Below are 63,247 nucleotides of genomic sequence, written 5' to 3' on the forward strand. Positions count from 1 at the left end.
TGCCAGAGGTAGGGGTTAGGGGGTAGGGAAAATGAGTGAAGGTGGTCAAAAGGTGCAAGCTTCCTGTTATAAAATAAGTCATGGGTATGTGATAGTATACAGAAAAGTGACTACAGTTAATAATGCTGTGCTTAATGGCTCAGTCATGTCTGACTCTTTGTGACCCCATGGACTGTAGCCCACCAGGCTCCTCTGTCCATGGGGATTCTTCAAGCAAGAATACCGGAGTCAGTTGCCATGCTCTCCTGCAGGGGATCTTCCCAACCCAGGGATCAAACCCAGGTTTCCTGCATTGCAAGCAGATTCTTAACCATTTGAGCCACCAGCGAAGCCCAGAGTTAATAATACTGTATTCTATACTTGAAAGTTGCAAAGAGAGTACGTTTTAAAAATCCTTAGCACAAGAAAAGAAAAATCATGTAATGATGGATGTTAACTATACTTATTGTGATAGTCATTTCACCATATATACAAATATTGAATCATTATGTTATGGAATTAAAACTAATGTTCTATGCTAATTATATCACTTTTTAAAACAGATACAATCTGATATAGCCAATTAAATATTTGAAATAAAGATGGAAGGAATTCCCTGGTGGTCCAGTGGTTAGGACTCCACACTTTCACTGTCAAGGGCCTGGGTTCAATCCTTGGTCAGGGAACTAAGATTTCACAGGCTGTTTGGCATGGCCAAAAAAGAAAAAAATAATAATAACATTTATAAACAACCAGGTCCTACTGTATAGCACAGGGAACTATATCCAATCTCCTGGGATAAACCATAATAGACAAGAATATTTAAAAAAGAAAATATAGATGTGTTAAAAAAGAAAAGAAAGAAAGATGGAGGGAAATACTCCATGCACCAATCTAAAAAAATGACTTAGAAAAAAATGCAACTTTTCTTTTTTTTTTACAAAGTAATGATACCTTGCTAGAATGTACACATTGAATCTAGAAGAAAATGGGAAAAACTTTATACCTAACCCATTTGACAATGATTAGCACTCAATTAAGACTTTCTACCATTCTGTAATGATAATAGGATGGCATGAAAAAACATTATGTAGGTTAAGTTTGCTAAAGTCACAAAACCTGTGACAGAGCCAGAAGTCGAACCAAAGATTCTATGTGCTTTCCTCTTACCAACTCTACCTTAGTATCTTCTTTTTCAGGCTATATAATAATGTAGGAAAATATCTCTACAAATATATATTCAGGTCCATATGTATATAAAAGCGGCATATATGTACATGTGTGCGTGCTCATGCTCAGTCACTTCAGTCATGTCCAGCTCTTTGCAACCCCATGGACTGTAGCCTGCCAGGCTCCTCTGTCCATGGGATTTTTCAGGCAAGAATACTGGAGTGGGTTGCCATTTCCTACTCCAGGGGCTCTACCCGACCTAGGGATTGAAGCTGCATCTCTTGCGTCTTCTGCATTGGCAGGCAGATTCTTTACCACTGTGCTACCTAGGTAAGCCCAACAAACAAATGAACATTCCTAAATAGTCAATTTTGCTCTGAATATCAGAAATCTTAGATTTTGTCCTGATTTGACACTAACTCAAATTGGGCAAGTTACTAAAAAATCCAAATAAAAAGCTTCATATTTGAGAATCATTAACTGAGAATCTGTTAACCACTCCTCTGTCAACAATATTATGCCTTAGATATTGGTTTAATTATGCACAGAATGAAGTGTGCATCCTGGCTGATACATGAAATGCCTTCTAAGTGATAATATACTCTGAATACTAATGCTGAAAACTGAATCATCTGAAACTGTGAACTGGCATAAGATTACTTTCTAATGTCCACTTTCTTAATAATAAAATGTTGGCCACTGCTGTGAAAAAATGGAGAAACAAACATTTTAAAAGCTTAGTAATATTGAGAAGAGACTGTGAAGAAGAAATAATGTCATACTTTGCTGATTGGAGAGTAAAGTTTCTGAAACTGCTTTGGAGAGCAATTACTAGAATATTTTAAAATAACAAAGTACTTAGTTTATGAGTGTTTACACTAGAGATTTGTCCCATAGGAGGTGAGTACAAAAATGTTTTATTTGCTTATTTGCATTGATATTTGTAGTAATTACAAATGGGATAAAAGCTAAATGTCTTATCAAGTGGCTATTGGCAAAAACCACAGCATACCAAGAAATATTCTTCAATAATTATATAAGTTTGTGATTAACATAGGTGTATGGGTTTGTCAATATAACCAAGGTAGATTGTTAAGTAATAAAAAAAAATGCAAAATGGTACACATAAGTTATATTTTAAAACACCATGTGATTTATGGTAAAGACAAAACTCAATCCATGGCAGAGATCTGGCTGATTTATAGCTATCTGAGGGAGGGACGGGGCTTTGTAGTGATGTTCAAGGAAGATTTTATCTATAATGCTGACTTTTTTTTTTTTTTGGCTGCACCACAAGACACGTGGGATCTCAGTTCCCTGACTAGGGATCAAACTCGTGTTCCCTCTATTGGAAGCACCAAGCCTTAACCACTGGACCCCCAAGGAAGCCCTTAATGCTGTTTTTAGTGCGTATGTATTTATAATTATTGGAATTTGATTAAATTTAACTAAAATAATGGGGATTTTTTTTCCCATTTATGTAGTGCTGTGGTCTGAATGCTTGTGTTTCTCCCGATTTTGTGTTGCAATCCTAATACCCAATGGACTGCTATTAGGAGGTGGGGTCTTTAGGAGGTGATGAGGTCATAAGGGCTCTGAATGAGATTGAGGTCCTCATAAAAGAGAGCCAAGCCAGGTACCTTGCCCCTTCTATGTCATGAGGACATAACAGGAAGTCTGTAATCTAGAAAAGGGCCCTCACCCAACTGTGCTGGCACCCAGATCTCAGACTTCATAGCCTTTGTCAGCCAGCTAGTGCATGCTCAGCCAGGTCGAACTCTATGCAATCCCATGGACTGTAGGCCGCCAGGCTCCTCTGTCCATGGAATTTTCCAAGCAAGAATATTGGAGTGGGTTGCCATTCCCTACTCCAGGGGGTCCTCCCGACCAAGGGATCAAACCCGAGTATCTTGCGTCTCCTGCACTGGCAGGTGGATTCTTTACCAACTGTGCCAAATTCATAGCCTCTAGAATGGTGAAAAATAAATTTGCTGTTTATAAGCCACCCAGTCTGTGGTATTTCTTAATAGCAGCCTGAATGGACTAAGATATATAGCCACTGAATTTCATATAACACAATTCTAAGTATGCTTTAAATATAATATGATGGCCTGTATTAAGAAAGGTATGAAGCTTATAGTGAGGATCGTGCAACAATACACAAAAAAAGGAAGAGATGAACTCTTTTTTTGAAATTTCAATTTTAAATTATTTATATGATTTCACTTATTCTCAAATTAAAATTAATTTCCTATTCTGGTTTGGAGTGATGAAAATTAACATCTCAATAAGAGATGGGATTTCCTTCAAGAAATAAACAGGTGAAATACTAAAGTATATTCAGTAAAAGAAGAATGAATGGTGGCTTATTCTGCCATATTTCAAAACAAAAAAGTAAGTACTTGAATATAACGAAAGAAAAACTCTAGATATATGCCTGAATTAATAGGGATGTGGACCATTTTAAAAATGGACTTTTAAATGAATTGGGAGGGATCATTTTAAAATGGTTATAAAGGAAGTAAATACACATTTGAGGAAAAAAATAAGTTTAGGACAGCATCTCACACCTTACAAAAAAGTGCACTTCAGTGTATAGCTTAAACTTTTAAAAATAAAACATAAAAACCTTAAAGAAAGACTAGAACTTAGTGTAAGTGAATATTTATCTACTCCTTGGGTTAAGAGTATGTTTCTAAAATTTTAAAATAGATATAAAAACATAAAGAGAAAATTAATAAATTTGTCTAGTTAATGAATAACAGCTTCATATTCAAAAATATATGTAAAAGATGAGTGAGCTCCAGAAATGTATCTAGCATATTTGGTAGTCAAAGAATGAAATCTTTAATATATTTAAAGAATTTTCAAAGAGGAAATGCACAAGAAAATGCCATATTTTAAAAAATAGATAAACGATAATTCAGAGGAACACTCTTAGACCCTGAAAATCTGGCAGCAGAATTATTATGCATGGATACCTGGTAACAGACCAACCTTGCTGCTTCTCTTTGCTGATGATATACTCCTCTGAGTAACATTTAAGAAAAAAGAATGCATTCATTTTTTGTTTGCATTCATTTGAACAGAAGTGTATTGAGCATTGGTTAGTTGCTTCTGGTACGGTGATGTAAGCTTCTAGTATAGAAGAGCAGTAGTAGAGAAGTTATTCAGCTGTTTGCTTAAAAAGAACATATCAGTATGAAACGTGTCCCTGGCAGATGTGTATCTTACTAGGAAACACAGGGGCCAAGGAAATTCAACCAACATGCTCGCCATTTAACCTTAACCCTGCTCTAGTAGTCATCTCACTTCTTTAAGTTTCACTTTCTTAGCTGAATAACTGCTGAACTTATAGAGGGTGCCTTGTTTCCTCTGGCCAGTGTGCAAACCGTCTGAAATTCTGTAATTCAAGGCATGGTTTTTTTTTTTTTTAGCCTGGGTGCTGCAGTATTTAGATTTTAGAGGGGAGTGTCCAGAACTGAAGAAGGAAACAGGAAGCTTTGTGTGGGCAAGGGAGAAAGTTGTTGTTCACTTGCTCGGTCGTGTCCAACTCTTTGTGACCCCATGGACTGCAGCACACCAGGCTTCCCTGTTCTTCACCATCTCCCAGAGTTTGCACGAACTCATGTCCATTGAGTCGATGATGTTATCCAAACATCTTATCCTCTGTTGCCCCTTCTCCTCCCGCCTTCCATCTTTTCCAGCATCAGGGTCTTTTCTAATGAGTTGGCTCTTCACATCAGGTGGCCAAAGTATTGGAGTTTCAGCTTCAGCATCAGTCCTTCCAATGAATATTCAAGGTTGATTTCCATTAGGATGGACTGGTTTGATCTCCTTGCAGTCCAAGGGACTCTCAAGAGTCTTCTCGAGCACCACAGTTTGAAGGCATCTGTTCTTCGGCACTCAACCTTTTTATGTCCAGCTCTCACATCTGTACATGACTGTTGGAAAAGCCATAGCTTTGACTATATGAACCTTTGTTGGCAAAGTAATGTCTGCTTTTTTATACGTTGTCTAGATTGGTCATAGCTTTTCTTCCAAGGGGTAAGCATCTCTTAATTTCATGGCTGCAGTCACCACCCACAGTGATTTTGGAGCCCAAGAAAATAAAGTCTGTCACTGTTTCTATTGTTTCTCTGTTTGCCATGAAGTGATGGGACTGGATGCCATGATCTTCATTTTTGAACACTGAGTTTTAAGCCAGCTTTTTCACTCTCCTCTTTCACCAACAAGAGGCTCTTCAGTTCCTCTTTGCTTTCTGCTATTAGGGTGGTGTCATCTGCATATCTGAGGCTTTTGATATTTCTCCCAATAATCTTGATTCCAGTTTGTGCTTCATCCAGCCTGGCATTTCCCATGATGTCCTCTGCATTTAAGTTAAATAAGCAGGGTGACAATGTACAGCTTAGATGTACTCCTTTCCCAATTTGGAAAGTAGGGCTCCAAACTCAAGATGATTAGGTTGATAAAGGAGGTTTATTTGGTAAGGACATTGTGTCAGTACGTTTGTCTTCCCCTATATATAACTGGTTAGGCCTTGTGGACAATTATGGACAACTTGAGGCAAAGTCAAGGGGGTCCAGGACGCAGTTTCTAGATTCCTCCTACACTGCTGTTAGCCAAAGCTGTGTGGATGATACAACAGCTGCCAAACTTTAGCAAGCACAGAATCACCTGGAAGGTTTGTTAGAACACGGAGGCCAGGAATTTGCATTTATACCAAGTTTTCAAGTGTAATTAGTGCTGCTGGTACTAAAACTACCAAAGGGATCTAGAATCCCCCAAAAGGGATTTGAAACTGCCAAGGTTCAGATTACATCTCAGATATACCTAACGGCTACATGTTATCACTGTGTGAGTATGCTAAGTCGCTTCAGCTGTGTCCCACCCTTTGTGACCCTATGGACTGGACTGTAGCCCACAGGCTCCTCTGTCCATGGGATTCTCCAGGCAAGACTACTGGAGTGGGTTGCCATAACCTCCTCCAGGGGATCTTTCCAACGCAGGGATCAAACCCACATCTCTTACATCTGCTTCATTGGCGGGCAGGTTCTTTACCACTAATGCCACCTGGGAAGCCCATCTTACCAGCTGGATAATGCTAGACTGATAGTCAATACATTTTGTGAGAGAGAAACAAAACTTTTCTGTACCCAGTTCTTCTGGCTGGTCTAGAATTAAATTGATATGAGACAGATTAATAGAAGAAAATCAAACAAAATTTAATAACATGGATACATGGGAGAGACCCAGGAGAACTGAGTAACTCACCAAATTAGCCAAAACCCACACCTTAAACATCATCTTCAGTTAACAACAAAAGAGGATGTTTCAGGTAGTGGATTGGGACTTCAAAGGGGAGGAAGGCAATTGACATGGAGGTGGAAAAGCAAGTATTTTGTACACAAATGTTTGCTGGGATGGAAAGACGATGGGACACAGAGTAGACTCTTATCTCTAGGTGCTGCCTAAAATCTCCCCCACCACACCTTTCCCATATTCTTTGCAGATATCTCTGGTGATAGCTCTATTTCAGGAATAGGCTCTCTATCTAAATTGTTTTAGGAGATTGGAGGAATGTAGAAAGAAAGACTTCCTTGGAGAAGGCAATGGCACCCCACTCCAGTACTCTTGCCTGGAAAATCCCATGGACAGAGGAGCCTGGTAGGCTGCAGTCCATGAGGTCGCTAAGAGTCGGACACGACTGAGCGACTTCACTTTGACTTCTCACTTTCATGCATGGGAGAAGGAAATGGCAACCCACTCCAGTGTTCTTGCCTGGGGAATCCCAGGGACGGGGGAGCCTGGTGGGCTGCCGTCTATGGGGTCGCACAGAGTCGGACACGACTGAAGCGACTTAGCAGCAGCAGCAGCAGCAGAAAGAAAGACTTCTAAGACTTTTGAGTCTTCAAAATTGAATAATCCTCATGACAGAGAGACACATTCTGGGGTGGCAATTTTTTCCCCTACACTTTCTAGGTAGATAAGTGTTGAGGTTTTGAAACCCAGCAAGGCCTTGTGGGGCTCCTGGGCATGGAAGCCTTTCTTTCCCGTTTTCTTGCTTGTATGAAAGACTCCAGCCTCTATGACCTACCCTGAGTTCCAAAGGGTGGATTCAAGCTGTTGTTAATCAAGGGAGGAGCAGCCATGAAACCACCCAAGGGAAGATTAAAGGGACTAGAGAAACTCATCAAGGTTACCTGAGACCAGATTACAGGAGTACAAGCCCTGCACACACCTGAATCTTCTGAAACTCCATCCTTAAACTATTGCTATAAAACTTCCCATCACATCCTCCTGGGTTGGAACTCATACTTGTTGAGGGCAGGAGCCAGCTGTGGCCCCCTTTACCTGGCAAAGCAATAAAGCTATTCATTTCTACTTCCTTTCTACCAACATGCTACTGAAGATCAGTGGAGAAATAACTTCAGAAAGAATGAAGAGACGGAGCCAAAGCAAAAACAACACCCATTTGTGGAAGTGACTGGTGATGGAGGCAAGGTCTGATGCTATAAAGAGCAATATAGTATAGGAACCTGGAATGTTAGGTCCATGAATCAAGGCAAATTGGAAGTGGTCAAACAGGAGATGCCAAGAGTGAACATTGACATTTTAGGAATTAGCGAACTAAAATGGACTGGAATAGGTGAATGTAACTCAGATGACCATTATATCCACCACTGTGGGCAAGAATCCCTTAGAAGAAATGGAGTAACCATCATAGTCAACAAAAGAGTTTGAAATGTGATACTTGGATGCAATCTCAAAAGCGACAGAATGATCTGTTTGTTTCCAAAGCAAACCATTCCATATCATAGTAATCCAAGTCTATGCCCCAACCAGTAATGGGGAAGAAGCTGAAGCTGAATGGTTCTATGAAGACCAACAAGACCTTCTAGTACTAACACCCAAAAAGATGTCCTTTTCATTACAGGGGACTAGGCTGCAAAAGTAGGAAGTCAAGAAACACCTGGAGTAACAGGCAAATTTGGCTTTGGAGTATAGAATGAAGCAGGGCAAAGGCTACTAGAGTTTTGCCAAGAGAATGCACTGGTCATAGCAAACACCCTCTTCAAACAACACAAGAGAAGACTCTACACATGGGCATCACCAGATGGTCAATACCGAAATCAGATTGATTGTATTCTTTGCAGCCAAAGGTGAAAAACCTCTATACCATCAGCAAAAAGAAGACTGGGAGCTGACTGTGGCTCACATCATGAACTCCTTATTGCCAAATTCAGATGTAAATTGAAGTAAGTAGGGAAAAACACTAGGCCATTCAGGTATGACCTAAATAAAATCCCTGACAATTATACAGTGGAAGTGAGAAATAGATTTAAGGGAGTAGATCTGATAGACAGAGTGCCTGATGAACTATGAACGGAGGTTCATGACATTGTATAGGAGACAGGGATAAAGAACATCCCCAGAAAAAGAAATGCAAAAAAGCAAAATGGCTCTCTTAGGAGCCCTTACCAATAGCTGGGAAAAGAAGAGAAGCGGAAGGCAAAGGAGAAAAGGAAAGATATACCCATTTGAATGCAGAGTTCCAAAGAATAGCAAGGAGAGATAAGAAAGCCTTCCTCAGTAATCAGTGCAAAGAAATAGAGGGAAACAAGAGATCTCTTCAAGAAAATCAGAGATACCAAGGGAACATTTACATGCAAAGATGGGCTCAATAAAGGATGGAAATTGTATGGACCTAACAGAAGCAGAAGATACTAAGAAGAGGTGGCAAGAATACACAGAAGAACTGTACAAAAAAGATCTTCACGACCCAGATGATCACGATGGTGTGATCACACACCTAGAGCCAGACATCCTGGAGTGTGAAGTCAAGTGGGCCTTAGGAAGCATCACTATGAACAAAGCTAGTGGAGGTGAAGGAATTCCAGTTGAGCTCTTTCAAATCCTAAAAGATGATGCTGTGAAAGTGTTGTACTCAATAAGCCAGCAAATTTGGAAAACTCAGCAGCAGCCACAGGACTGGAAAAGGTCAGTTTTCATTCCAGTCCCTAAGAAAGGCAATGTCAAAGAATGTTCAAACTACCACACAATTGCACTCATCTCACGGAAATGGCAACCCACTCCAGTGTTCTTGCCTGGAGAATCCCAGGGACGGCAGGGCCTGGTGGGCTGCCGTCTATGGGGTCTCACAGAGTCGGACACGACTGAAGCGACTTAGCAGCAGCAGCAGCAGCAGCACACGCTAGTAAAGTAATGCTCAAAATTCTCCAAGCCAGGCTTCAGCAATACAAGAACCATGATTTTCCAGATGTTCAAGCTGGTTTTAGAAAAGGCAGAGGAACCAGAGGTCAAATTGCCAACATCCGCTGGATCATCAAAAAAGCAAAAGATTTCCCCCAAAACATCTATTTCTGCTTTATTGACTATGCCAAAGCCTTTTGTGGATCACAATAAACTGTGGAGAATTCTGAAAGAGATCAGAATATAAGCCCACCTGACCCGCCTCTTGAGAAATCTGTATTTAGGTCAGGAAGCAACAGTTAGAACTGGACATGGAACTACAGACTGGTTCCAAATAGGGAAAGGAGTACGTCAAGGCTGTATATTTCCACCCTGCTTATTTAACTTTTATGCAGAGTACATCATGAGAAATGCTGTGCTGGAGGAAGCACAAGCTGGAATCAAGATTGTTGGGAGAAATATCACTAACCTCAGATATGCAGGTGACACCACCCTTATGCCAGAAAGTGAAGAAGAACTAAAGAGCCTCTTGATGAAAGTGAAAGAGGAGAGTGAATAATTTGGCTTAAAGATCAACATTCAGAAAACTAAGATCATGGCATCCGGTCCCATCACTTCATGGCAAATAGATGGGGAAACGGTGGAAACAGTGGCAGACTTTATTTTTGGGTGCTCAAATATCACCACAGATAGTAACTGCAGCCATGAATTTAAAAGACGCTTACTTCTTGGCAGGAAAGTTATGACCAACCTAGACAGCATATTAAAAAGCAGAGACATTACTTTGCCAACAAAGGTCTGTCTAGTCATGGCTATGGTTTTTTTCCAGTAGTCATGTATGGATGTGAGAGTTGGACTATCAAGAAAGCTGAGCACCGAAGAATTGATGCTTTTGAACTGTGGTGTTGGAGAAGACTCTTGAGCGTCCCTTGGTCTGCAAGGAGATCCAACCAGTCCATCCTAAAGGAAATCAGTCCTGAATGTTCACTGGAAGGACTGATGTTGAAGCTGAAACGCTAATACTTTAGCCATCTGATGCGAAGAGCTGACTCATTTGAAAAGACCCTGATGTTGGGAAAGATTGAAGGTGGAGAAGGGGATGACAGAGGATGAGATGGTTGGATGGTATCACTGACTGAGTTTGTGTAGACTCCAGGAGTTGGTGATGGACAGGGGGGACTGGCGCACTGAAGTCCATGGGGTTGTAAAGAGTCAGATATGACTGAGCGACTGAACTGAACTTTCTACCTCACCCAAAACCTGTCTCCAAGATTCGATTCGGCACCAGTGCACAGAGGCTGTATTTTGACATCAGTTTCAGGGACAAAGAGGCGAGCCTAGAGCTGAGATATGTTTTTACTCTTACTGACTCCATTTCCTTCAAACAAACAAACAAACAACTAGTTGGAAGTGAGGAGGAAAACCTCAGCAAAGCAAAAAACAAGTTTATCACTTTAACTATGAGCAATTTTATTTTAATTTGGAGATCACTTTTTGATTTTCCTGCTTTTCCGTTTTCAATAGTTTTGATTCTGCAGCTAATGGGAGCAATTCATCTGTTTTAGGAACAAATAAATGGCAGTTAGAGGGCTGGAATTCAGCCATAATTGTCTTTTGAAGTTCAGGTGTCTTCAAAATAGAAAATTAAAATGCTATCTTAGGCAAGAGTATAAAAAATGTACTTATATACATTTGCAAAATGTATGTAAGTTTGTATATGCATTTATAAAAATGTACTTATATAACCTTGGGACAAGTACATTAAAAACTTTTTCTTTGAAATCTCTCTTTGTTGCTGAGTCCCAGTCCAAACTTGCTCTGCTCACCACACGACAGGCCAATGAATCCGAGTGACGAGGTGTTGAGGCAAGGAAAACAACTTTATTCGGAATGCAGCTGACCAAGAAGATGGCAGTCTGGTACCTCAAAATATCCATCTTGTCCAGGTCTGGATGCCAAGTTCTTTTGTAGAGTCACAGGAAAAGCAATGAGGAGCTCAAGTTAAAAGGGAGAATAGAGAGGGAGAGGCAGTGTGGAAGTAAAATGAAAGGCTCTTCATTCTTGCAAAACATCTGCAAAAGACAGGGTGTACTAATCTCTTCTGTTCACAGGTGGATAGGGACCTATGAGCTGAAGAAAGGCACTTTAGTTTACAGTCAAGCAGAGGGGCAGGGTCCTGTGATGCAAGCTATTAAGTATGATTATAACAACAAAAGCAAAAAGGAAAGGCAAGTCAAAGGGACAGTATCCAACATGGAGTCAGAATTGGCTTCCTTCTTGCAATATTTCTGTTCTGAGATCTTGGGATAGGGTTAAATTCATTAGCCAAATAATACTGGCTTACCAAGTTCATATGGAAGAGTCAAAAAGCTTTATTTCTGACATAATTTTTACGTAAAGAAGACCTGTTTAGTTAGAGCCAACAAATGTCGGAAGAGGGGTGTAGTGAAGTCAAGTATGTAGTCAACATACTTGACTTCACTGAAGCTGGTGAAAGGGAGCAGAATAGCACCCACAAATATGTCTCTTTGGCATAAGGATTATTTTGCACTGATTTGTTTTAAGCAGCTCCAGACAGGAAAAGCTCTGAAAATGACAGTAGGAGTAACCCTTTTGTAAGAGACATTTACATCAATTAGGGAAATCTCCATTTGTAAAGGTATCTGTCTTACTGCTCCAGGAAGAGAAGGATGACTCTAAATCCCTAGAAACTCTTACCAATGGAGAAAAGGATAACTTAAATCTGCATAACAACCATACCCCTATTTTCTGGGCTTTGCCTGAAAACTGTGCACAACTGGCCAACATCTTTCTTTTGCTTTTAACTGTAGATGGTATTTAAAGTGGCAGCTTGGGTCATATCTGGGAGTTATTGTGTCCCTGGGTCTCTTCCATGTGTACAGGAGGTATACATGTTATCAAACTTGTTTGTTTTTCTCCCATTAATCCATTTTTTTTTTATTACAGCAGGGGCCTCAGCCAGGAGCCTAGAAGAGTAGAAGGAAAATTATGTTTCCTCCCTGACACTGGGAACCTTGGGATTGTTTTGTCTTTCCCTTGGGATATTTCAAAGTCTCAACTTGAGGAAATGGCTTCTGAACAGAAAAAGAATGTCAGAGTTTCTCTACAATGTCAGAGTTTCTCTCCCTCTGTGCTTTCTTATTGTAAAGGTTAGGGAAATGCTGTAGAGGATAAAGGGGAGCTGGGGTAAATCTAAAAATAATAAATGGACAGTACTCAGTAGGGGGTGCTTTCCAGATGGCTCAGCAGTAAAGAATCCACCTGCCAATGCAGGAAATGCTGGAGACATGGGTTCGACCCTGGGTGAGTAAGATGCCCTGGAGGAGGAAATGGCAACCCACTCCAGTATTCTTGCCTGGAAAATTCCACGGACAGAGGAGCTTGGCAGGCTACAGTTCATGAGGTTGCAAAGAGTCAGACATGACTGAGCATGGACACACACACAAGTAGAGGGTAAATCTATTGTATTGGAGAGCATATGAAGGAACCCCAAAGAAAGAAGGAAGTTGTTTAAGAAGCCAGTGGAGCATGAAGAAAAGGTCAGATTTGTGGCCAGGTCATTCTCCCTCACCCGTGTGAATGGCTAGCTGTCACTGGGGAGGCTGGAATTCCTTTTTCTCTTTAGATGAATAGCGGTTGACTAATGATGAAAGAATTGACTGGATAGGTGTGCTTTGAAGCCAGTTCCAGGATGTTAGGTGCAAGAGTCAACAACAAAATAAAATGAAAACTACTGGAATTGCAAGCAATAGAATAGATTAAACACATGCTTTTCTATGATAATGTATAATAGGGCACCTCAAAGTGAGTAGATGAAGGTCAGGAATTAGATTTAATCAACTCACCTGTTAGAACAAGGCAAAAAGGTAGAAATGACAGAGAAGGGGGATGCTCATGTGAACTGATGACCTCTTGAGAAAAATGTAATTTTTCTGATCCAGCAAAGTGATTACAATATATTCAAAAGGCACAGGAGAAGAAGACCTAATGGATAACCATGGAGGGTTAAAAATTAACTTTGGTGACCCAAGGACAAAAAAGCAGGTAAAACCAAGGAGGGTCTTGGAATGCAGGAAAGGGAAAACCAGGCCCTTGTCATCCTTCCCTCCCCTATGTTGTAACTATTAACGAATTTCAGGTCCTCCTGAGCAGTATAACCTGTCTCCCCTCCTACTCCATAGGGAGAAGGTATTTGCCTTACTCTTCCCTCCCCCTAGTATATGCGCCTCATCCAATCAGCAAATGACCACAAGACCCCTATCACACTCCTTGTACCCTGGGTATAAAAGTGGACTAAGGACCCCCGTTCAACGTCGGTTCTCCTTTGAGCTGGCCCACTGTTATAACAGCATCTCCCACTCTAATAAACTTTATTCTTCTCTCAATCTGCCTCATGTCTGGAAATTCTTTTGAGTGTGTTTGAGTGTCTCCTGTGCAGGTACGGGTCAGCAGTGGCCTGCCACAGGGTCAGGGACTCTGGGTGCAGCAGACCTGGGTATGGCGTAAGCCCTCTTAGAGGAGGTCATCACTAACCCCACTATCGAGCCACCAGGTCTTACACAGGACTGGGGAAACAGACTCCTGGAGGGCACAAACAAAATCTTATGCACACCGGGATCCAGAAGACCCAGGAGACCTGCACCCAGACCATGACATTAACCAACTAGTGATCTTTCTTGTCAAAAATCAATTTCATTGGACAAGTTAAACAGGCAAGGAAGATCTTACCCAATGCCATGGAAACTGGGTCAAGACTAGCACAATACGGGAGATAGATTGAATTCAATTGCCCTGAAACAAAAGGCAGGAGATTTTTAAGTGCTGGAGTGAGCTATTAGTTTAGTACTGGAGGACATTAGGGAGAGGTTGTTCAACATGATTACTCCACCTATGAAGTTAGGTTCTTACCCTCCCAACAGAGATTATTTCTAAGAGATGACTCCCATGTCCTTGAGAAAGATATTGTGAGTTGGAAAACTGGAAAGAAGAGATATCTCTAAAGGAGAAGAGAAAGAATTTATAATTGCAAATTTTCTAAAGTTAATGCCCTAAGAACAGAAAAATCAGGGGCCTATAGGTATGAAGAAGCCTGTCTAAAGTTAGTTAAGCTGAGGGGAAAATTAAGGCAATATTGGTCACTCTAAAAAGAATTCAGCACATATTCTTTACAGAGTTGTAATCCTCTACAAATAAGATTAATTTCAATGCTTTATAATATGTAACATATAAAGACAGTATGTTACAAAAAGGTAACATAATAATTCAAATGCTAACTCCTAATCTTAACACAAAAAAGATTATAAAAATAGAAAGTGAAAGCATAACAACTAAACTTAAAACTATTGCCCAAAACAACTCAAACCGGTCATAGACAATTTATTCTAGGATGGCAAAATTAGTTTTGAAAAGAGAAAATTGTGAAGTAATATAAAATTGAATAATAAAAGAAAAGAAAAAAAAATAAAAGAAAATAAATAACTGTGGAGACACATAGCAGTAAAAATAAAAAGATAATACTACCAATACTCATATATTTGTCAAGCTATATTATTTATGAAAAAATATATGCACAATGCCAAAACTATTCAAAGAAAGCAATTTAATAGGCTAATAAATATGATATAAAGTTTTTTTGCCACACCATACCCACAATATGTGGTATCCTAGTTCCCTGACCAGGGATTGAACCTGTGCCCCCTGAAGTGGAAGTTCAGAGTTCTAGTCACTGGACTGCAAGGGAAGTACCTAAATATTGCACAATTTTTAAACTTTTGGTTGAAATATATAGTATAATACATAGGCATACAAAAACCTTAAGTGGATAGTCAATTTTTACAAAGGAAGAACCACGTAGATCAAGAAATACATGTTATCAGCATCCCAGATACCTCCATCATGGCCCTTCCCACTGAAAAACACCCATCTTCTGAAGAAATTACTCTCCTGACTGATCACTATAGATTACTTCTGACTATTTTTGACTTAATATAGAAAATAAACCATATTTTATATTTATACTATGGCTTTTTCATACTGTTCATGGGGTTCTCAAGAATACTGAAGTGGTTTGCCATTCCCTTCTCCCGTGGACCACGTTTTCTCAGAACCCTCCACGATGACCCATCAGTCTTGGGTATCCTTACACGTCATGGCTCATAGTTTTTCATTGAGTTAGACAAGGCTGTGGTCCATGTGATCAGTTTGATTAGTTTTCTGTGTTTGTAGTTTTCATTCTGTCTGCCCTCTGATGGCTAAGAGCCTTATGGAAGCTTCCTGATGGGAGAGATTGACTAAGGGGGAAACTGGGTCTTGTTCTGATAGGCAGGGCCATGCTCAGTCAATTTTTAATCCAATTCTCTGAAGGGGCTGTGTTCCCTCCCTGTTGTTTGACCTGAGGCCAAACTATGGTGGCAGTAATGAAGATAATGGCAACTTCAAAACACCACCACCAACCAAAGCCTCTGCCAGAGACTCCTGGGCACTCGTGGGCAAGTCTAGGTCAGTCTCTTGTGATATCACTGCTCCTTTCTCCTGGGTCCTGGTATGCATAAGATTCTGTTTGTGCCCTCCAAGAGTCTGTTTCCTCAGTCCTGTGCAACTTCTGGTGGCTCTATAGTGGGGCTAATGGTGACCTCCTCTAAGAGGGCTTATGCCATACCCAAGTCTGCTGCACCCAGAGTCCGTGACCCTGTGGCAGGCCACTGCTGACCTGTTCCTCCGCAGGAGACAAACACTCAAAGGCAGATTGGGCTCAGTCTCCGGGGTGCACACAATGTTTTATTTGAGCCATCCGAGTGTCTCTCGCAGGTATTCGGTTTGATTCTAACAAGATTTTGCCCCTCCTGCCATCTTGTTGGGGCTTCTTCTTTGCTCTTGGACGTGGGGTATCTTTTTTTGGTGGGATCAAACATTCTCCTGTTGATGGTTGTTCAGCAGCTAGTAATAATTTTGGAGTTCTTGCAGGAGAAGATGAGCGTACGTCCTTCTACTCCACCATCTTTCATCTGGTAGCTGTAAGTGTCCAGGAGTCTCCAGTAGAGGCGTGGGTCAGCAGTATCACTATGAACAAAGCTAGTGGAAGTGATGGAATTACAGTTGAGCTATTTCAAGACCTAAAAGATGATGTCAAGGCTGGATATTGTCACTGTGCTTATTTAACTTATATGCAAAGAACATCATGTGAAATGCCAGGCTGGGTGAAGCACAAGCTGGAGTCAAGATTACTGGGAGAAATATCAGTAACCTCAGATATGCAGATGACACCAACCTTATGGCAGAAAGTGAAGAAGAACTTAAGAGCCTCTTGATATCAGAAAGTGAAAGAGGAAAGAGAAAAAATGGGCCTAAAACTCATCATTCAGAAAACTAAGATCATGACATCTGGTCCCATCACTTCATGGCAAATAGATGGGGAAACAATAGAAACAGTGAGAGACTTTATATTTTTGGGCTCCAAAATCACTGCAGATGTTGACTGCAGCCATGAAATTAAAAGATACTTGCTCCTTGGAAGGAAAGCTATGACCAACCCAGACAGCATGTTAAAAAGCAGAGACATTACTTTGCCAGCAAAGGTCCATCTAGTCAAAGCTCTGGTTTTTCCAATGGTCATGTATGGATGTGAGAGTTGGACTATAAAGAAAGCTGAGTGCCAATGAATTGATTCTTTTGAACTGTGGTGTTGGAGAAGACTCTTGAGAGTCCCTTGGACAACAAGGAGATCCAACCAATCCATTTTAAAGGAAATGAGTCCTGAATAGTCATTGGAAGGACTGATGTTGAAGCTGAAACTCCAATATTTTGGCCACCTGATGTGAAGAACTGACTCATTGGAAAAGACCCTGATGCTGGGAAAGATTGAGGGCAGGAGGAGAAGGGGATGACAGGATGAGATGGTTGGATGGCATCACTGATTGGATAGACATGAATTTGAGTAAGCGCCAGGAGCTGGTGATGGACAGGGAAACCTGGCATGCTGTAGTCCATGGGGTTGCAAAGTGTCGGACATGAATGAGTGACTGAACTGAACTGAACATGGCTTTCCCCATTCAATATTATATTTTTGGCATTCATTCAAGTTACAGAAGCAGTCCACTGGAGAGGAGAATAGCAAACCACTTCAGTATCCTTGCCTTGAGAACCCCACGAACAGTATGAAAAGACAAAAATATATGATACCAGGAGATAAGCCCCCCAGGTCAGTAGGTGTCTAATATGCTATTGGGGAAGAGCCCAGAAATAGCTCCAGAAAGAATGAAGAGACTGGGCCAAAGTCAAAACGATGCTCGGTTGTGGATGTGTCTGGTGGTAAAAGTAAAGTCCGATGCTGTAAAGAACAGTACTACATAGGAACCTTGAATGTTAGGTCTATGAATCAATGGAAATTGGTCAAGCGGGAGATGGCAAGAGTGATCATCAATATTTTAGAAATCAGACAACTAACATGGATGGGAATGGCCAAATTTAATTGAGATTATCATTCTATTTGTGAGCAAAAATCTATTAGAAGAAATCAAGTAGCCTCGTAGTCAAAAAAAAAAAAAAGTATGAACTGCAGTACTTGGGTGCAGTGTTAACAAGGACAGAATATCTTGGTTCATTTCCAAGGTGAAACATTCAGCATTAGAGTAATCCAAGTCTATGCGCCAACCACTGATGCCAAAGAAGCTAAAGTCCAATGGTGCTATGAAGATGTACATCACCTTCTAGAACTAACATTCCCCCAAAATATCTTTTCCATATAGGGGACTGGAATGGAAAAGTAGGAAGTAAAGGAATAACTTGCAGCTGAAGATGGAGAAGCTCTATACAGTCTGCAAAAACAAGACCTGCTGGAGCTTACTCTGGCTCAGATCATAAGCTCCTTACTACAAAATACAGACTTAAATTGAAGAAAGTAGAGAAAATCACTAGGCCATTCAGATATGACCTTAATCAAGTTCCTTATGATTATACAGTGGAGGTGAGGAATAGCTTCAAGGGATATGATCTGGTAGAAAGACTGCCTGAAACACTAAAGATGGAGGTTCAGAACAAGGTACAGGAGGTGGTAACCAAAACCATCCACAAGAAAAAGAAATGAAAAAGGATAAATGGTTGTCTGAGGAGGCCTTACAAATACCTGAGATAGAAGGGAAGCAAAAGGCAAAGAAAAAAATGAAAGACATACCAATCTGAATGCAGATTTCCAAAGAACAGCAAGGAGAAATAAAAAAGCATTCTTCAGTGAACAATGCAAAGAAATAGAGGGAAAAAATAGAATGGGAAAGACTAGAGTTCTCTTCAAGAAAATTAGAGATACCAAGGGAACATTTCATGGAAAGATGGGCACAGTAAAGGACAGAAACTATAGGGACAGAAGAGAAGCAAAGGATTTTAAGAAAGGTCTTAATGGTTCAACAAAGGTCTTAATGACCCAGATAACAGTGGTGTTATGATCACTGCCTTAGAACCAGACACCCAGGAGTGCAAAGTGAAGGGGTCCTTAGGAAGCATTCCTAGGAACAAAGCTAGTGGAGGTGATGGAATTCCAGCTGAGCTATTTCAAACCCTAAATGATGATGCTGTTAAAGTACTTCATTCAATATGCCAGCAAATTTGGACCACTCAGCAGAGGACACAGGACTGAAAAAGGTCAGTTTTCATTCCATCCCAAAGAAGTACAATGCCAAAGAATATTCAAACTATCATACAATTTCCTGGGAAAATTTGACCCTGGGAAGGAGACTCATAGACTCAGCTCAGCACAGTGTTGTCACAGGATCTGCTAAGATTCAAGGAAAGGTCCACATGCCAATCCTGCAGAAGCTCCCATGGAACACTGCCCACCCTGGCACTGCCTCTGCTGTCTGCCTGGAACACAGAAGCTCATAACAGGAATTGAGTGCCTCCTATACACACTGCTGGTGAGATGCCATCTTCAAGAGCTGCTGTGATCTTTGAGAACTGCAATGTAGGGTGCCCAGAGGGAGGAGACCCAGGTCTCACCAGATGTCAAACTGTGAGGTGATGTGAGTTACAAGAGCGAGGACAGAAGTCTGGCACGACCAAGCCCTTTCCCTCTGAAGAGGGGGCCTGACAACCCCCGGCCACCCTACCACTGCTCTCCCCTGGAAGATCCAGGCCTGCATCTTAAGCCCTATGTCCATCCGCTTCACTCAGGCAGTCTCCGAGAGGAAGGCTTCAGTTCGGGGCTGGTAGACTCCAGTTCTTCTCAGTAGAGGGAAAGCCCCGGACTCTGTGCAGTGGTGGATGGAACCTCGGGGGGACTGAGGGTCTCCACACCCCAGAAAGGCAGCCACGCCTAACTCCCACCCACTGCGACTTGGCTGGGGAACATGTAGGTAGCATCCGGACAACTCTAAAGCCTGAGGGGTTCCCTCACTGCATTCTTGGATGCTGGACACTCAGGGAAGAGGGGACCTCTGTCCGAGGGGTTGGTAGCTCGTCAGTACAGGGAGGATGTCAGGGCTCAGGAGGAGCCAGGGTGAGGACCATCCTCCCCGACACACGGGCAAATCAGGATCCTCCCCTGTGGTCAGTGCTTCCTCCCAGCCAAACACGGGGAAGAGAGGCTGCGGTCTGAGTGGGGAGGTTAGAGCTTGGTTGTGATGGTACAGCCAAGAGGCAGCAGAAGGGAGGATCCCAGACCCTTTGGTGAGGGACTTATCACTCCTTCCTCCATTCCTCTGTGGTGACAGGGAAGGTGCCAGTGTCTACTTCAGAGTAAGAGAGGGAATAGGGAAGAAATGCAAAAAAGCAATGGCTGTCTGAGGAGGCCTTACAAACAGCTGTGAAAAGATGGGAAGTGAAAAGCAAAGGAGAAAAGGAAAGATATACCCATCTGAATGCAGAATTCCAAAAATTAGCAAGGAGAGATAAGAAAGTCTTCCTCAGCTATCAATGCAAAGCAATAAAGGAAAAGAATAAATGGGCAAGACTAGAGATCACTTCAAGAAAATTAGAGATACCACGGGAATATTTCATGCAAAGATGGGCTCAATAAAGGACAGAATTGGTAGGTACCTAACAGAAGCAGAAGATATTAAGAAGAGGTGGAAAGAATACACAGAAGAACTGTACAAAAAAGATCTTCATGACCCAGATAATCACAATGGTGTGATCACTCACCTAGAGCCAGACATCCTGGAATGTGAAGTCAAGGTGGCTTTAGGAAGCATCACTAAGAACAAAGCCAGTGGAGGTGATGGAATTCCAGTTGAGCTATTTCAAATCCTCAAAGATGATGCTGTGAAAGTCCTGCACTCAATATGCCAGCAAATATGGAGAACTCAGCAGTGGCCACAGGACTGGAAAAGATCAGTTTTCCTTCCAATCCCAAAGAAAGGCAATGTCAAAGAATGCTCAAACTGCCACACAATTGCACTCATCTCATACGCTAGTAAAGTAATGCTTAAAAGTCTCTAAGCCAGGCTTCAGCAATACATGAACCGTGAACTTCCAGATGTTCAAGCTGGTTTTAGAAAAGGCAGAGGAAACAGAGATCAAATTGCCAACATCTGCTGGATCATAGAAAAAGCAAGAGAGTTCCAGAAAAACATCTATTTCTGCTTTATTGACTATGCCAAAGCCTTTGACTGTGTGGATCACAATAAACTGTGGAAGATTCTGAAAGAGATGGGAATACTAGACCACCTGACTTGCCTTTTGAGAAACCTGTATGCAGGTCAGGTCAGGAAGCAACAGTTAGAACTGGACATGGAACAACAGACTGGTTCCAAATAGGAAAAGGAATACGTCAAGGCTGTATACTGTCACCCTACTTATTTAACTTATACGCAGAGTACATCATGAGATGCTCGGCTGGAAGAAGCACAAGCTGGAATCAAATTGCCAGGAGAAATATCTCTAACCTTAGATATGCAGAGGATACCACCCTTATGGCAGAAAATGAAGACGAACTAAAGAGCCTCTTCATGAAAGTGAAAGAGGAGAGTGAAAAAGTTGGCTTAAAGCTCAACATTCAGAAAACGAAGATCATGGTATCCGGTCCCATCACTTCATGTCAGATAGATGGGGAAACAGTGGAAACAGTGGCTGACTTTATTTTTCTGGGCTCCGAAATCACTGCAGATGGTGATTGCAGCCATAAAATTAAAAGACGCTTACTCCCTGGAAGGAAAGTTATGATCAACCTAGATAGCATATTGAAAACTAGAGATATGACTTAGCTGACAAAGGTCCGTCTAGTCAAGGCTATGGTTTTTCCAGTGGTCGTGTATGGATGTATGAGTTGGACAGTGAAGAAAGCTGAGCACCGAATTGATGCTTTTGAACTGTAGTGTTGTAGAAGACTGTTGAGAGTCCCTTGGACTGCAAGGACATCCAACCAGTCCATTCTAAAGGAGATCAGTCCTGGGTGTTCTTTGGAAGGACTGATGCTAAAGTTGAAACTCCAGTACTTTGGCCACCTCATGCGAAGACTTGACTCATTGGAAAAGACTATGATGCTGGGAGGGATTGGGGGCATGAGCAGAAGAGGACGACAAAGGATGAGATGGCTGGATGGCATCACTGACTTGATGGACCTGAGTTTCAGTGAACTCCGGGAGTTGGTGATGGACAGGGAGGTCTGACGTGCTGCGATTCCTGGGGTCGCAAAGAGTCGGACACGACTGAGCGACTGAACTGAACTGATGGTTAACCTTGGTTTCCTCAAGTTATCTGGTCATATCCAAGGCTACCTGTGTCTGTCAAATATGACAGTCCAGTCAAAGTCTCGGTAGTGTAATCAATGTTTCCACTTGTGTCCTGCTATAAGAACAGATTCTCACTGAACTTTTGAAAAATAACAATTTTCCTAAGAAAATAAGAACACTGAGAGTTTCTAATGTCTGGAGTGATATGGTAGGGAGAGAAAAAATAATGTTTCAATTTTAATGACAAAGGTACAATTTATCAAATTGCTCTGTTAAAAATTTCCTTATATCTAGAAAATGAAAGATTTGTAAAAGACAGTACTCTTTCAAAAAAATCAGGAAAATTAGAATCATATGTTTAATTCATTAAGCCCCATGTTCCTAATTCTTATATTGCCAGAGTCCAGTTTTTGTATTGTTTCTGTCAATCCTCCCTGAAGTTTGTGGCTCAAAGGCACAATGAAAATTTCAAGAAGCCTGCAAGGTTTTGGTTAAAGCTCATATAATTTTCCCAGGGAAATCTGTGCCTGGATCACATTTGATAAACCAAGCAGAGAACACATTTTCTCACACTTTCTTTGCCACCATAAGGGAATCAGCCTTGCAGCAACGGAAGGCTTCAACTCATCCAGAAAATATAGGAATGACAGGAATATTTTGACGACTCATCTGTTCTGTTCAGTCTCTCGGTCGTGTCTGACTCTTTGCAACCCCATGGACTGCAGCACGCCAGGCTTCCATGTCCATCACCTATTCCCAGAGCTTGCTCAAACTCATGTCCATTGAGTAGGCGATGCCATCCAACCATTTCATCCTCTGCCGTCCCCTTCTCTTCTTGCCTTCAATCTTTCCCAGCATTGGTGTCTTTTCCAATGAGTCAGTTCTTCACATCATATCGTCAAAGTATTGGAGCTTCAGCTTCTGCATCAGTCCTTCCAATGCATATTCAGGAGTGATATGCTTTAGAATTGACTGGTTAGATCTCCTTGCAGTCCAAGGGACTCTCACGAATCTTGCCCAGGAGGAACAAGATGGCAAGAGGAGTTGCTGGACGTGGAATACATCTCTCTCCACGGATACATCAGGAATACACCTTCAGACACAGAAGTGCATGCAGAATACCAGCTGAGAGTGGACAGGAGTACATGACCAGCAAAAAAGAATGTATAGATGCACACAAAACTCAAGGTCAAGCCCTGAGCCTTTAGAGTGGGTGCACTGACTCCAAGATCCTAGACTACCAGAGAACTAACCCTAGGATATCAAATAGTGAGAACTGACACAAAGGAAACCACTGGAATACAAGACCCCGCATCACCAAACCACTGATAGCACCCTGTGCAGGACGCCTCATCTAAACCACAAAGAACACAAAAATACAAACCCGATCATCTGCAGACAGAATTACTACCTTACTCAGCCTTGACCATCAAAGGAAAAAACAAACAAACAAAAACTCTGCACAAATCTCACCCTATAAGAAGCTTACACAAATCACTGGACCAACCTTACAGGGCAGAAACAAAAAGGAAGAAAGAATTCAACCTTGAAGCCTGGGAAAAAGAGACCTCAAACACAATAACTAAAATAATAATAATAATAATGGAAAAGGCAGAGAAATACTACAGAAATGAAGGAACAAACCAGAAACACAGAAGTCCAAATCAATGAAGAGGAAACAGGCAAACTACTGGAAATGAATTCATTGCTAAAGGGAAGGCAGTGATACTGATACTTTGGAAACTGTCTGGCAAATTCTTTTAAGCTAAATATAGTCTTATCATATGAACTAGCAAATGAACGTTAAGGTATTTACTCAAAAGAGCCAAAACCTTAAGCCCATCCAAAAACCTTCAACCAAATTTTAAGAGCAGAATAAATCATAGCTGCCAAAAACCAAAATCACCAAAGATGACCTTCAGGAGATGAGCAGGTAAACAAAATATTGGTAAGCTACATGGAATGCTATTCAATCCTGGAAGAAAACATTTCACACCATAAAAAGATACAGAGAAAATTCAATGTATATTGATTAACAGAAGGAGCCAGTATAAAAAGCCTACATACTGTATAATTCCATCAACATTACATTCTGGAAAATGCAAATCTTTAGAAAGAGTAAAATGTCCAGTAGTCGTCAGGGGTTCCAAGTGAGGTTTTGAGGGATGAACAGATAGCGCATGGGAGATCCGTAGGGCATTCACACTCCTCTGTACGACACCGTGTTGGCTGAGTTGATACTACCATGCATCTGTCAAACACTAAAGAACTGTAAAACACAAAAAGTAAAATGTATTGTAAACAATGGATAATAGTTAATAATAACATATTGACATTAGTTGATCAACTGTAAAAAACGAACCTGTATCCGTTGAACCAATACAAGATGATAATAATAGAAGATACCAAGTGGAGGAAGAGAGTGGCTGTATGGATCCTGTCCATACTATCTGCTGAATTTTCTCCAATCCTAAATCTGTTCTCTTAAAAAAGAAATACAGAGGGTCAGCAAACACATAACACATGAAAAGAGGAGCTACATCGCTCATCATGAAAGAAATGCACATCAAAATTACAATGAGAAAAAAAAAAAGAAAAAAAATTACAATGAGGTGTCGTCTTATACAGGTCAGAATGGTCATCATCAAAATTTGTATAAGCATTAAATGCTGGGGATAGTTCAGAGAAACGGTGGGAATGGAAATTGATATAGCCAATATGGAGAACACTAGGTAGAATCCTTTAAAACTAGGATTAAAACTACCATATGACCCAGCAATAGAAATACTGGGCATATACACTGAGAAAAGAATAATTGAAAAGACACCTGTATCCAGTGTTCATTGCAGCACTGCTTACAATAGACAAGACGTGGGAGCAAAGCAGACTTCAACTGACTGATGACTGGATAACGAAGTTGTGGTAGCCACATACAATGGAATATCACGTACAACTCATTTAAAAAATATATATATCATTTTTCCTTTATCCATAGGAGAAATATCTATTGAAAGTTGTTTTATATTAGATTAAGGAGATGAGGGAGGAGTTTAGTATTTTCAAATGTTAATTACTTTTCATAAGGTTTATTGGTCTTCAGAACACAAATGTATTAATCATATAAATCACATTGTTTGCTGTTGTAAAGTTTTGAAAGCCACAGGTTGGGTATATGTAAAACACATTGAACATATTGAATATTTTGTTTACCATCTAAACAAGGTAAGATGACACTGGAACAGAATTTTCTCAAAGAGTAGTCAAGCTGCTAGATAGTGCAGGTTAGTAGGGGTCAAGCAAACCAAGTTTAGATCTCTATTTCTTCCTGATTTAAACTAGTAAGTTCTTCATATTATCTATTTCATTTTTATTGAATATTTTTACTTCTAACAGATTCCTTTTCTTCAGAATACTCATTTGGTTATCATATTCCAGTTTTATTTATTGCTGTTTTAGGATTTTTAAAGTTCCAGTTTTGGTAGATGTAAAAGAAATTCATGAACCATCTGTATTGTCTTTATGATCTGGAAGTAGGTAATATGTCGATGAAAGAGAGATTTTCATGGTAATGTGAAATGCGACCACAGAAAATATTGAGATACCAAAAAATAAGCAAATGTAAAGGAAAAAGCTTTCAATTTGTAGTTTCCCTTATTTCCTCTAACCATTTTTTCTTGGTAAAATTAAATATACTTTGCCATAATTTAGCTCATTTAAGAATATTTATTTCATTGTCCCAATGCACTGTATAGTCTCTGCTATCTACTGGATAAAAATAACCTCAGATAGGAAGGTGGTATTTTGGAGGTATCATAATAATCATGACTTCCATTAAATTAAAGACCAGTGTTTCTTAATCAGTATGACTCTGCTTTATATGTAGTACATGCATTCCAGCATTCATGCAGGATAGGATTTAGCAGACTCCATTTATAGATGGATAACTTGCAATTGTTTCAAGTTCACAAGACTGATAAAGTGACCATCAGACAAGTCCCCTGATGTGCACTAGTCCAGAGTCCTTCCCTTTCTTTGCAAGGGCAAGCACTAAGGAAATCTCTCTTCACCAGTGACATATTTGGTACCGTGACTAGGACTGCTTTCATGGTGAACTCCAGTGGTCTTGCCCAAACTGCTGGCTGGAGACCCCTGACTTTCACCCTATCTCTCCCATGAAAACTTGCTTGCTGTCACTCTCTGCTTTGTTCTCTTTCCATGACCCACAGGGCAAGTTCTGGGTCAGCTCACTGTGTCATGGCTCCCCTCAATTAAGAGCTGCAAGGAGGACGCCCAGGCTCCACATACCCAAAGAACACTTGGGTGGCATTTGACACTGTCCTTGGGCCTGGTAGACAGAATTCCCAATGGTGAAGTTGCCCACTGAGGCCAAGACTTTTCTCCTCTCAGTCTTTGTCATTTCCTCTATGGTTCTATCCATTTTGAGGTGAGAAGTTTAACTGAGAAGACTGCATGATGTTCAAATTAAGACCAAACAAATAATCAGGGACTTGATTGAGTGAGTTTCTTCTCTGTAAGTCCTTGAGCCCAATTCCCTCCCTACACGTTCTTAATCCCAGTGTGGTTCTGGGACCAGAACTGCATCAGGGGCCAAAACTGGGGGACTCTGCATCCTTCTCTAGATTTTTGACATACCTCACCCCACCCCGACCTTACACTGTGGGTGATCCCCTCCCTTCTGGGGGTCTGAAGCAGACTTTACCTATAAAAAGGGCAATGTGTCATGGAACTGCAAGCTGAGCCTAGGAACAGAGAACTGCAAAAACTATTCGCATGAACAACTCTGTCCAAATATCTGCATTAGGAACCTTGACTGACCTCTAGCATGGTTTCTAGCAGCAACCTAAGGCCACATTCTAGGACAACTCGGCCAGCCTTGAGTTCCTGTTTAGAAAATTTCAAGGCTACCAAAGGAATCTGCTCCAGCCAACATCTGACATAAGCCCCTCATCTTCCTTTCCTGAGAGTGTCTATTTAAAATAAAGACCAAACAAAAACAAAAACAAAAACCCCTCACGATTACAAGAAAAGTGTGACGGAAATAAACTAGAAATTGATAACAAAAAGACAGCAGGAAAGTTAAAGATTATTTGCAGACTAAACAATAAACATCTAAATAACACATGGGTCAAAGAGGAAATCTAATGAGAAATTTTAAAATATTTTTACAAAATGAAAACAAAATTACAACTTATCAGAAGGTGTGTGATAGAGCAAAATCAGTAAAGAGGTATACATAGCATTGAGTGCCTATAACAAAAAAAAGTACAATTAATAACTTAAGCTTCTATATTAGTAAACTTGTGAAAGAAAAGAAAAAGCAGAGGAAGAATAAATCAAAGTGGAAACCAATGACACTGAAAAAAGGAAGGTAATGCAGAAAAAACAAAACCCAAAGAAGTTTCTTTCAAGATACAAAATAAAAAGAAGATAAAATTCTCCCCAGTTTAAACAAGAAAAAAGAGAGAAAACACAAATTAAATTACAAATAGTAGAAATGAAGGAGGGGCCATTACTATTGATTCCATGGACATTAGAAGGATAATGCTGCTGCTGCTGCTGCTGCTTATGCTGCTGCTAAGTCGCTTCAGTCGTGTCCGACTCTGTGAGACCCCATAGACCGCAGCCCACCAGGATTCGCCGTCCCTGGGATTCTCCAGGCAAGAACACTGGAGTGGGTTGCCATTTCCTTCTCCAATGCATGAAAGTGAAAAGTGAAAGTGAAGTCGCTCAGTCATGTCCTACCCTCAGCGACCCCATGGACTGCAGCCTACCAGGCTCCTCCGTCCATGGGATTTTCCAGGCAGGAGTACTGGAGTGGGGTGCCATCGCCTTCTCCAAAAGGATAATGAGTGAATATTATAAACAATTCTTTGCCTATAAAACAGAAAGGTTCAATTGAGAAATTGCTTGAAGGTATAACTTAGCACCACTTTCACAAAGAAAATATATACTCTGAATAGGTCTGTATCTATTAAAGAAATTTAATCTATAACTAATAAGCTTCCAATAAAGACAGTAAGAGACCCAGATGTTTCCACTGATGAATTCTAACAAAAATTTACGGAAGAAATGATAACAACTCTCTACAATCTCTCCCAGAAAATAGAAGCAAAAGGACCACCTCCTAATTCCTTTTATGTGAGGTGAGTATTACACTTGAATATCAAAATCAGATGAAGAAATGAAGAGAAAAAAATTGAACACAAATATTTCTCATGAACATAGAAGAAAAATCCCTAACAAAATATAAGAAAAGAAACCTTACAATCCATAGAAGGAATTATAGACTATAACTAAGTAGGATGCATTTCAGATGTGCAACATTTGAAAATCAGTAATCACAAATCATAATAACAATAGTGTAAGGAAGATAATCACAAGATGAGATCAACAGATGAAGGAAAAAATTATCTTATAAAATCCAGCACCCATTCATCATAAAAATTCTCAGCAAACTAGATACAGACAGGCATTTCCTCAGCTTCATATACAACATCTGAAAAGAAATAGAGGTAAAACATCATACTTTATAGTGAGAAGACAGATGCTGTCACACTAAGGTGAGGAACAAGGCGAGGATATCCCTTCTCACCATGCCTATTCATGATGAAAGTTACTGAAAGTCCCAGCCAATGCAATGAGATAAGAAAAGGAAGCAAAAGATACAGATATTTGGAAGGAAAAATTGGAAGTATAAACACCAACAACAAGAAAACTCCTGGCAATAATAAGCCAGGAGTGTATGTTAATAAGGTTAATATATTATCAATATATAACTATTATATAATTAATATATTAATAAGGTTAATACATAATAGTCAATTCTTTTCCAATAAAGAGATGGAACTTGCAATTAAAAACTTAACACCATTTACATTAGCACCAAAATATATTAGAAATAATTCTTCAAAAAATATGTATAAGGTTTGCATGAGAAAAACTCATAAACTGCACTGAAAAAAATTAAAGAAGATCTAAATAAATAGACATGCCATGTTCATAGATAGGGAGATGCTATATTGTTGAGATGTCACTTATTTCAGACTTAACCTAGATACTTAATGCAATTCTGTTCAAAATTCCAGCAAATTAGCTTGTAGATAGCAGCAAACAATTTAAATTTTATGTCAAAAATGAAATGATCCATAATACCCACTGAAGTCAATATTAAAGATCAAAGTTAGAGAACTGATATTACAGGATTTCAAAACTTACTTTAAAGCTACATTACTCAAGACTGTATGCTATTAACAGAATAATAGACAGATCAATGGCACAGAACAGAAAATCTAGAAACAGACACCCCAAACACTCAACCGACCTTTAACAAAGGCACAAAGGTGATTCAATGGAAAAGGACAGTCTTTTAAACTTACAGTCCTGGGATAACTAGACATCCACATCTAAGAAAAATGAATCCACATACAAACTCTAAACCTTTCAAAATAATTAACTCAAAGGGAATCACAGACCTAAATGAAAAACTCACAATTTAAAAAAAATTGCAGGGACATCCCTGGCAGTCCAGTGTTTAAGAATGAACACTTCCACTGCTGGGGGAAGAGGTTTGATCGCTGGGCAGGGACTAGGGTTCCACATGCCATATGGAATAGGCAAGAAAATCTAGACGATAACAAGGGGCCAAAACTTGAGTTTGGTAATGAGATTTTAGGCCCACACCAAAAGCACAGTCCATGAAAGAAAATAATAAGCTGAACCTTGTTAATATTAAAAACTTCTATCTGCAAAATATACTAATAAGAGAATGAAAAAGAAAGGTCACGAAAGGGTAGTTATAAATCTATTTGCAGGGAAAGAATGGAGACACAGACGTAGAGAACGGGCATGTGGACACATCAGGGGAAACAGACAGTGAGACAAATTGAGAGAGTGGCGTGGACAAATATGCACTACCATGTGGACAACAGGCATGAGGGGGAAGTTGCTGGGTGACACAGGGAATCAGCTCTGTGACGATCTAGAGGGGTGAGGTCGGGGGTGGGAGGGAGGTTCATGAGGGAGGGGATATATGTATACTTACAGCTGCTTCATACAAGAGAACTTGACACACCATTTACTTTTCTTCTACTTAAAAATAATTGTTAAAAAATCTATGAATTTAAAAACTAGAAAAAAAATCTGGAGAAGTACATATAGCCACTAGAATTATATACAATGCCAAATGAATGAAAGTCAGAAGTAATGAAAAGCAAAAGATGACAGTAACAATTTGATTCTCAAATTAAAAATCTTAGAAAACAGGACAGAAAATATTCAAACATGTAAGAGACTTCAAAAATCTGGAATAAAAAAAGATCACGACAGTAAAATCATCCAGTTGGTCTGGAAGAATCAACAATTACTTACACCAAGTAACAGAAAATACACCATAAACAGAAGCAACCATAGAAAAAATTTACCTACAAAGAAACTTTAGAAAAATGTATATAGTCTTCATGGAGGCAACAAGAAGAAATTTTCTGAGAGTCTTAGGAAAAAGAAGGGTCAAACAGAATAGTATGTTATGTACAGTCATGAAGGACAGACATTGTAAGACTGTCAATTTTCTGTAACTCCTTTACAGATTTAGTACCACATTCAGAATAGCTGAGACCACAGTGAAACACGGTCTGCTGCTTTTTGTACCCAGAAGTAACCACGGAAATCTTATGGAAGGAATAAAGAAAACTATTAACAAAAGTGAAAACATAAAATTAAATAATCCCTGATGGACAGTTAGTCTCCACTGGACTTGACCCTATGTGTAAAATTAAATAATCCCTGATGGACAGTAAGTCTCCACTGATCTTGACCCTATGTATGCTCAGGTGGGGGAGTACTTAAGAGACTGGCACAGATGTCCAGGCTGCAAGGGAAGCAGACAACAGGATGAGCTGCAAAAGGCTTTAAACTTGAGCCCTGCATTCTTCCACTCTGCCCTGAGATGATGACTCTCCACTGCTTCACTGAAGGAATCTGAGGCAGCATCTCCAAGGCCCCATGCCAGGACCATGGGGCACCAAAGTTTGGCTTGGATGTGGCAGTATGGCCCAGATCATGAAATAAGCAGCACAAAGTTTGTTGTGTGTGTGCTTAGTTCCTCAGTTGTGTCTGACTCTTTGTGACCCCATGGACTGTAGCCCACCAGGCTCCTCTGTCCAAGGGAAACTCCAGGCAAGAATACTAGAGTGGGTTGCCATGCCCTCCTTCAGGGGGTCTTCCCAACCCACAGATTGAACCCAGGTTCAATCCCACACCACAGGCAGATTCTGTAGTGTCTGAGCCACAACGGAATGCCAGTGGATGAGAACTGACCCTTTTAAATGATCACCTTAATAGATTATCACCCAGAGACTAAAAGAGAAAAGTTAGTATCACAGTAATTGTACAAAAGGACAGAACATCATCTCAGAACTTTTGAGCAATGACCCTGCAGTCAACTGAGAGCCCACAGTGAGAACTGTCAGGCTATGGAGCCCCTTCACTTGCTCTTCTGGAATTGTATGAGCATGGTTGGGGACCAGGGTGGACTTATAACAGAAAGGGAAGGATTTCCAGGCCTTGTCAGCAGTCAATATGAATGAAGTTTCTGAGTGAGATGTGAGGGGTTCCACACCACAGAAGACAGTCTCCCATCCTTCCCTCTCAGATCATCTTACCAGTAGCAGCCATTTCCAGAAGCCTTGTGTAGAAACGGCGAGATGAGACGTATGTGCACTTCATACCAGGAGACTCAGGGGTTCACATCTTCGATATGAAGCCTTGGCCTCAGGTCAGCAGATGGGACGTAGCCCAGCATCTACAGGGGTTAAGGGAAGGCATGGAGAACGACAGAGCACTGCTTACTACAGAAGAGGGAGCCCAAGAGAGCCTTCGGTGTTGGTCTCATGGGCTCCAGGAAGGCTGTTAGGCTTGGGCTCCCCAATTCTTCCCGCTGGGGGTGCTGACACAAGTGAGATGCATGGAGTGAGCCAGCTGACAGTTCAGGACAGGGACGTCCCAGGACCCCTTAAGAGTCAAGGGAAGTCCATTTGTCAATCCTGTGAGAAGCTCCCACGGAACCCCGCCTGTCCAGGTCCCGCCCCTGCTCTCCTCCTGGAGCCCAGATGCACATGATAGGAAGTGACGTCCTCCTAAGCACGCTGGGGGAGCAACGCCATCCTTGACAGTGCTGTTATCTCTGAGAAGTGCTGTTGCTGGTGGCCAGAGGGAACAGTCCCAAGTGTCATCGGGTGTCGAGATCGGAGGAGACATGAGTTACGAGTGCAGAGATAAGTCTCTGCACCCCGAGTTCCTTTTCCCTCTAAAAAGAGGGGGCCTCACAGCCTCCGGTGACCTTACCCCTGCACTCAGACCAGAGGATCCAGCCTAGCTTAGGCCCAAGACCATCGACTAACCCCTAGGGGGTCTCGGGAAAGAATGCCTCGGTCAGGCTCTGCTGGACCCCAGCTCCGCTCAGTAGATGGAGAGCCATGAGCCCCGTGGAGTGAAGGAGGGACCCTAGAGGGGACTGAGGGTCCATACACCAGAATGGCAACCATGTCTAACCCCTGACTCACCGCAATTTGGCTGTGGATCATCTGGGCAGCCGCTGGGCAGCTCAGCATTTAATGCTGAGGGGCTCCCTCACTGTGACCTCGGACGCGGGACACTCAGAGAAGAGGGAACTTTGGCCTGAGGGGCTGGCAGCTGGTCAGTAAAGGGAGGATGTCAGGGTTCGTGAAGAGTCAGGATGAGCACCATCCTCCCCGACAAACGGGTGACTCAAGACCCTCCCTTGTGCTCAGCGCTTCCTCCCAGCCAAATATCGGGAAGGGGGCAGCGGTGTGAGAGGGGAGATTGAAGCCTGGTTGTGAAGGTGCAGCCACGAGACAGCAGAAGTGAAGGTCCTGGGACCCTTCAGTGGGGGGCTGAGTATGCCCTCCTCTCTTCGTCTGGGGTGACAGGGAAGGTGGCAGCGTCAATTTCAGACAGGAGAGGGAATGGGCTGGGTGTGGGAGAGGGGGCATCTCGCACCAATTTTCATCCTGACTCTGAATGTCAGCTGAGAGGACCTGCCTCCCCTGCCAGTCCCCACTGCCGCCCCCCACCCCTTCTAATGCCCAGGCAGAACTGTCTGCTGTGCCCCAGGGCTCACTCTCCCTTGCTACTCAGCGGTTTCAGGGGACTGGCTGACCAGGAGAACGGGAGCCCTGTGGGTCCTAGAGCACTGGCCTCGAGGACCCTCAGAGGCGGCTTCCATTCAAGCCAGGGAGGATTCTCCTCGCTGAAGGTTCTCACAGCATGTCCTTGTCCCCCCCTCCAGGTGCCTTCCTGCCTGCTTTCCTGCCCACACTCCCACCTGCAGTCCCTGACCTGCTGTCACCATGCCTCGGAGGCACAAGAGCAAGTCCCATGCCTGAGGGAAAAGCCACCAGGTCCAGGGGGACACTCAGGAGGCCCAGGCCAGTGCTGCTGAAGCCCCAAAGGAGTAGTGCCCCTCCTCCCCCTCTTCTGCCTCTCAGGGTTCTCCCACGAGCTCCCCTGCTGCTGGTGATCACCAGGATCTTCAGGGAGCCATTGCCCCTAGCTCTCCTGATGCAGGGCCTTCATGTGCAGGATCTGGTGAAGGTGCCCAGGGCCCCGAGGAGGAAAGTGCAGGTGCCTCCCAGGAAGCCCCTGCCACTCAGAGCACTCACAAAGATCCTCTGGCCAGGAAGGCCAGGATACTGGTGGAGTTCCTGCTGGAGAAGTACACCAAGAAGGAGCCCATCATGTACAGCGCCCTAATGAAAATCGTTAGCAGGAAGTACAGGCAGCACTTCCCTGAAGTCCTCAATACAGCCTGTGAGCACGTGCAGCTGGTCTTTGGCCTGGAGATGAAGGAAGTCCACCATAGAGGGAACATCTACACCCTCATCAGGAAGCTCAACCTCGGGGGAAACGATTGTCTGCCTGATGAGGGAGCACTGCCCAAGTCCGGGCTCCTCATGGTGCTCCTGGGGGTCATCTTCATGAATGGTAACCGCGCCACCGAGGAGGAGATCTGGGAATTCCTTAGTATGTTGGGGATCTATGCTGGGAGGAGGCACTGCATCTTTGGAGAGCCCAGAAGGCTCATCACCAAAGATCTGGTGCAGAAGGAGTACCTGAACTACCGCAAGGTACCCAAAAGTGATCCTCCACACTATGAGTTGCTGTGGGGCCCGAGAGCTTGTGCTGAGACCAGTAAGATGAAAGTACTGGAGGTTCTAGCCAAGTTCCACGGTAGGGTCCCTAGTTCCTTCCCAGACCTCTATGATGAGGCTCTGAGAGATCAGGAGGAGAGAGCAGGGCGGAGAGTTGCGGCCAGGGCTCCCACCATGGCTGAGGCCAGTGCCCCTTCCAGGGCCAAGTCCTGCAGCTCCTCACACGTCTGGGGAGAGGGGCAGGGCACTTTGTTCCGTTTGTGTTGGAAGAGAGCAGTTAAGCTGCTAAATAGTGCACAGTAGTAGGGGTGGAGGGAACAAAACCCATATCTTCTTGCAGTTTTAAATGGTAAGCGAGTTTAGGCCTATTTTATTTTAACAAAATATACATCTCTTTTCTTGTATCCATATGAGAAATATCTAATGAACAATGATTTAAAGTAGAAAGGTAAAGAGGTGAAGGAGCTGTTTTGTATTTTCAAATGTTCTTACTTTTGATAAGGTTTATTGTGCTTCAGAATTCAAATGTATGAATCATATAAATCATAGTTTCCAGCTGTTTTAATGTTTTAAAAGTTTGGGTATTTGTAAAACACACTCAAAGTACTGAATATATTGTTCACAATGCAAACAAGATAACATGACATTAGAAGAAAATTTTTCTTGAAGAGTAGTCAAGCTTCTAAAGAGTGCATGGTAGAGGGGGTTAAATCACATTTCTTTCGATCACATTTCTCTTTCTGTTTCACTCGAGTAACTTCTACATATTTTTTGTTTCGTGTTTTTTTTTTTCAAATATTTTTACTTCTAAGAGGTTGTTTGTCCTCAGAATATTAATTTGGTAATGATATTGCTGTTATGTTCATTGCTGTTTTAAAAGTTTTAAAGGTATACAGTTTTGGTAGATATAAAAGAAATTCAGGAGCCATCTAAGTTGTCTTTATGATCTGAAAGTAGGTAACATAGCACTTCAAGAGTGATTTTCATCCTAATGTGAAAGAAGACCACAGAAACTATTGAGAAACAAAAAGAAAATGGGGAAAAGAATAGAGTAAAAAGGCTTTATGTTGTGGTTTACCTTATTTCTTTGAAACTTTCTTTTAGTAAAAATAAAAAAAATACTTTGACTTATTTAGCTCATTTAAGAATATTTGTTTCTTTTGTCCTAATTCACTGCATATTCTCTGCTCTCTCCTGGATTAAAAGTAAACTCAGATGGGAAGGTGGTATTTGAGGGGTTCATAGTAATCATAACTTCCATTTATTACAAACCAATACTTCTTACTCAGTATGCCACTGCTTTATATGTAGTACATGCATTCCAGCATTCATGCAGGATCGGATTTAGCAGAGTCCATTTATGGATGGATAACTTGCAAATTTCTCAAGTTCACAAACTGATGAAGTGACCTTCCTAGGACTAGTCCTCTGAGCTGGATTAGTGCAGAGCCCACAATGTGCCACTTCTCCCAGCCTAAGCCAGACATTATGTCTTTTCATTCATTTTTCCTCTAAACACTCCAAAAAATGTGTCTCATTGGATACATGGGGCCCTCTCCCAAAGAATTGTTTTGGGATAAAGTTTAAAAAATGCTGATAAATGAATGGTATGAAAGAAGACAAAACTACTCAGGGACAATGTGGTCATGAGCACATGCAATGTCAGATACTCTGAAAAGATAAATATGCCCTCATTTATCTTTCCTGATTCTCAGGGACATAAAGCCTTAGCTTAAGTGCCGTGTCCTCAGGTCAATGGATGGAAGAGTCCCAGCCTCTGACAGTTATCAAGGGGAAGATTTTAGAACACTAGGGGTCCCACAAACTATATCCTGCTTCTTGCCTTGTGTGGCCATGGGGAGAGCAGTCTGTCTGAGTTGTGCCTTCCTTTCCTGCAGGGCAAAGGTGGAGGGGTTCTCAGGGTGTTGATTGCCTTGGACTTGTGGCAGCAGCTCCAATTCTGCCAAGTAGGAGATCTTAATAGGCCTTCTTAGCATTTATAGTGAGGACACTGGGTGCTGATGAGTGGACCCCCCCATAGCAAGGGGGACGTCACAGAGGAACAAGCAGGGGTAGCTAGGGAGTAGCTCTCTCACCTCCCCTTCTGTTGTCTCAAGAAGGCGAAAGCCTTGGCCACAGGCCAGCTGATTCAGCCAGTAGAGAGGGTGGATTCTCATATGCTACCGCTAGTCAAGGTAAGAAACCTGATCTAAGACTGGGGGGCCACTGACTCCAGAAGAGAGTGGAGCCTTAGAATATTTTCCTCCTCAGAGGGCCCCAGTAGCTTTGCACACATCTGGTTCATCCTGTCTTCCAATCCAGAACTTCCAAGAAAGTAATGGCTTTGTTCTGAGGAGCACAGCCTCAGGTGAGTGGAGGCTGCAGTCTGGGTCTTGTCAGGAGTGAGGATGAGGTCCCTGAATGGGGGGCAAGAGGACCACTCAGCCCAGAACAGGGGAGACTGTAGAGGCCCACCCCTGATGTCAGCCCTATGAGACCCAGGAGAAAGCTTTCTTGCTGAAGTGCTTCTCTTTCCGCTGGAGTAGTTTCAGGGAGGTGAGAGCCTTGGTCTACTGGGAGAAGCCTCACTTCAGTACAGAGTGGAAAACTAGTGACTCCACATGAGGATAAAGGAACTGTACCTAGAACACAGCCCTGCCCCTCTACACCTCGCACTGGCAAATTTGGGAATGTGGGCATGATGCACCCATCACATTTCTTTTTAGAGCATCTCAGGAGGTTAGGCCCTGGGGTTCAGGGGTCAACCTCAGGAGGAAATCCAGGTCATGCCAAGAGTCATGTAGAGGACCATAAGGACTAAAGGAACCTTTCACACTATACCACTTGTATAGAATGCCTCCCCTAGGGTCAGCCATGAGTGACCACAGGTTGGCAGCCCTCACATCCTCTGAGGAGGTCTCAGGGAATTTAAGGGTGTAGCATGAGGGGACAGGTCTTGTTAGGAGATGGGAAGTCAGTGTGAGGACCTGGAGAGAGGACAGTAATAGTGAATAGAGAGGAAATACAGGACTACCTAGGAGTCTGACTGAGGACAGGTGCAGCCAGCCATCAGTAGGCCTCAATTACCAGTCACAGCTTTCTGTCCTAGGAGACCACAGGTAAATGTGGTAAGTTAGGCAACCTCTGCTTTCTTCTATTGGGTCTCAGAGAGTTGTGAGCCTTACTCTGAGCACATGTCCTCAGGTAAAGAGACAGGAGCTGCAAGACCTCCCAGCAGTTCCCAGAGGACACCTGGTCATTTCTCTAGAGGATCTTCAGGTAACCCTTGATGTGGCAGGGAAGACAGTTCTTTCATACGTGCATCAGCTACTCTGTGCAGACTGATTTCCCTGGGCTTTTGTCCTTCAAATCCTCCATGATAATGGGAATTGAAGGAAGGCCCCAAACCAAGTGGCATGCCCCTCCTCTCAAGTTCTTGCTAGGAAAGTTTACTTTTGATGTTTCTGCACATGCACGACTGCCCCTTCCACTTGTTGGGAAGAAAATTGCTCACTAAATTCTAGGCAATAGTCCAAGCTGGAGACCTTCATTAGAAGGCTCCCACCAAGAGAAATGACAGCTCTTGGCTGGGGGAGCCTTCCTCCGTATGACAGGGATAGAATAGCATAGGATACAGGTAGCTTTCCACGGTGACTCTGTGGAAAAGCATCCACCTGCAATGCAGGAGATGAAGGTTTGATGCCTGTTCTGGAACATCTCCTGGAAGAGGAAGTGGCTACCCATTCCAGTATTCCTGCCTGGAGAATCATATGGACAGAGAACCTGGAGTGCTACAGTTCATGGGGTTGCAAAGAGTCAGAAATAAATGAGGGCTTGAGCACAGACAGACAGACAGGTAGATCTAGAAGTCTAGGAGGGGAATCAGTACAGTTCAGTTTAGTTCAGTTGCTCAGTCGTGTTCAACTCTTTGCGACCCCATGAACTGCACCACGCCAGGTCTCCCCGTCCATCACCAACTTAGAGAAACCTAGGAACCATTGGTAGACTGTTGTAAGTTAACACTGTTCAAGAAAGGCATCAGAATGTTGTGGAAGAAGGCAGGTTTGTTTAAATATAAAGCCATAATTCGTACATGAGATGTCACCCAGGCCTTTAGGAAAAAGAAGAATGACACCAGCCTTCTATTGATTTGAAGAAGTTGTACAGTAATCCAAGTTTGACCTCATAAGGTCAGACACTCTCCTGCTCCAAATGAATTGGGAGGGAGTGATGTAAGCCTGACCTCTATTCAAAGAGGGCAGTCTTTCCTACTCCTCCACTTTCCATTGACTATAAAATGTATTCCACTTAATCTTCCAGGCAGAGTTCCATCACCTGCCTTCTTGTATCTTTTACAAGCATTCTATATAAATAAATCTATTTCTTGCCTAACACTTTGCCTGTTGCTGAATTCCTTCTGTGCTGAGACACAAACAATGTGAGCCACAGTACATCCAGTAAGTGATTCTAAATAAAAGACCATGGTTCAAGACTCAAACTGGATTTTGGGGAGGGGGGGAGGTTGGAGTCCTGGCCATGTGGATTTTAGTCCAAACCTGATGTGATAGGTTTCAGGTGGAGATCATCTCCATGCCACCACATTGGAAATTTTATACTATGGTCTGTTATACTGGTTCATAGGGCTAGAATTAAAGTCATGTTCTTCTGCACCTAGACTCCCAATATCTTTGCCTTTGGGTGTCCAAATCCAGACACTGTATGCCATGAATGCCTCCACTTTGTGTTTGTAAAATTCAAGCTGAGTGTGTCTACAGGATAGGTAGAGAATGGACAAAGAAAAAAAAAAATTGAGCTAAAAATTTTCTGGCTGCCTTCCGAAATATGGCTGTCCTGGTGCCTCAGAGGGTAAAGAATCTACCTGAAATGGCAGGAGACTGGGGTTTGATCCCTGGATTGGGAAGTTCCCCTGGAGAAGGGAATAGCAACCCACTCCAGTATTCCTGCCCAGAGAATACCATGGACAGGGATCCTGGAGGGCTACAATCCATGGGGCCACAATGAGTCAGACATGACTTAGAGACTGAACAATAACAGCAATCTCCTAACACTTCTTCTACTTTACCACTTCTTGCTGCAACTAGTGAAGCCCATGTGTCCTAGAGCCTGTGCTCTGCAGTAAGAGAAGCCACCACAATGAGAAGCCAGTGCACCCCAATGAAGGGTAGCCCCTGCTCCTCGAAACTAGAGAACACACACACAGCAGAAAGAGCCAGCCCAACCAAAATGAAATACATAATGTCTTAAAAAAAAATAATCAGGGAAGCCACAACAGCCCCTGGGGCGAGAACTGAACCATATTCTGCCCAGCAAGATCACAGGTGAGGGATGCCACAGCCATGTAAAGGCCATAAGGGAATTCAGTGACACCGGAAGGCCCTTATGAGCATTAGTCATTTCCTTTTCAGATGGGTAACTGTCCATTGCTGAAGACTTGCCCTTAGGATTCCAGCGAGGTCCCTTATGTCCAAGTCTTCCTTGCCTTTAGGAAAAACTCTGAACTTTGAAAGGCTTGCCAGGTAGACTCTGCTGGCTTCGCAATGCTTAATTTGTCTACAAAAGCCCTTCCCCTTCTCCTGATGATACTAACCATCAGCCAGCCCCTGAGCCCTGTTCACAGGAACTCTTTCTGGGCAAAAGAAGGAGCCTCTTGGACCACAGACCTCTCTTCATTATACTCAGCATTGAACACCACTGCTCCCACTCCCCATCACCAATGCTTTGCCCTCTAACCTGGGCTTCCAGAACTCCTTAAACACTACCCGCCTCAGGAAGTCATAGGGCCCACCAGACTTCCATAAGAATCCAAGTTCCCTACTCCATGCAGGATCTCAGTTGGATAAAACAAGATTAAGGAAAATTCTCAGATGACCCAAAAAATATCTAGACAAGTTTAGACATCTATGACTTTTGAGTTAACCCAGAAGGACATTTATATCATCCTTGCTCAGACACTCTCTCAGGCAGAAAGGACAACTATATACAGATTCTGCACTCAGCTAGGAGACAGCTATCACATGACAAACTCCCAACCATTTCCCATGGGAAAAATGGCTGTTGCCTGTTCAGAATCTAATTGGGAGTGTAATACTTGAGCCAGGTTAGCAGCCAGGGATGCTTTGTCTTCCTTTTCCCCACCTGAACACTGGTGGTCAGAGCACACCCAGAGAGGCTCCCTGTTCTGGCCAACGACCACCACTAGGTTTCCAGCCACGTCAGGACCAAGCAAGACAAAGTGCCAGCATGGGGTGGCATAGGTGACTAGACCTAAACGGTGACTACTGTAACCCAGGGTTCATGATGCCATATTTATAAACAATAGCACTGTGGTTTCTGTCTTCCCTCCCACTCCATGGATTTTGCTTGGGTACTTATGGGTAACTGCCTGCACACTAGGAGAAAAGTTATATAACCTAAAACTGTCCATCAATTTGTCACTCAAATGACACAGGACACACATGACCCTACCACATGGCAGGACCGCTTCTGGTTTCCAGACAGCCTGCTCTCATCCTTCTCAGGAGTATAATTTTCCTCTGCCTCATAAAACTGCTACTTAAAACTTCTCTGTTTCTCTAATGAATTCTTTCTTTTTGCTAGGACAAAAACAGGAAATCAGAATTCCACTGGTGAAAATATGGATCACATATTTATTACTGTTTTACAGGTTCCAGTTAACATTTTTATATTTTATAATGCAAATTTAGAAACTTTTGATTGCTGTGTGAACTAGAACAAGAAAACACAGCAAAGGAAGAGGGATTTTCATGCAAATTTGAAGAGAATCTGTGCTAAAAACAACTTCAGTTCAGTTCAGTCACTCAGTCGTGTCCGATTCTTTGTGACCCCATAAATTGCAGCATGCCAGGCCTCCCTGTCCATCACCAACTTCGGAAGTTCACTCAAATTCACGTCCATTGAGTCGGTGATGCCATCCAGCCATCTCATCCTCTGTCATCCCCTTGTCCTCCTGCCTCCAATCCCTCCCAGCATCAGAGTCTTTTCCAATGAGTCAGCTCTTCGCATGAGGTGGCCAAAGTAATGGAGTTTCAAATAACTTAGGTCAAGTAAAAAAGAAAATAAAAAGTAAAGTTTGGTAAGTTTTTGGTTTTGTTAAATTGTTTTCATATTCCTTTTTAGTAAAAGTATTTCCTTAGAATATTCAAGATTGTGGTAGAAATTAAATAGTAATAAAGTAGACAACTTTATCATTGTCACTCGTATTCCCAACCACTAATTGAGCATCTACTCCTTGGAATACTCCATGGCAGAACTGGGGATGGTAATAAAAAGAAGCCTGAGCCACTGTCCATAGTACTTTAGTGTCTAGGAGTTGCTGCCATATCAAGCAGATGGTGAGATACCCTTCGAGGCCTAAACAAGTGACAAGTTGAAACAAGGGATGAGAACGAGAGGAGGTTTCAGATTAGAGCTGCTGCTGCTGCTAAGTCACTTCAGTCGTGTCCGACTCTGTGTGACCCCATAGATGGCAGCCCACCAGGCTCCACCATGCTTGGGATTCTCCAGGCAAGAACACTGGAGTGGGTTGCCATTTCCTTCTCCAATGCATGAAAGTTAAAAGTGAAAGTGAAGTCGCTCAGTCGTGTCCGACTTTCAGCGACCCCATGAACTGTAGCCCACCAGGCTCCTCCAGCCATGGGATTCTCAAGGCAAGAGTAGTGGAGTGGGGTGCCATTGCCTTCTCCACAGATTACAGCAGTCAAAAGTAAATGCTTTGAGGCAAGGAATGTGGGCGCTTTGGAACACTGCAGTTCCCTTGAGGATGTAATATGAAGTTAGGTGGGTTGGTAGGCTAAATGAGGCTGAGTGAATTGAGGGCTGGGGGTGACCCTGAAAAGGCGGGGGGGGGGGGTTTAAATTGAGAAGCTGAAGAATGGAATGGAAGATTACCCTTGATTTTTACTTTGAGACTGTGGGTAAAACAGAGAGACTGTCCACCTGGGATAGGAATAAAATCGTTCTGTGCTCCTGCCCCAGTATAGGGAAACACAGTGCACAAACTGGGGATTTAACCCCACTGCCTCCAGGGTGTTTGCCGGAAAGAAGGATGGTATTTCCTTGAACTGAGATATCTAATACCCACTGTCACAGCACTCTCCACACTGGGGTCAGAGGCCACTACGTTAAAGAAGTGCCCTACTGCCTATTTCAAGCACAATTTGGGAAACTACAAATGAAGGCTACACTTTTGGTGTTGATGAAATTAATGAAAATAGGGGGTGGCGGTATGGATGAAAAGGCAGCTGGGAGGGAAGACCTTTGTCCTTGACACAAATTCTAGAGGTTCTGAGTAGCATCCAAGCAGGGGAGATTCCTCTACATTCAAATGACATATATACAAATGGGGAAATTTTATATAGTTTTAGTGTCTAAGCAGAACTTTAGTCATTCCAAAATTCCCACATATTTCTGATATCTCACACAAGTAAAAAAAAAAAAAAAGAACAAAACAATTCACAAACAGTTGATACTATGGTCTGTGGTCATAATTATCAGAGAAATAAACCTCATTCTTTGAAATCCATTATTGCAAGAGCTTCATAAATATCACATATATTACAATAGTCCTACAAAATAGGGTTTAGAAGACTCACTTTGCAAATTATTAATTTGGTAATATTCTCAAGTTCACAAGACTTGTGATAGAGCTGGAAATAGACCTTTGGTCTGCATCTATATAGAGGCCACACTGTTCCACTCCTCCCAGCCTGAGGCAGACCTAGTGTCCTCCAGTTCTCCTGTTATCTCACTACTCCAAACTGTATTTCAGAGGCTTCTGTTTCAAGACGGTGGTGTAGGAGGATGTCTGTTCATCTCCTCCTGCACCATAACTGCAACTAGCTATTGAACAACTATCAACAGGAGGACGCTGGAACACACCAAAAATGATACCCCACGTTCAAAGAAAAAGTGGAAGTCGCAACAACATAATAGGAGGGGTACAATCACAATGAATTCAAATCCCATACCCTCTGAGTAGGTAACTGGAGAACAAAAATACCAAAGAAGATCTCCCACGATTGTGAAAGCTCTGCACCTCACATCAAACAACCCAGCCTGCGGTTCTGACAAAGGGACTTGGAATTCCCTGGTCATCTGACCTTGAAGGGCAGTGAGATTTGATCATAGGACTGCCAGACAAGTAAGGGAAACTGACACACCACTCTTGGAGGGCACAAACAAAGTCTCACATGCACCAAGACACAGAGAAAAGGAGCATTACTCCACAGGAGTAATGTAATCCTACCTCCAAGTGTTCAACAGTCTCCTGTGGAGGCATGGGTCAGCTGGGGCTCACCACAGGGATGGGGGCACTGGCAGAAGCAGTCCTAGAGGTCCTCCTTGGTGTAAGCCTTCTTACAGGTCGGCATTAACTCTGCCATAGAGACCACAGATCCATAATTCAAAAAGACACAAGCACTCTAGTGTTCACTGCAGGACTGTTTACAACAACCAGCACATGGAAGAGACGTAGATGCACATCGACAGATGCAAATATAAAGAAGCTGTGGAAGGCACATGCGATGGAATATTGTTTTTGTTATTTTGTCGCTAAGTTGTATGTGATTCTTCTCAGACCCCAAGGACTGTAGCTCACTAGAATCCTCTGTCCTTGGGATTTCCCGGGTAAAAATACTGGGGTGTGTTGCCACTTACTTCTTCAGGGTATCTTCGTGACCCAGAGATTGAATCCACGGCTTCTCCAACGGCAGGCAGATTTTTTACCATTGACCCACCAGGGTAGCCCAGTGGAATATTACTCAGCCATGAAAACGAACAAAATTGTGTCACTGTTAGAGAGCTGGATGGACCTAGAGAGGGTCATACAGAGAAGGGAGTCAGAAAGAGAAAAACAAAGGTTGAATATGCATTTATATATGTGGCATGGAGAAGAATGGCACAGGTGACCCTATTTCAAAGCAGAAATGAAAACAGTGATATAGAGAACTAATGTATGGTACCAAGGGGGAAAGAGTTAGGGTGGGAGGAATTAGAATATTGGGATTGACACATACACACTAATGATACTATGTATAAAATAGACAACTGTTGGGAATATACTGTATAGCACAGGGAAGTCTCCTTAATTCACTGGGATATCCTCAATGCGAGGGAAATCCAATGTGAGGATATATGTATATGTATGTCTGATTATTTTAAGTGTGGAACAGAAGCTAACACAACATTGTAAAGCAACATACTGCAAGAAATATTTGCTGCCATTGACTCGAAATAGTGACTGTAAATGTACTTTTATTTAAACATTCCATGGTTTTCCAAAGAACAATGCAAAGTAAATCAGATTTTTCCTCCATAGGCTGTTATTTCACACAGTGTTTTTATATGTTAACATGTATCTTTCAAAATGTACATGCCATACAAAGGAAACTAGGATTAATAACTTTTTAAATTTCTCTTCTTTACTGTAATTGTTTTTACTTTCCTAGTTAGTATGGGGGAGCAAAATATGCCATCTCAAAATGTCTCTTTTGATACACAGATTATTCTAACTGAAAACAATCAAGGCCAAAAGACTCAGAAAGGAACTTGACCTCTGGCCTAACTGCCTGAAAGAACTTAGGCAAAGGTCCTGTTCCCTGAAGAGAACTATGACCAGAGATAGCTGCAAAGATTATGGGCAAGGTGTGGTGGCGAAATCTTGGCAGGGCCTAGAGATGAGAGTCCACTCTGTGGCCCGGGGTCTCTGCCCGGCACAGAAAACATATGTTTACCAACATTCCCTTTCCCATTTCCATGTGAACTGCCTTCCTATCCTTTCAAGTCCCAAAGAACTACCATTAAAATTTTCTTTTCTCTTTGGGTCTGGGCTTTGGCCATGTTGATGAGTTATTCAGTTTTCCTGGGTCTCTCTCACAGCTATGTGTTATTATACTTATATTTTATCCTATTAATCTCTCTCACATCAATTTAATTCTTCGACAACCCACAAAAACCTAGAAGGGCAGAGGGAAGTTTCATCTTCCTCCATATTAGCTACATCTCACATATTTCTCTCTGTGTTCAAAATCCTTAATGAGGTATTCAATAACAATCTAATGGCTACAAATGTCATTAATGATTTTACTCATATTGATACAATTACATATTTCTTTAGGCTTTTCTAATTTTTATTTATTTACTGACCATTACCCTGCCCAATAGAGCAAGAGCCAGGTTTCCTCATAGCCTGTCCCTCCCATCAGCAAGCTTCCAGAAGCCACTTAAACTCATTCTTCAGAAGGCAGCCTGAAGAACTACAATGCCCTATCCTCTAGAGCTAAAACCACAATCACACTAAGCTAACCTAAATGATCACGTGCATCACACCTTTGGGTAACTCAAAAGCTACAGGCCAGGCTTTGCAGGGCCACCCAAGGTGGACGGGTCATGGTGGAGAATTCTAACAAAATGCGGTCCACTGGAGAGAAGAATAGCAAACCACATCAGTAGCCTTGCCTCGAGAACCCCGTGAACATCATGAAAAGGCAAAAAGATATGATACCAGGAGATCATACCAGGGGGAGATACCTGAGTCCCCCAGGTCAGTAGGTGTCTAATATGCTATTGGGGAAGAGCCCAGAAATAGCTCCAGAAAGAATGAAGAGACTGGGCCAAAGTCAAAATGATGCTTCGTTGTGGACGTGTCTGGTGGTAAACGTAAAGTCCGATGCTGTAAAGAACAGTAATACATAGGAACCTTGAATGTTAGGTCCATGAATCAATGGAAATTGGTCAAGCAGGAGATGGCAAGAGGGACCGTCAACATTTTAGAAATCAGACAACTAACATGGACAGGAATGGGTGAATTTAATTGAGATTACCATTGTATCTGTGGGCAAAAATCCATTAGAAGAAATGGACCAGTCTCATAGTCAAAAAGACTGCGAACTGCAGGTACTGGGTGCAGTGTGCACAAGGACAGAATGATCTTGGTTCATTTCCAAGGCAAAGCATTCAGCATCACAGTAATTCAAATCTGTGCTCCAACCACTGATGCCAAAGAAGCTAGAGTCCAGTGGTGCTATGAAGATGTACATCACAGCCTAGAACTACCATCCCCCCCAAATCTCCTCTTCATAATAGGGGACTGGAATGGAAAAGTAGGAAGTAAAGGAAGAGCTTGCAGCTGAAGATGGAGAAGCTCTAGATAGTCTGCATAAACATGACCCGGAGCTCACTCTGCCTCAGATCATATGCTCCTTACTGCAAAATACAGACTTAAGTTGGAGAAAGTAGAGAAAACCACTAGGCCATTCTGATATGACCTAAATCAAGTTCCTTATGGTTATACAGTGGAGGTGAGGAATAGTTTCAAGGGATATGATCTGGTAAGAAGACTGCCTGAAAAACTAAAGATGAAGGTTCAGAACAAGGTATAGGAGGTAGTAACCAAAACCATCCACATGAAAAAGAAATGAAAAAGGCTAAATAGTTGTCTGTGGAGGCCTTACAAATACCAGAGAATGAAGGGAAGCAAAAGGCAAAGGAAAGATATAGCAATCTGAATGCAGATTTCCAAAGAACAGCAAGGAGTAACAAGAAAGAATTTTCAAGTGAGCAATGCAAAGAAATAGAGGGAAAAAATAGAATGGGAAAGACTACAGTTCTCTTCATGAAAATTAGAGATACCAAGGGAACATTTCATGCAAAGATGGGCACAATAAAAGACAGAAACTATAGGGACAGAACAGAAGCAAAAGATTTTAAGAAGAGGTGGCAAGGATATACAGAAGAACTGTTCAACAAAGGTCTTTATGACCCAGATAATAGCGAGGTTGTGATCACTCACTTAGAGCCAGACATCCAGCAGTGTGAAGTCAAGTGGGCCTTAGGAAGCATTCCCAAGAACAAAGCTAGTGGAGGTGATGGAATTTCAGCTGAGCTATTTCAAACCCTAAATGATGATGTGGTTAAAGTACTGCACTCAATATGCCAGCAAATTTGGACCACTCAGCAGAGGACACAGGACTGGAAAAGGTAAACTTTCATTCCAATCCCAAAGAAGTGCAATGCCAACGAATGTTCAAACTATCATATAATTGCGCTCATTTCACATGCAAGCAAGGGATGCTCAGAATCCTTCAAGCTATGCTGCAAAAGTATCTGAAAAGAGAACTTCAATACGTACAAGCTGGATTCAAAAAAGGCAGAGGACTCAGGTATCAAATTGGTAATCTCCACTGGGTCATAGACAAAGCAAGAAAACTCCAGGAAAACTTCTACTTGTTTGACTATGCAAAAGCCTTTGCCTGTGTGTATCACAGGAAACTGCAAAATTCTTAAATGATGGGAATACCAGAACACCTTACCTGCCTTCTGAGAAACCGGTATACAGGTCAAGAAGCAACAGTTGAAGTGGACAAGGAACAACAGACAGGTTCAAAATTGGGACACGGGTACATTAAGGCTGCATATTCTCACCCTGATTATTTAAGCTATATGCACAGTACATCATGAAAATTCCCAGATGGATGAACACAAGCTGGAATCAAATTGCCGGGAGAAATATCAATACCTTCAGATATGCTATGATACCACCCTTATGGCAGAAAGTGAAGTGGAACTAAAGAGACTCTTGATGAGAGTGAAAGAAGAAAATGAAAGAGCTGGCTTAAAACTCAACATTCAAGAAACTAAGACATGGCATCTGGTCCCAACACTTCATGGCAAACAGATGAGGAAAAAGTAGAAACAATGGAAGATTTAATTTTCTTCTCCAAAATCACTGTGGATGGTGGAAGCAGCCATGACGGTGGTGGTGGTGGTTTAGTGACTAAGTCGTGTCCGACTCTTGTGACCCCATGGGCTGTAGCCTCCCAGGCTTCTCTGTCCATAAGATTCTCTAGGCATGAATACTGAAGTGGGTTGCCATTTCCTTCTCCAGGGGATCTACCTGACCCAGGAATTGACGCCACATCTCCTGCACTGCAGGCAGATTCTTTACCAACTGAGCTATGAGGGAAGCCCCAAATTAAACGATGCCATGAAATTAAAAGACGCTGTTTCCTTGCAAGAAAAGCTATGACAAACCTAGAACACATAATAAAAAGCAGAGACATCACATTGCCAAAAGAGGTGTGTCTAGTCAAAGCCATGTTTTCCCCAGGGGTCCTGTGTGGATGGGAGCACAGGACCATAAAGAATGCTGAGTGCTGAAAAACTGATGCTGTTTAACTGTGGTGCTGGAGAAGACTCTTGAGAGTCCCCTGGACAGAAAGGAGATCAAACCAGTCATTCCTGAAGGGAATCAACGCTGAATATTCATGGGAATATCTGATGCTGAAGTTGAAGCTCCAAACTTTTGGCCACCTGTTGGAAAGAGCTGACTCATTGGTAAAGACCCTGATGTTGGGAAAGACTGAAGGGAAAAAGAAAAGGAGGCAGCAGAGGATGAGATGGTTGGATGGCATCACTGATTGGATGGACATGAGTCTGAGCCAACTCCAAGAGTTTGTGAAGAATAGGGAGCCTGGCGTGCTACGGATCACGGGGTCACAGTCAGAGATGACTGAGCAACTGAACAAAAGCAACAACACGGAACTGCAAAACAACAAAAGTAAAATATATTGTAAGCAATGGACAGTAGGTAATAACACCATATTGATATCAGTTGCTCAATTTTAACAAATGAACTTGTATCAGTTGAACCAATCCAAGATGTTAATAAGAGAAGATGCTAAGTGGAGGAAGAGACTGGCTCTATAGGAACTCTGTACACTATCTGCTAATTTTTCTGTAATCCTAAATCTGTTCTTTAAAAAAATACAGAGGCTCACAAGACAAAATGTTCACCACTCATTATGAAAGAACTGCAGACCAAAGCTACAATGATGCATCACCTCACACTTGCCAGAAAAGCTATCATAAAAAAATCTAGAAACAATAAGTGATGAAGTGTCATGGAGAAAAGAGAACCCTCTTGCACTTTGAGGGGGAATGTAAATTGATATAGCCACTATGGAGAACAGTATGGAGAGTCCTTTAAAAACTAGAAATAAAACTACCCAATGACTCAGCATTCCCACTACTGGGCATACACACTGAGAAAGCCATGTGTGGAAAGATTCACGGACCACACTGTTTATTGCAGCACTATTTACAATAGCTAGGACATGGAAGCAACCACCTGAACTTCCACTGACAGATGAATAGATACAGAAGTTGTGGTAGATATATACAATGGAATATTACTCAACCATAAAAAGTAACAAATTTAAGTCAGTGGCAGTGAGGTGGATGCCCCTAGAGTCTGTTTCACAGAGTGAAGTAAGTCAGAAAGAGAACAAAAAGTATTGCATATTACGCATTTATATGGAATCTAAAAAACAGCACTGATGAATCTATCTGCAGGGTAGGAATAGAGACATATGTAGAGAAAAAAACGTGGACACAGCAAGGGATGGAGAGAGAGGGACAAACTGAGAGTGGCTATGACATATATGCACTACCATGTGTATAAGAGAGAGCTAGTGGGGAGGTGCTCTACAACAGAGGGAGCTCAGACTGCTGTTCCATGACAACCTGGAGGACTGAGATGGGGGTGGCCTGAGGGATGCTCATGGCGGGGGATATAAGTATACTTAGAGCTGCTTCATACTGTTGTACAACAGAAACTAACACACTATAAAGCAATTCTCCTCCAATTAAAATTTTTCATAAACGCTCTACTGATTTAAAATGTAGAAACAATCTGGACAAGAACACATAGCCAGTACAGAGTTATATACAACAATGCCAAATGAATAAGAGACAGGAACAATGAAGAGCAAAAGATAAGGTAAGAATTTATCCTTGAATTAAAAATCTTAGGATACACGAACAGAAAATATTCAAACATATAAATAACTTCAGCTATCTCGGATCACCATAGCAAAATCAGGAGTCTGGCCTGGAAGACTCAACAATTACTTAGACCACGTAATAGAAAATACACCATAAATAAGAGCAACCATACCAAAAAAACGTACCTACAAAGAAACCTCAGAACAATGCATACATTCCACATAGAGGCAACAAGAAGAATTTCCTGACAGCCTTAGGACAAAGAAGTCTCAAAAGAATAGCATGTTATGTGTATTCATGAGGAGCAGATATTGTAAGACTGTCCATGTTCCTTAACTCTTTACAGATCTACTCCAGTCAGACCAGCTGAGACCACAATCAAACATGGGCTGCTGTTTCCTGTACCCAGAATAAACCATGGAAAACTTACACAAGGAATAAAGACAACTATTAACAGAAGCCAAAACACAAAACTAAATAGTGCCGGAGGCAAAATAAGTCTCTAATGAAGTTGACCCTATAAGTGTCAAGGTGAGGGAGTACTCAGAGACTGACAAGGGGTGTGCAGCCTACAAGGGAAGAAGACAACACGATCAGCTGGAAAAGCCTTTAAAATGCAGCCCTTGATTCTTCCACTGTGCCCTGGGGCCATGAATCGCTACAGCCTCACTGAAGGAATCTGAGGTAGCATCTCAGAGCTCCCATGCCAAGACCATGGGGAACCAGTCTGAGTTGGATGTGGCAGCCTGGCCCAGACGTCATGAAATAACCAGCACAAACTTTGTTAGTGGATGACAACTGGCCCTTTTAAGTGATCACCTTAATAGACTATCATGCAGGGACTTAAGGAGAAAACTCAGTACCCCAAAAATTGGACCAAAGGACAGAAATTCACCTCAGAACTTTCGAGCAATGCCCCTGCAGTCGACTAAGAGCCCACAGTGAGAACTGTCAGGTTAAGGAGCCCCTTCACTTACTCTGCTGGTATGGTGTGGGGCATGGTGGGGGACAGGGGTGGATTCATACCAGAAAGGGAAGGATTTCCAGGCCCTGCCAGCAGTCAATATGAAGATCCTGAGTGAGATGTGAGGGGTTCCACACCACAGAAGGCAGTCTCCCATCCTTCCCTCTCAGCTCATCTTACCTGCGACAGCCATTTCCTGGAAGCCTCAGGCAGAAGGGTCCAGAGGAGATGTACGTGCACTTCTCACCAGGAGTCTCGGGACTTGATGTCTTCGATGGGAGGCCTTGGCCTCAGGTCAGCAGATGGGACGTAGCCCACCACCTACAGGGGTCAAGGGAAGACACGGAGAGTGGACCGAGTATCACTCAGCCCAGAAGACAGGGCCCGAAAGTGCCCTCACTGTCACTCAGGAGCTCCAGGAAGCCTGTTCGGCCAGGCCAGAAACAATTCCTGCTGGGGTGCTGATGGAAGCTAGAGCTGGGAGGGAGGCCCGTAGACTCTGCTCGGTACAGGGAAGGTCTCAGGATCCACGATGATTCAAGGAAAAGTGCACATGCCAATCGTCCGGGAAGCTCCCCCGGAACCCCGCCCCCCCTGGCCCCGCCTCTGCTGTCCGCCTGGAACACAGAACCACATGACAGGAAGTGACGACCAGGCACACACGCTGAGGCTGCGAAGCCATCTTTGAGAGCTGCTGCCATCTTTGAGAGCTGCTGCCGTCTTAGAGAACTGCCGTGTAGGGTGCCCAGACGGAGGACTCCCAGGTCTCAACAGGTGTCCAAGTGTGAGGTGACGTGAGTTACAAGTGTGGGACATACGTCCAGCACTCCCAAGCCTTTCCCTCTGAAAAGAGGGGGCCGGACAACCCCCGGCCACCCTGCCCCTGCTCTCCCCTGGAAGATTCGGGCCTGCATCTCGAGCCCCAATTCCATCCACTTCACCCAGGTGGTCTCCGAGAGGAAGGTTTCGGTCCGGGGCTGCTCGTTAGAGGGAAAGCCCTGAGCCCTGTAGCTAAAGGAGGGACCGTCGCGGAGTACCGAGGGTCTCCACACCCTAGAACGGCAGCCACGCGAATCCCCCACCCCCCTGACTTGGCCTCAGAGCATCCGGGTAGGATCTGGGCAGCTCTAACGGCTGCAGGTCACCCTCATTGCGATCTCGGATGCGGGACACTGAGGGAGGAGGGCACCTCGGTCCGAGGGGTTGGTAGCTGGTCAGTACAGGGAGGATGTCAGAGCTCAGGAGGAGCCAGGGTGAGGACCATCCTCGCGGACACACGGGCGAATCAGGACCCTCCCCTGTAGTCAGTGCTTACTCCCGGCCAAACACGGGGAAGGGAGGCTGTGGTCTGAGTGGGGAGGTTAGAGCTTGCATACAGAAGGGCGGGTCCCAGGACCCTTAGGTGGGAGGCTGAGCACTCCCTCCTCTCCTTCTCCAGAGTCACAGGGAAGGTGGCAGCATCAGCCTTCAGAGCAGAACAGGAATCGGGGCGGGTGCTAGGGGGTCATTCCCCATTTTTCATCCTAACTATGAATGTGAACTTAAAGGATATGCCTCCCCTGCCAGCCCCCACAGGCCCCCCTCTAAAGCCCAGGCAGGGATGTCTGGCTGTGCCCCAGGGCTCACTCTCACTTCTTCCTCAGGGGTCTCAGGGGACAGGCTGACTAGGAGAACAGGAGACTTGTGGGTCCTAAAGCAGTGGACTCAAGGCCACCTATGAAGCAGACTTGGTTTAAACCGGGGACGACCCTCTCTAGTGTAGGTGCTAACAACATTTCTTTTTCCTTCCTCAAGGCCACTCAAAGCCTGCCTTCGTAACTGCACGCCCGCCTGCAGTCCTTGACCTGTGTCATCATGCCTCGGAAGCACAAAACCAAGCATCATGCCCATGGGAAACGCCACGAGGTCCAGGGGGACACTCAGGAGGCCCAGGCCAGTGCTGCTGCAGCCCCAGGAGAGGAGTGCCCATCCTCACCCTCTTCTGCCCCTCAGGGTTCTCCCCCGAGCTCCCCTGCTGCTGGCGATGGCCAGGAGCTTCAGGGAGCCATGGCCCCTAGCTCTCCCGTTGCAGAGGCTTCCTGTGCAGAATCTGAGGAAGGTGCCCAGAGCACCGAGGAGGAACGTGCAGATGCCGCCCGGGCAGCCCTGCTCGCTCGGAGCATTCGCAAAGATCCTCTGAATAGGAAGGCCAGCCTGGTGATGGATTTCCTGATGAAGAGGTACATCAAGAAGGAGCCCATCACACAGAATGGCATGCTGAATGTCATCGGCAGGAAGTACAAGCAGCACTTCCCTGAGATCCTGAGCAGAGCCTCTGAGCGCGTGGAGCTGGTGTTTGGCCTGGAGCTGAAGGAAGTCGACTGCAGCAGGAACATCTACACCCTCGTCAACAAGTTCAGTCTCGGGGTTGAGGAAGGTTCAAGTGATGAGGAGGAGCTGCCCAAGTCTGGTCTCCTCATGGCGCTCCTGGGCATCATCTTTATGAAGGGTAACCGGGCCACTGAGGAGGAGATCTGGGATTTCCTTAATGTGTTGGGGATCCATGCTGGGAAGCAGCACTCCATCTTTGGGGAGCCCAGAAAGCTCATCACCAAAGATCTAGTGCAAAAGAGGTACCTAATCTACCGCCGGGTGCCCAATAGTGATCCTCCGGGCTACGAGTTCCTGTGGGGCCCGAGAGCTTATGCTGAGACCACTAAGATGAAGGTGTTGGAAGTTATGGCCAAGATCCAGGATAAGGCCCCGAGTTCCTTCCCAGAACTCTATGACGAGGCTCTGAGAGATCAGGTGGAGAGAATAGTGCTGAGAGGAGTGGCCAGGGTTCCAACAATGGCTGAAATCAGTGCCCCTACCACGGCCAAGTCCTACAGCTCCTCCCACATCTAGAGAGGGGTCAGGGCACTTTGTTCCCTTTGTGTTGGAAGACAACTGTCCACCTCTTAAATAGTATGGGGTAGTAGGGGTGGGGGGAACAAAACCCATGTTCTTCACAGTTTTAAGTATTATGGGAGTTGAGGTGCAGGTTTAACAAAATATACATGTTTTCCTTTTATCCATATGAATAATATCTAGTCAAAAGTAGACGATTTAGGTAGGGAGGTAGAGGTTTTTTGTATTTTTAAATGTCACTACTCTTCATAAGGTTTATTTTGCTTCAGAATCTAGGTTTATTAATGTCATGGATGTCATGTTTACTGATGTTAGGTTTAAGACTAAGAATTCATTATTTATAAACAAGTTGAAAAGACTTCAATATTTTCCTTATGGTCCAGAACAAGGTAACATAACATTGGAATAGAATTTTACTTGGAAATGTGTCTAAGAACCCTAGAGATAAGTATTTGGGATTACAAAGCTTTCAGAGTAAATGCTGGCTTATTCTTTGTCTTCTTATCTGTCCTCTTTCCTTGTAAAAGTTAATAACATGGACTTAGATTTGTTTAGCTTATTCACACTGTATGACACTTAAATCATAATAAAACAGAGTCTTTGCTCATTATTTCCTTTTTCTCCCAAATTAATTGACCATCTTCTGTTTAGAAGGCTTTCTTATAGTACTGGGTTGGTAAGAAAATGAAGCCCAAGCCACTGCCCATGGAATTTTGAGTCTAGCAGCAGGTACCATATAAGGAAGGTGGGGAGCTAACTCTCTAAGGAATAAACAAATGATAAATTTAAATGGGGGAGGTGTGGAAAAGGAGGTTCCAGATGAGAGCAAGCAAGTCGAAGTTACCTGATTAAGGCTACACTGGGTCTTGGGAAATGTCTAATTCCTCGGTGGGAGGTCATTTTCAGTCCAGATGCATGATGGGCTAGATGAAGCTGTGGGAGTGATGCCAGACACTCATATGATGGTTCTCAGAGGTGAGGCTGTAAACCTGGAATATAACTAAACCATATATTCACCATTATTGGGGGATATCCGAAAACCATAGGGAATGGAAGGGGCCCTGTGTACTTGAGCCAGGGCAAGTGAACACTCAAAATACACATTTTCATCAAAAGCTGTCCAGAGAGTTTCTGAGAACTAAGGGTGACACCCATTGAAGCGAGATGCCAAGACGTCACTGGACTGTCTCTCTTTTTCTGGGATGGGAGCACCAGAACTTGCTTTGTTAAACAGGCAGTTTAATTAGGTTATGTTTAGTGTAATTTGGCAAACTTTAAGGGAGGGCTCAATTTTTACTGTCAGTGGGATTAGATTAGGGGTGGTTTGGACAAAAAAAAAGCACCTGAGAGGGAAGTTGCTGGTCCTTGAGACAAATGAACTTGTCCTTGCATCCATGTGGAGAAGATAACCCCCAACACCTATTAAAACAGGTGCTCAAATAGGGAAATACTACTTAGTTTTACTTGCTTGGGAGCATTAGTCGTGATGTGGATTTGATTATTGTTTGGAGTTGCATATTCTCTAGTGTAACTTTGAAATTAAATTATGTGATGGAACTTTGTTACCATTCGGGGTCAAAATCACCTTCGTAATAACTGCCATTCATTCAAATTACCAAAGCTTGCCTCATACTCTGCCAGGTGATTTACATACATCACACATGTCTGTGGTCCTACACTATAGACTCTTTCAAACACAATTTGCAGATAAAGAAGCTGGAATAAAGAAGCTCAAACTCAACGCTCATAAATGATAGGACCTGGACTGAACCCTGGCAACTGAATTCCTCCAGAGCCCATACTGTGCCACTCCTCCAGGATGAGGCTAACCTTGGGTCACTTCCTCTTTCTGAACATTAGTGCAAAAGGTATTTCACATGTTAAATAGCAGAATTTCATACCCCAAACACGGATTTGGAATAAAAAGCCCCAGAAATAAGTAACAAAAAATGAAAATAAAAGTCAAGTACGAATAAGGAAGGAGACAGCATTCAGTGACAATTTATCTACAAAGGAAATGTCAATAAACTGCAGTAGATCAGGGATGCAGAAAATCATTTAATTCAGCCCCTTCCTTTCAGTGAGTAAATCTGTTAAGAGTGAAGGTTCTACAAGAGGCTGTGTCTGGTCGGTAAAGAGAAGGAAGAGATCAGCTTGTTTTCTCTGCTAGCACACCACCTGTGCTGGGGCCCCTCCCGGACTGCAGCTTCCCCATCACTCCTGGGACTCAGCCCATTCTCTGTGAGATTTGTTGCAGGCAGACTAAGACTTTTCAAAGATGTGGCATTTCCCAAGAAGGCTTTCATAGAAGAGACAGGAGTCAAGGTAAAGACAGATGAATGAGGAACTGAAGTCACAGAGAGACTGGCCTGTGTCTGCTCTCAGAAGGCCCAGACAGGGCTGCCAGGCTGCACATTCCCTCACTTCTTTTCAGGGCTTGCAAGGACATGGTCTTTGGTCTACATGGGTCATCTAAGGTTGAAAGAAAGAGGAAATCCAGAGTCCCCCAGGAGTCAAGGTGAGGCACCTGAGTGACGGCATACCATTACACTGAACACAGAGGGCCCCAAGAAGCCTGAATCCTGATGTCATCCCTGAAGGCACAGGTAGGAGTAGCCTCATGTGGCATTCCCAGACTTTCCCTCTCTGGCACCACAGGGAGTGAGGACCTTAGTCTGAGGAGAGCTCCCTTATGTAAACAGAGAAATGAACCCCAAATGCTCCCAGGAGTCCAGCTTTGGACTTACACAACTCCCTGACCTCAGAACTCTGAGGAAACCACACAGAACCCTGCCCTTCCTGGCATCCCTGGGATGCCTGCTCATTGTTGACATGACATGCCCATTTCCCTCTATGATGTCACAAGGGGGGTTGGGACATGGTCCAAGGGGTATAGCCTAGGGCCAGCAGTGGGATTATTTCCAGGTTTTCCAGAAACCAACTGAATACCCTGAAGACAAAGGGAACCACACAGCCCATAACCATATGATTCATCTCATCCTCTGCACCTCAGAAGACGAAGGACGGGTGAGGACGGATGAGGAGAATCTTACTTTCTCCTAGGGGTCTCACAGAGATGCTTGCCCTACTATAAGAAAGAATAGTAGTAGAAGTGGTGGTCCTAAGTGGAAGGAAGGGTAGAATTTCAGGCCACAACATAGGTCAAAGCAAGGACTGAGGGATCATCTACCAATAAAAAGAAGTGATAATGAATCCAGCCCTGTTCCTTGTAGCCCTTGAAGAACCAGGGCAGAGCTATCAAGCTGAAGTTCCACCAACATTTATTTATATCAGGTGTGTAGGAAGTGAAACCCTTAGTATGACAGTGCAAATAGTATTCCAAGAAAGGGATGGGGACACCAGGCCCTATGGGGAAGTAAAGAAAGCACTCTTAATTCATGTTGAGGACTCCTGAGGCCAGGAGAGAAAACTTCCCAATGAGCACTCAGTACTGGGTGATAACTACTAACTGGGGTGATAAGCTGAGGACATCTTCACCTCTCAGAAATCCCAGGGAAATTTGTGACGACAACTACAGAACAGCAGAGGAAATGGGTCCTATGACTGGCCACTAGTTGGGTGGTGGTCTTGAATGTGAAATAACAGATGTGACTGTGTAGGAGACTACCAGCCCCTTCTGTCACCCCAGCGTGCCTGAGGCAGGGGTAGCAGGATGAAGCCCAAAGTTCACTCTAATTTCCTTTAATATGTTTCCCAAAAGACAGCTGATTAGGAGAATAGGAACCCTGGGGGTTTTCAGAACAGTGCCCTCAAGAAAACCACAAATGTAGCCTTCCTGATAACCAAACTGGTATTTCCCTGCTGTGGCTGCACATTCAACCTTCGTCTTCCTGTGTGCCCTTATCACCTGCCCTCCTACTCACGCTTCTAATCATTGTCCCCCAGCGCAGGCATCATGCCTCGGGCTCAGAATCATAAGCTCTGCATCTGTGAGAAATGCCACCAGGCCCGATATGAGCTCCAAGGTCACAGGGGAGTTCAGCCTGCTGGAATAATGGAAGCGCTTCCCTCTACCTCTTCTCTTTTAGAAGATAATTCACAGAGCTCCTCAGCTACTGGGTCAAATAGCACTTCCCAGGGGTCTTCAGAAGCCCCATCTACTACCAGCACTTTTTCAACTACTTCTGACACAACATCTGATGAAGAAGATACCAGTCAAGATGAGGAAGATTCAGGTTCCTCCGATATCTCATCTTCTACCTACAGTGATACTCTGAACAGCATGACAAGTTTGTTGGAACAGTTCCTTCTGCATAAATATAAAATGAAGCAGCCCATCATGAAGGAAAACATGCTGAAGATTATCCACCCAAGATACCATGACCGATTTGCCGAGATTCTCAAGAGAGCCGCTGAACACATCGAGGCTGTCTCTGCAGTTGACTTGAAGGAAGCTGATTCAACCATCCACTCCTATGACCTTGTCAGCAAACTGTACTTGCCCAACAATGGGAGGGTGTGGGATGGTAGGGGCTTACCTGAGACCGGTCTCTTGATGACAGTTCTGGGTGTGATCTTCGTGAAGGGCCACTGTGCCGCTGAGGAAGACATCTGGAAATTCTTGAATATGATGCGAGTATATGCTGGGAGAAAACACTTCATCTACGGAGAGCCCAGGAAGCTCATCACCAAAGACTTTGTGACGATGAAGTACCTGGAGTACCGCCAGGTTGCCGATGGAGATCCTCCACATTACGAGTTCCTGTGGGCCCACGAGCCCATGCTGAAACCAGCAAAATGAAAGTCTTGGAATTTTTGGCAAAAGTCAATGATATGGTCCCCAGTGCCTTCTCATCACAATATGAAGAAGCTTTGCGAGATGAGGAGGAGAGAGCTCGAGCCACAGGTCCACCCAGGCCTGGCACCACTGTCACTTCCAGGCATGTTCCACGGCCACGTCCAGCAGCTTCTCCCACGCCTACTGAAGACCAAGACTTTTAAAAAATCATCCAGATAAGAAAATTTGACATCAAAATAGGGACTTTTGCCGAAATGGGAAGCAATCCCACAATAATACTGCTGGGACAATGGAATGAAAAAATAAAATGAAAAAATTTCAAAACATGATCAACCTTGATTGTTCTCCATCTTTTCTGTCTTCTGTTTTGTAAAATTAAATTATTTATACCTCGATATGCTTCTCGAAAAATGCAGGAGGTATTAAACCTTAACAAGTTAGACCTCTTACTGTCTTCTTTTATTTTTTGAGCATCTGCTCTTTGAAAGGCTCTATGCTAGTTCTGGTGAGGCTAAGATCAAGACCTAGCCTATGCCCATACAACTTTAGAAACAAGGAGCTGCAATCACATAAGCAAGATCTTGAGGTAGCCTTTAGGAATGACAGGAAAGTAAAAAGACTATCCAGGAAGAAATCTCTACCTGGGCTAATGTACTGATTTGTTAGGCTTTCCACAACAAAACCCCACAGAATGAGTGGCTGAAACAACGGAATTTTATTTTCTCAGAGTTCTAGAGGCTGCAAGTCCCAGATGAGGACTGGTTTACCCTGAGGCCTCTCCCCTTGGCTGCCAGGTGGCCACCCTCTTCATTTGGCATTCCTTTTGAGTGCATATATCCCTGGTGTCTCCTTTTGTGCCTCAATTTCTTCTTATAGTCACACGGGTTATGGCCCATCCTAATGACTTCATTTTAAGTCAACCATCGCTTTAAAGACCTTATTTCTAGCTACACTTGCATTCTGAAGTACTCTGAGATATGCTTTCAATATGCATTTGTGGAGGGGACACAATTTGGCCCCTAACAGACAGAAATCTACAGGTCTCTGCTCTTATCTCAATGCAGGACATTCCAGTGCACAGACTGGTATTCTACGCACGTTATCTCCAGGGAGTTTCTGAGATGTAAGGGTGAACTCCCTTGAGGTGTTTGGGGAAGAAGGACATTCCTCCCTTTACCCCTTTTGAATTCTTGTGGTTAGACTACTAGTAAACTTGACACAAGACAGGGTAACAGGAGAAAAAGAGACAAATTGCAATTCATGTGCACAAGAAGTGTCATAGAAATGGGACCTAAAAAGGGGGCAAAGCAGGCAGCTTCTTTATTTTGTAGACAACCAAACAATTTGTGAAGAATCGACAGGACAAATCAACTTAGGTTTTAGGTACTCAACTAGTAAGGAATCTAAACACAATCTGTACCCACGGTAGTAAATGAAAGACTTAACAAGGTTTGTGTATACAGGCTTCTCTGCTTGAACTGCCTATTTCTGGTTAGAAGGGTTTCCCTCTGCCTCCAGATGCAGGCAGTACATCCTTCATATGAGATGCACTTCCTGCTCTCAGGGAGGCAGATATCGGGGGGTGGTGGAATGTCCCTCCTCTGTTGGCTGTTTCTTAAGTAACTTGAATTCAAAATAATCAATACGCCACTGTGGTATATGTGTGGGGCAGAGTGCCCTAAGCCTTGACAGGTCCCTCCTCTGAAACTTGCCTGCAAGTCTCACATGGTAAAAGCTGATCTGGTCACTGTGGAGAGAGAGAATGGATTAGTGGAGTCCTTCATTTCATGGCAGCAGTTGCATCATTCTGAGAACAGGTCAGTTCATTGGAAGAGTGGTATCTCATTTCAATAGGTGGTGATGCAGGTGGGCTCCCAAAGCAAGGTCTAGGGTACAAGCGGTATCAGGTAGTTATTAATAAGAGGCATTTCTATGGAAACAAAAAAAAAAGTGGATGTTAATAATTGGAGCTGGTTATAAACCAGTTTCTGAGCCCAGGGGTAATCAGTCAAGGAGTTTTCTAGGTGTCAGGACCGAAGCAACTATTGCAGTTTGAAATGTCTCTATCACAGTTAGCAATATCTCTGGGTGATCAGGTTAACTTTCTGAGTGGCTCGTACAGCAACAGGCATGAAGTCTATTTGAACATAAGGTGTTGTGACAATTTCTCTGATCTTTGCATCAAGTCTTGTAGCTTCACGTTGCAGGACTTCAGGAAAATGGCAATGTTAGTTCTCAGTGATTCAAGTCAAAAGAATGGGAGAGTGACCAGATCAAGACGGCAGAGGTGTATCTTGGAGCTCACCATCTTCCCACAGACACATGAAAAGGATGGGAGAATTGGGAATTTTAGTAGGAAAGTTGCAGCTAGATATGGGTGGACACTAGAAAAATTCAGGATCCAACCCAGTTTGCAGGTAAATAATAAAACTTCAAGGAAACGTAATACCACTAGAACTAGAACCTAATACCCACACAAGTGTAGTACACTTTTTATTGAACCATTTTTTTTTTCTGTCTAGCATCTCCCTCATTTCTACTGAAGACAGGAAAGCTAAGACCTAATTTTTTGCAAAGGAAGTCTAAATTCAATAAACTTGGCCTGATTATTTATCTAAGTACAGTAAGAATAACAATTTGCAAATAGGCGCTTTCAAATCAGCTTTGCTGGAACGGTTCATAAGGAGTCTCCAGAATGAAATTTTCATAGCCTCTTGAGGCTAAGAAGCCATAGCAAAGACTTGTTGTCAATCCTAGAGATCTGGATGAATTCCACTCTTCCTGAAGTCCCCAAAACATCCTAAAGTTCCTGTGCCTGCCAGAAGTGATCTTCCTTACTCACCTGGTAAGGCTGATGGGAATTCTGTCAGCAAGGTCCCAGGCTGTTTTTCCAACGGGTTTTTATGGCTCCCTATGGTTAACCTTGGTTTCCTTAAGTAATCTGGTCATATCCAAGTCTACCTGTGTCTGTCAAATATGACAGTCCAGTCAAAGTCTCGGTAGTGTAATCACTGTTTCCACTTGTGTCCCGCTATAAGAACAGATTCTCACTGAACTTTTGAAAAATAACAATTTTCCTAAGAAAATAAGAACAGTGAGAGTTTCTGATTTCTGGAGTGATACAGTAGGGAGAGAAAAATTAATGTTTCAATTCTAATGACAAAGGTACCATTTATCAAATTGCTGTGTTAAGAAATGTCCTTATATCTAGAAAATGAAAGATTTTTAGGAGACACTAATCTTTCAAAAAAATCAGGAAAATTATCATCACATTTGTAATTCATTAAGCCCCATGTTCCTAATTCTTATATTGCCAAGGTCCAGTTTTTGTATTGTTTCTGTCAATCCTCCCTGAAGTTTGTGGCTCATAGGGACAATGATAATTTCAAGAAGCCTGCAAGGTTTTGGTTAACGCTCATATAATTTGCCCAGGGAAATCTGTGCCTGGATCACACTTGATAAACCAAACAGAGAACACATTTTCTCACACTTTCTTGGCTACCGTAAGGGAATCAGCCTTGCAGCAAGGGAAGGCTTCATCTCATCCAGAAAATATGGGAATGACAAGAATATTTTGATGACTCATCTGTTCTGTTCAGTCTCTCGGTCATGTCTGACTCTTTGCAACCCCATGAACTGCAGCACGCCAGGCTTCCCTGTGCATCACCTATTCCCAGAGCTTGCTCAAACTCATGTCCATTGAGTAGGTGAAGCCAATCATTTCATCCTCTGTTGTCCCCTGCTCTTCCTGCCTTCAATCTTTCCTAGCATTGGTGTCTTTTCCAATGAGTCAGTTCTTCACATTAGATCGCCAAAATACTGGAGCTTCAGCCTCAGCATCAGTCCTTCCAATGAATATTCAGGTGTGATATGCTTTAGAATTGACTGGTTAGATCTCCTTGCAGTCCAAGGGACTCTCACGAATCTTGCCCAGGAGGAACAAGATGGCAAGAGGAGTTGGTGGATGTGGAATACATCTCTCTCCAGGGATACATCAGGAATACACTTTCAGACACAGAAGTGCATGCAGAATACCAGCTGAGAGTGGACAGGAGTACATGACCAGCAGAAAAGAATGTATAGATGCACACAAAAGTCAAGGTCAAGCCCTGAGCCTTTAGAGTGGGTCCACTGGCTCCAAGATCCTAGACTACCAGAGAACTAACCCTAGGATATCAAATAGTGAGAACTGACACAAAGGAAACCACAGGAATACAAGACCCGCATCACCAAACCACTGATAGCACCCTGTGCAGGACGCCTCATTTAAACCACAAAGGAAACAAAAATACAAACCGGATCATCTGCAGACAGGATGACCACCTTACTCAGCCTCGTCCATCAGAGGAAAAAGCAAACAAACAAACATAAAACTCAGCACAAATCTCACCCTATAAGAAGCTTACACAAACCACTGGACCAACCATTAGAGGGCAGAATCAAAAAGGAAGAACGAACCTTGAAGCCTGGGAAAAGGAGACCTCAAACATGATAATTAAAATAATAATCATAATAATAATGAAAAAGGAAAAGAAATATGACACAAATGAAGGAACAAACCAGAAACTAGAAGTCAAATCAA

General features: G+C 43.0%; 3 protein-coding genes across 3 annotated transcripts; all 3 read left to right on the forward strand.

Moving 5' to 3' along the window:
- The first annotated feature begins 29,979 nt into the window (after nt 1-29,979).
- Nucleotides 29,980-34,534, forward strand: LOC112582296 (melanoma-associated antigen B4-like). The gene is made up of 4 exons (XM_025276862.3): nt 29,980-30,050; nt 32,253-32,395; nt 33,370-33,449; nt 33,569-34,534. The coding sequence occupies exons 1-4, from the start codon at nt 29,980-29,982 to the stop codon at nt 34,532-34,534; spliced, it is 1,260 nt and encodes a 419-aa protein (XP_025132647.1).
- Nucleotides 34,535-52,568: 18,034 nt separating this feature from the next.
- LOC123331984 (melanoma-associated antigen B1-like) lies at nt 52,569-54,509 on the forward strand. The gene has a single exon (XM_045164425.1). It carries the CDS (start codon nt 52,872-52,874, stop codon nt 53,901-53,903), a length of 1,032 nt encoding a protein of 343 aa, XP_045020360.1. The 5' UTR covers nt 52,569-52,871; the 3' UTR covers nt 53,904-54,509.
- Nucleotides 54,510-57,822: 3,313 nt separating this feature from the next.
- Nucleotides 57,823-58,852, forward strand: LOC123331981 (melanoma-associated antigen B5-like). Its single transcript, XM_045164493.1, is given in 3 exon segments — nt 57,823-58,633; nt 58,636-58,754; nt 58,757-58,852. Coding segments are annotated over 3 exon segments (1,026 nt in total).
- Nucleotides 58,853-63,247: the final 4,395 nt, after the last annotated feature.

The sequence above is a fragment of the Bubalus bubalis genome, chromosome X, assembly GCF_019923935.1.
Source record: "Bubalus bubalis isolate 160015118507 breed Murrah chromosome X, NDDB_SH_1, whole genome shotgun sequence".
Classification (NCBI taxonomy): Eukaryota; Metazoa; Chordata; class Mammalia; order Artiodactyla; family Bovidae; genus Bubalus; species Bubalus bubalis.

Coding starts and splice junctions, on each gene's coding strand:
- LOC112582296 (XM_025276862.3), top strand. CDS start 29,980: ATGTGGACAACAGGCATGAGGGGGAAGTTGCTGGGTGACACAGGGAAT. Junction 32,396..33,369: donor AGGGGGCCTCACAGCCTCCG/GTGACCTTACCC, acceptor CCCCCCCTCCAG/GTGCCTTCCTGCCTGCTTTC. Junction 33,450..33,568: donor CATGCCTCGGAGGCACAAGA/GCAAGTCCCATG, acceptor TCTGCCTCTCAG/GGTTCTCCCACGAGCTCCCC.
- LOC123331984 (XM_045164425.1), top strand. CDS start 52,872: ATGCCTCGGAAGCACAAAACCAAGCATCATGCCCATGGGAAACGCCAC.